Source organism: Saimiri boliviensis, chromosome 13 (genome assembly GCF_048565385.1).
Source record: "Saimiri boliviensis isolate mSaiBol1 chromosome 13, mSaiBol1.pri, whole genome shotgun sequence".
Classification (NCBI taxonomy): Eukaryota; Metazoa; Chordata; class Mammalia; order Primates; family Cebidae; genus Saimiri; species Saimiri boliviensis.
The window spans coordinates 81,533,225-81,605,313 of NC_133461.1; positions in this window are offsets into that span (position 1 = coordinate 81,533,225).

Genomic DNA, 72,089 nt, shown 5'->3' on the forward strand with positions numbered 1-72,089 from the left:
CAGAGTTTAAAGAAGCTAACAGGATAATAAGGAACTATTGACAATAATCTGATAAAATAAATTAGACAACTTAAACGGACACATTCCTGAAAGAAAAAGTTCACCCAAGAACAAGATAAACTAATCTAGAGAGCCATGTATCTATTAAACAAAGAAATTTCACAGCTAAAATTTCTGCACAATGAAAACTTTAGGCCGAGATAGCTTACTTAATTCTACTAAACACTAAAGGAATAAATACTGCCTATTCTAAAAAAATTAATTTGCAGCAAATGGGAAAAATGAAACTCTTCTCAATTCACTTCATGAGGCCATTACCCTGATGCCAAAACAACAAAAAGAGATACAGGAACAGTATCCTTTAATATATAGATGAAAGATTATTAACCTAATAGTAGCAAATTAAAATCAATAATATATAAAAAGTATGTAATGGCTAAATAAGTTTACTTCAGGAATGTCAAGTTGGTTTAACATTCAAAACACAATCAATTTGATTACCACATTAGTTAGCTAGCTATCAAAATGTATACCTACAAAAAATTAAAGAGTAAGGCCGGGCGCGGTGGCTCAAGCCTGTAATCCCAGCACTTTGGGAGGCCGAGGTGGATGGATCACGAGGTCGAGAGATCGAGACCATCCTGGTCAACATGGTGAAACCCCGTCTCTACTAAAAATACAAAAAATTAGCTGGGCGTGGTGGTGCGTGCCTGTAATCCCAGCTACTCAGGAGGCTGAGGCAGGAGAATTGCTTGAACCCAGGAGGCGGAGGTTGTGGTGAGCCGAGATCGCGCCATTGCACTCCAGCGTGCATAACAAGAGTGAAACTCCGTCTCAAAAAAAAAAAATTAAAGAGTAAAAAGAAGTGAAATATAATAGATGCAGAAAAAGTAATGAACAAAAGTTCATTTATAATAATAACTGCCATTTATAATAATAACTGACAACCATTTATAATAATAACTGACAACCATTTATAATAATAACTGCCAAAAACTTGGAAATAAAAGGAAAATATTTTGCTGGGTGCCATAGCTCACGCCTATAATCCCAGAACTTTGGGAGGCTGAGGCAGGCTGATCACCTAAGGTCAGGAATTCAAGACCAGCCTGGCCAACATGGTGAAAAAATACAAAATACTACTAGAAATACAAAAATTAGCTGGGCGTGGGCGTGCATGCCTGTAATCCCAGCTACCTGGGAGGCTGAAGCAAGATAGTCACTTGAACCCGGGAGGCAGAGGTTGCAGTGAGCCAAGGTTGCACCACTGCATTCCAGCCTGGGTGAAAGAGAAAGACTCCTTCTCAAAAAAAAAAAGGAAATTCTTCAAATTAATAAAAAGTATTTATTAAAAAAAAGTTAATATTACTGTTAACAGTGAAAGATTTATTGTCTCTTCTAAGTTCTGGAAGACAAGGATATTTTCATTTGCTACTTACCAATATTTTCCTAGACATCTTATTCGATGCAATAAGGCGAGAAAAAAAATTATGAATTGGAAGCGTAAAGCAAAACTCTTCTTTAAAACGACTGGTTTGTTTATAAAGAAATTCCTAGAGAATCTTCTAAAATAAAAACTGTAAAATCTAATAATTTGGTTTAGGAAATTTGTATGATATAAGGTAAATATACAAAAGTCAATTATATACACTAATGACTAATAATTTAATTGAAATGAAGAAAATTAGCACCATTTTTTTCATAGGCATTTCATCATCAAAAATATGAAATACTTACGGACAAATTTAAGAAAGTAAATATAAACCTTTACACAACAACTATAAAACATCACTAAATAAAATTTTCAAAGACCTACATGAGAAGCAGACCTAAATAGGAAGATATACCATGTTGCATCTTGGAACACTCATTGTGGTAATGTACCAATATCCTTCAAATTATCTATATTTCTAAATATAATCTCAATCAAAATCCCAACAGACTTTTCTTTTTTTAATTTTGAGGGGTTGCTAGAAGTTGATTGGTTTATATAGATATTTATATTGAAATATAAATGATGTAGAATAGCCAATATAATCTAGAAAAGAACAAAATTGGGTACTTAAATTGTTTGACGCAAAGAATTATTCTAAAGCTACAGTACCAAAATATTGTGGTGTTGGACAGAATAGATATATAGATGAATGGAACAAAATACAAAGTCCAGAAGCACTACCAAGCAACTTACATATGAAGAGTCCATTTATTTTCAACACAGGTGTCAAGGAAATTTGATGAATTTTGCTCAACAATTGACTGTTTATATGAAAAAAAAATCTCTTTTCTTTGTCTCACACTCTATACAGAAATAAATTGAAATGAATCATAAAGCCAAAGATAAAAGCTAAAGTCTTTAAAATTTCTAGAGAAAGTATTTCTCATTTTGACCTTAAGTTAAGCAGAGTTCTTATACAGGACATAAAAAGTACACACTGTGAATGAATAAACTGATAAATTGGATTTGATATAATCAAAGTTTCTCTTCAATAAACACTGTTAAGAAAATTAAAAGGCATTTTAAAATGCATAATTAGAAAATGTTTTACAAGTCAATAACAAGACAACCTGATTTTTTAAAGTAAGAAAAACATTTAAAAAGATAAATCACTAAAGAAGAGTCAAAAGTCACCAAAAACCTATTAAAAGACTCTTAACATCATTATTCATTAGCAAAATGCAAATTAAAACCAAAATGATAAATAACAATGCCTTCTTTAGATTGGTTAAAATTAAAACACTAATAATATTAAGTATTGGTAAAGATATGGAGCAACAGTAACATTTCTTGTGGGAATGTAGAATAGTATAACCACTGTGAAAACTGACTATTTCTTACACAGTTAAACACGCACCTACCTGATGACTTAGAATTCTAACTATTTATCCAATAGAAACTACTACCTCTGTCCACATGAAGATGTGTATGCCTACATGTGCATTCTGTTTATTTCTAATAGTTCCATAATAAAAACAATCCAAGTGCTCATCAACAGTACAATTAATTTTTAAAAGTGGTATATCTAAGCAATAAAATGCTATTCAGCAATAAAAAGTAATGAACTACTGATTAATGCAATAAAATGAATGTGTATGCTGATGCGCACTGGCAGATGAGCACTGTCAGAGGCATATAGCACATACCATATAACTCCCATTTATTTAAAATATGTAAAAACACATCTAACTTACAGTGACAGGAAGTAGGTAAATGACTCCCTTAAGTTGAGTGTGTGGAAATATTAACTGGACAGGACACCATGGGACTTTGGAGGAGGGCAATATCTTGATTGTGTTGGTAGTTAATGCAGATTACATTGAGCATCCATTTGTCAAAATTCATCAAACTGGATGCATTTTATGGTACACTAATTATATCTCAACAAATTAATTTTTGTTGAAGGGAGGATTGTTCAATTGTCTGGTGTCACTGAGTGGCTAAGTAAGTTGAGGACATAGGAGAGCCTGTTTGATTCCACAGCCTGGAGGTCACTGATGGTCTTGGTGATGTGTTTCATAAAAGAGGTGAAAAGTTAAGTCCTGGTTGAACCAGGTTTTAGGAAAATTGGACATAAAGCAAAAACAGTGAATAAAGACAACGATTGGAAAGTTTTTTCTGTAACCCTGACAAGTGCTGGAATGGGGTGGTGGTTGGAGAGAGAGTGTGGCTTTGTTGTTATGGTTGGGAGTAATACAGCACATTTACATATTGATGGGAATGATGATGTAGAGAAGGAAAAATGAACAGAGCAGGAGAATGAAGAGTTTGTGTACAGATCTTGAAAAGAAAAGTCAGAAAGTTCAGACTGAAAACAGGGTCACTGTAAAAGGAGAGGAGGTTGGGTTTAAAGAAATAAAACCAAGAGGCATGTAGACTTGAGGGGAGAGAGGAGAAGGTATGCGAGAAACCTCGAGTAGAAAGTGGACTAGCAGTGCTAGAAAGCATTAAGAAATTATGTACACTATGGATAAAAAATTTATCCCAAATGTATCTAGAGCATTGAATACATTCTGGTACTGCACAAGTGACTGAGGATATAGTGGTGTACAAAATAGAGAGGCATGTTTTCTGTTCTCATGGAGGTTGTATCATAGTGGGCAGGAAAAATAATGTATTAATAATAAACATAATATTTTTATGAATCGAAAAATGTGAAGAAAATGAAGCAAGGCAGTGGTTTAGAGAGGGCCTGGGGGATTAAGTGGGGACAACTTTGAATAATGGTGTTCGGTGAAGACCTCTCTGACATGCTTTCATTTGAGGAGAGACCTGAATAAGCCAGAAGCCTCAAGTAAGTTAACTGGCCGCAAGGGAATGTAAATTGTGTATTCAAGGGAAATAACAAAGCAAATAATAAGGGTAGTTATTATAAAGTCTTGCAAACTAAATGACATCCCTGGCTCTATACAATCTTACCCTTAACCTGATTTCCAGATTTGCAGTGTCCAGACATCAAGTCCAATACTACTTTTCTAAAAGACCTCCCTATCTGGTGGGAAATATGCAATTTTAAATCCAGAAGAGAAAAGCACAGTGGTAAAGAAAACATAACAAGACACAGAGGCTGCGTTAATTTTCCACCTTCCCCTAGGGCCTTGAGCTCATTCTGTTCTATTTCCTAACAGTTGGCAGGCTTTTGTTCTTTTCCTCTGTAACCATTTCTCCAGCAGGTAAAGTTCCATTTGGCATCGAGGGCATATGATTATTATAAGCAGTGTCCCCATGACATTTCATTAAGCTGGTCTTTCTACATTTACCATCAGACTACTGGAGCCTTGTTAGAAGCACTTAATTGCATCCTATTTTTGAGGCTGTAGCTGTGCATCAAGATTCTACTCTCATGTTAATTTCTTTTTAGTTGCTCACAAGGTCTTCCAGCTGATTAGAGTTTTAACAAACAATTTCTCCTTCTACTTTCCCTTCTTTATCTTTATCTCCCTCCTTGCTTCCCTGTAATTTGGGACAATGCTGTCAGCCATAATAAGCTTTGCTTTTTTACTAATGTGATTAGTGTTTGCCTGGGTGTCACGAATCTCTATGTCCTCAGGGAAGTGTTGAGGTTGGGGATTTGAGATGATGCCCAACTGTACAACTTCCTGAGAGCATTGATCTATTCCCCTTTCATTGATGAAATAACTTTTGGAATATAATATTTCTGGGTCCAAAAAAGTGACCCTCTTTTTGAAATAAGCTGCTTCTATCTTTAATTGATCCTCTTGGGATTGCATGTCCACTGGGACAGGAATGGGGGAAAGCAGGTTATCTAAATGTTTTAGGATAAGATGAACTGACTCTCAATGTGTCTTTGCGATTAATAATGTCAACTGCTGCTTTTAACAACTGACTCTTATTAAGCCTTTGAGATGAACCAGACACTCTTCTCAGCACTTTATGCATATTATTTCATTTAATCCTTGTAACATTCTCACTTTTGATGAAAAGCACTGGGGCGATTTTCACTTTGCTGATGAGCAACATAAAGCATAGAAATATTAAGTCACTTGTCCAAGTTGCCCAGTGGATATGGATTGCAAACCATGTGTTTTGACTCCAAAGGCCAGGGACTGAAAGCTGCATCTTGCCAGACAGAGCAAGCCACCTTTTTCACAGCACAAGATGCTCTTTCGCCTGAAACCTATGTATGTTTCTCTCTTTTGTAAGACATGTTCTTGTTTTCTCCCATCGAATTATATATTTCTTTACCATGACTCAGAGTATTCCAACAGGACTCTAAAGCCAAACTTTTGAGTTGAATTTGATGGACTTTCATGTGTCAAACTGCCTCTCTGCCATCTTTCCTGTTTCAGTGTCCAGTCTTTTTCCTGGGACACCACCACTGCCTCGACTGGTCTCCCTCTTTATAGCCACACTCTCCTGATACTCTCCCAGCTGCCTGTGCACTTTCTAACACTCCGTTCTGGTGATGCAACACCTGCCCCCAGCCCTTCTTTGACTGCCTGCTGCTAAAGGATGTTGTTCACAATGCTTAACCATAGGTTTATTTGCAATCTGGCTTCAATCTACCATGCAAGACACATCTCCTGATGGCCCCTGTCCCTCTTTATATCACATCCTATGCTTAGCTACGTCAATTCACTCATATTTCTCCAACACATCTATGCCATTGGTCATACACATTTCTGTGTCAAGGAATGTGTTAATATTATTATTATTATTATTATTATTATTAAATCTAACAAAATCCTTTGCATCTCTTGAAACCCAACTCATGAGTTACCTCTTCTGAGATGGAGTTGATGACTTTTTGCCTGTTTTCAGGCAGAACTAATGAACGTGGACCCTCCTTACTGTCCATAACTTGTTAATAAAGTCAGTGTTGCAATTGCCTTCTTTTTATTACAGTAATTCCCATTTCAACTTCTCACAACAAATTGTAACATCCTCAAGGGAAGTATCTTGTCTTTTACACAGAGTAGGTGCTTATGAATTTCTGTTACATGAAAGAATGCTTGAATAAATGTTATATATTGCTGTGCCATAAACCAGATAGATAAGTCTAGTGGGCAGCAATTGCATAGAACACAATGGTAGCAATTACTGAGATTCTGCTCTTATTAAACTGGGCTTATGTCTTTCTTGTCTTTCTTTAAAAAAAAATGCTCTCTAGCATGAACATGAGAGTGATTACTAACGCCTCTTTTATTGGAATAAAGAAAACAACATGTAATAAATTAAGCTGGAGTTCTTTGTTAAGGAAAGAAGGACAGATGCCTTGAATTAGAGGGACCATGCCTGTTGAGGAACCTTTGGTACCACGTATTGATAATTACTCTTCCTCACATTCTTGCATCGTCCTTGCTCTCTTTGCAGCTTAGAGGGTCCTGCTTTCATCTACTAAACGAGCCAGCGTGTTTCTCTTCCACTGCCTTTCTGAGTGCCCAACTCCTTCCCCATTATCCCTCTGCCCCCTACTATTTCAATCTTGGCTTCATCTCACTCTTTACCCTTTTCCTCTGCCATAATTAAATCACTTCCTGAGGTTTTATTAGGTTTTTCTTCTAGAAGGTGGACTAGTGCCTAGAGGTATTGTGGTATAAAAACATTAAAAAGGACAGTGTGGTTATTTTCTATGAAAAAGAGTCTGTGTACAACACACAGAGCACACTGGGTAAGAGGAAGAGAGAAGAAATTTAAGGATTATGAAGCTCGCATATTTTATTTAATTGCTGTCTTCACCCGTATAAATACAACATGTCAAGCAGCATTAAAGGGAGTCGCCATCCAACTGCACTTACTAGGGAGTGTGTGTGTGCCTGAGACTTCCTGTGGAATATTAAGAGTGCAGAGTATGAGCTGGGCAGTGGGCCACGCATGATTATAGACTCAAACTCTTCATCTCCAGGTATAGCAGCCACACTTAAAATCTGTAATCAAAATAGCCACTCTCTGGAAAGCTAGAGAAAATAGAGGGGACAATTTTCTTTGCTCAGTTCAGAGTCAAGGCGCGAAGTTAATTAAAATGGTTAAGATATGTTTTCTAGGCCTTCCTATTTCCTGTTTTCAGTCCCTCCTCTAATATCCAGTAAACCTGGATATCCTGTCTTCTCTCCATTAACCTAGAAATATTTTCAGATAGAGCGCTCACAGTACCACTGTTTCTCAAAACTCTACCCAGATTGTGCAAATAATACCCTGATTACCGGCTCCTTCAAGTTCCTGTATTCTAAGCTACCCATTCTGCGTATATTCAATATAAGTGCCTAGTTTCCCTTTGGGACTTACATTACCTAGTGGTTTAGTACAATTTTTGTTTTGAATAAGTATACACAAAATTTGAAGAACTAATGCTGACTTAATTAAACTCTTTTATGTGAATTTGAGTTTGTATCCCAGTCTTGGTTACTGAAAATAGACATATATCCAGAGATATAGGAAAAGAGTTTCCTGGTACCTTATTAAATTGCTAACATGAAATGCTACTGATACTTGATACATGGATCTGGGGTATATTAGTCTGTCTAGCTTCTTTTTAAATAAGAAATGATAGAAATCATCCATTTTTCATATTCTTTATCTTGTGCATCTACCTGTGTCTCAAAAAAAAAACAACAAAAAAAAAGCCAAATAAATATATACAATGGTATCTATCTGGCACGAAAGAAAGCCAATGTGATGTAAATCCTCCAAACGAATATGGTTAGTGACATGATTAAACCTCTCCGCTCTCCAAGGAAGTAGGCCTGAACTGCTACATATTTGCTTTTATATTCTTCTAGCTGCTCTAAATGTGTTAAATTTCAGCACATTTTTTTGGCATCAGTACATGCCATCTCATCTCTGAAAGTCTGTGTTAAAAAACAGGTGTCTAGGTTTTAATTTCTTTTTTTTTTAACCAATTATTATATTTGAGTTTAACTAGAACCTCCTAGAGATAAGTCATAGTAATCCAAATGCAAGACTCACAAAGTACAAATTTGTGGCCCCAAGTTTTGGATTTTGAATCTTGCCAAATATTCACATAATGAGACGCCTTAAAGGAACATAGCCAACCTCACCAAGAACATAAATGAAGCTCCACCTTTGCAAGAATCTTTATGTACATGTCTCTTAGTACTCATTCTACTATTTCTAAGGTAATTGGAAGCCAGAAATGAGCCTTCCATATTGTAATTCAGAGCCTTTGTGACTTGACTTCTTCCACTATCAATAACTTAGACATTTGGTAAAAGTCATTCAAAGTCAATTTGTGTGAAGTATTTTACTCTCCGTGTTACATACAAAACACCAAATAATCAGAGTGCGTTCTGATTCTTCAGTTCCTAAGACTGTGCTTTTATTTACTGCTTGACACAAGAGATAAAAGTACCAAATTTCCAGTCACAAGAAACCTGTAGGCCCACACATTTAGATCATGTTCCAGCTATAGACGCATCCTTTTTACAAAGTCTTCCAAGAATCTATTGGGCCTCTACTTGAGTGCCATTAGGGTGACAAACACCTGTGACTCGTGGAGGTGGCCATTTATAGCTCTACAGGATAGAACCACGCCTGCTGGAAGGTTCTAAACCATCATTCACTGAGGCATTAACAATCAGGTGTGCTGATCAATTCACTCCCTTTGTTTTTCAAGCCTCTTGTGTTTCTTAATCTCTTACCTGTCCAAGAAATGTCAGAAAGAAGCTGCTAAAATCAATCTGTTGAGCTCGTTGAGGGCAGTTGTAAAATATGCAATTGGGGATATACTAAGAGGAAGGATTTGCATTATGTTTCAATTTCAATTATGGACAGATAATCCTATCGCTTTTGACCATTTCACACCAAAAACTGAACAGAAAGGAAATGGCCACTTACTGAACTTTCATTCGGCTTCAGGCCATATGTGAGGTGCTTTTTTGTTGAGTGTTATAGATAGTGATGCTTTCTTTATTCCTCATAACAACCCTGCACAGTGCATGCTCTCTTAACTCCATTTTAATAGAAGATAAGTAATAAATAATTTATGCTGGTACATTGCCCGATTTGAATGTAAATCCAGGGCAACCTGACTGCAAGTCCATGCTCTTTCCATCCCATGATTTTTGCTATGCTTCAGACTAAATGAGATGCTTGCAGAGAATGTCTGTGGTTTCTTCTGCATGGTGTAAAACTACCTGCAAACCATCAATTTGCTTTTGTGGGTGGGCATCACGAAACATTTAGCTATTTCAGGAGGCAGAATCAGCCCAGGAAATGAAGTGGCCGAAAAAAAAAAAACGTGAAAGGAAAAAAAAAAAATCTCTCATTGAAGTAGGTACTGAAGAGGAAAAATATATTGTGCAGGCTCTTTCTGTAGGAGCCTAACGTGATCAGGTTGTGAAGCTGCTGCCCCTCTTTAAAGTTAAGGATCAGTAAAAGGCCCGGACAGAGCTGGGAGTGCTTGTTATGGCCTTCATTCCAACACTCAGATGGGAGTGTTGCAAATCCTGGGCTGCAGTGCTCATAATGCTGTTCAGTACAATTCCATGTGGCTTTACACTTACCTTGGGCATGTTTCTGTCTTTGCACAGTTCTAATTAATCCATTATGATCTATAGTGAGAGATATGCCAAGTAGGTGAATTTCCATTCCCCGTTCAAGGCCATGGCTACTGGCCCTTAAGTAGTCTGTCTTCTAATTATGGTGGGTCCCTCATCTGGCCTAATGTTATGCCTCTTCAATTAAAAGCCCCACAGCAGCATGCACTTACTCTTTTAACAGCACAGCTGTTTGCTCGGACCAGGCCCAGTGATGTGTGTCTTGAAGAGTTTGGGAGAGTCTTCACTCTCCAAGCTACAAATTCTATCACAACTACAGTTCTCAGCACTTCCTGCTTCCCCCCCCCCACCCCCGCCCCACAGTCTGGAAAACTATGGGATTCAGACTCTGGTGTGGGGTTGTCTCCCTACATGCCAGCCCATCTCACAGGGATGCCCTCTGGAGCTATTTGGGCGAACAGGCAGCTGGAGTCATGGATAAGGCTGTTTGTATGCTATAGAAGCCACTGTAAAATGCTTTCGTGTGTACAATAAGGCCATGCTGAGCTGGCCATATGGCGTATTGCCCTCTGTTCTGTTTTTAAATCACAATCTCTTCAGTTTGCTTTACTCTTGTTTTAGTTTGCCTTAAGTTTTATTTTAACCAGACTTGCTCAGAGGAAATGTATTCAAGAGAAATACTGCAAAACCAAAAGATGGGCTGAATAAGTAGAAATAGTCTAAAGGTGTGTAAGTGATCATGGGTTCAGTTGTGCTTAATTCCGTGTCCACAAAATAAAATAAAAAGGTGTCATTAACTGGTAATAGCTAGGATTACACCAAGCCACAGCTCCCACCCTGGTGGCATGAAGGGCACTGATGAAGAAATTCTGCTACAAAACCTGGGAGAAAGAGCCAATGTTGATTTAGTTCAGCGTCTTCTTGTTCAGAATTGCAAAGTGAATTTTAGGTGACAAAGACAAATCAGAGAAAATGTATCAACTTTTTTCAATTCAACTGGAATCTAATCTCAAATTTTAATATCCTTCCCTAATCTCCCTTTTGCAACCATACCAAGCCACTGAAAACCACTTCCCTATATAGTTTTTTTCTTTGCTGAAAGGGTCATTTGCTAAAAATATATATATATAAAATTTCTAATCTGCATATGATATATATATATATATATATATATATATATATATATATGTTTGTAAATGTAGGTTCATCATGGGTAAGTGATTGTCCTCAACCTAAAGAATTTCGCCCCATGGCAAAAATGATTAATAGAGTCATAGAAGTCAAAAGTGAGAGCAGTAAGAGCACTAACTCACAGAGTCAGGAGCAGGAAGAGCAAGGAGGTTATAAATAGCCAAAATGAGTAGGCAAAAAACAGACAAGTCTCAAAAATATTGCAAAACTTGTGGAAAGGTTTAGATATAAACTCATAAGCAAAGAAATATCATCATTACTTTTTGAGCAGAAGAATGAAATGATCAGATGTATGTAGTATAAAATTACATTGATGGCAAGGGAAAGGATACGGTTTAGGGGGAAATGAAAGACAGTGAGAACATGGAGGAGTCCCTGGTCCAGTCTAGAGGTAATGACCACTTGCCTCAGAGTAGTGACTATGCAGATACAGAAGAGAGAATAAATTTGAAACCATAGATATAATTATCAGGATTTACACAGAGGGAGGATGTGAGAAGCATGCAAGCTTCAGCGATTGAGGGTGTGTCTCAAGTTTGTGTCAGACAAAGGTGTGCTTTTCAACTTGAAAAGACAGGAAATCTCAAAGGAAGAATAGAATAGTTTAAAGATTATGGAGTGTGAGGTGTGGGGTAGAAGGATCTTAATAAGGAGGGTGTGCTGCTGTTCATAACTACCGTGTGCACCGAATCTATGCATGCAATAGCTCTGAAAGAGAGCATGATCAAATACTGCAGAGACATGGGGCAAGATGAGAATGAAAACATTCTCATGACAGCAACTAGTTGGTCACTGATAATTTTGCTAAGGCATGTGAGCAAATGGGGTTTGTGCTTGTATGAAGAGAGAGTGTGAGGTGAGGTGATGATGATAGTGACCAGGGAAGACCCTGACCACATGGAATAACCAGCAATTATGAGAGCTTGGTTTCCACCTCCTTCTGGAGCAGAGATATGTACACACAGATGTCCAGGCAAAAGGCCCTCTGTTTTTCTGAGACGAGAAGCAGAAGAAAAGTACAGATAAAAATCAGATATCTTGGGATGTATGTAAGAGGATGGCTTGAATAAGGAATGTGTAGAACTCCACATTGTGCCGTTTATCACTAACTTACCGACCCCAATGTGGTGTGTACTTCAAGATTCCATCCACTTCTGTAAAGATCTAAATGGTTGGCTTAATGTGTGAATATTTCTGATGAATCTAAAATAAAAGAATAATGAACAAAATTAGAGTAAGGGCTGCCTTCCCAAACCTAAAACTTAGAGTGAAGCAGGCCTTTCCATCTATCTAATTGTTGGTGACAATACAAGCAATTAGAACTTTAAAAAGGATGTCTTTGACATCACTAAAAGAGTTGAAACTAGGCCAGGCGCAGTGGTTCCCACCTGTAATCCTAGCACTTTGGGAGACCAAGGTGGTTGGATTACCTGAGGTAGGGAATTAGAGACCAGCCTGACCAACATAGAGAAACCCATCTCTACTGAAAATGCAAAAATTATCCAGGTGTGGTGGCACACACCTGTAATCCCAGCTACTCAGGGGGCTGAGGCGGGAGAATCCCTTGAACATCTGGGAGGTGGAGGTTGCAGTAAGCCAAGTTAGTGTCATTGCACTCCAGCCTGGGCAACAAAAGCAAAACTCTGTCTCAAAAAAAAAAAAAAAAAAGAGTTGGAACTATACCAATGTTTGTAATGTGAATACAGATGGATGGATATAAAAATGAATGTTTATATGTATGTACAGGCATATGTAATTCTGTTTGCTGAGAGGCTCAAAGAGTAATGGCATTCTAGTGCTAATGGGCTTGATTTCTAAATGCCATTCTATAAGTAAAGGCATGAGGAGTCCTTACAAAAAATTCTGATCCCTGTATTTGGGCAAAGAAAGCGTAAGAAACATCTGAAACAATTCATAGTACCCCGAAGTAAGGACTTTCTTTAAAAACTGTGGAAGCGTCATAGGACACACAAGTCAACTCTCGCACTGTACCTTCAAAATATGTGGGGGGATTTTCTAAATCCTCTAATGCTCTTGATTTCTAAATTTATATCACTCTAGGCTATAAATATATTCTATAAGATTTTAATACTTTTGAAATGTATTGATATTTTGGGGGGTTATTATATAGGATATTTCTTGGTTCCATTTAGAATCAAAATGACTATGACTTCTTCAATTGATAAATGTGGTGCTTTATAAATGTCAGAGTTGATTATTTCTATTGATCTGTCATCAAGTTTACTGTCTTCCATTCTGCTAAGAGAATTCACAATTCTTTTCATATATTATAATTTCAGATATAAAATTTTCTTTATATTTTCCATTTATCTGCCAAAATTCTCCATTTTTTTAATCATCATGATTATGTTTTCCTTTATGCCTTGAACATATTTGTAACAGTGACTTTTTAGTCCTTGGCTGCTAATCCCAACATCTGGCTTATCTTACGCTTTTTTCTATTGACTGCTTTTTGGAGAAGGGATGCTATTTTCCAGTTTCTTCACATATGTGCTGGTTTTGAGTTGCACATGAACATTGTGAATAATAAATATGCTGTAGGGATTTATGATTCTATTGTTTTCTGTCAAAAGGTCATAAGTTTTGTTTTACTAAGTAATTTGTTTCACTTAGTTTTGTTCTTTGTTAGGAAAGTTTCACTTAAATTTATGCTCAATCCTCAGTCTTTGTCCCATGGTTATTATTATGTCCCTGCTAAATACCTGGGGTGTTCAGTAATGTCTCTTCACTCACTGTGCCAGAGTGGAAACATCTCCAAGCCCTGTGCTATTTCTTGTGCGTCATTTTATCTCTGAAACCTGCAGATATTGATTTTTGACATGTCTCACAGAATTCCTCCCTGCTTATAAACAGCCAGCTATTTGCCATGAAGGATCCGTAATAAACCTGCATGTGAACTCCTTGGCCAGCCACTCTCCAATGGGTGCAAATTCCTTCTTTCTAACATTCTGCTCTGCATGTCCCAGCCACTTCACTTGAAAATTCAGAACTTCACTCTCTGCTTTCTAAGCTCAGTGAGACTTCAAGACTTCTTTGACTCTACCATTTTCTGCCCCAGGATAAGAAACATGCTCCAGTGATGAAAGCCTGGGAATATTTTGGTCTCAGAATATCTGTATAGCATCTCTCAAGGGACACAGTTCTGGACTACCTGTTATTTAATGCATGCAGACAGGTGCCTCACACACTTTGTCCAGCTTTATATTTGTTTAAAGTGGGAAGCATTTGTTCAGTCTATCATTAGGCTTTCCTAAGAGAGATTTTGGTTGACTAATGCTTTCTCCACGTAACTACATATATATGAATATTAAAGGAAGGACAGAGAATCAAAAGTTTTATTAATGGGTAAATAAGAACAATGGCTGTGGCTTTAGTGCCATTCAGCCTTATCAATAAATGTTTTATAATCAAATACATAGTGACAAAATATTGCCAAAACGTTTAGCCTACTCTGGTGTAATTGAGGGTTACCCTCAATTTTAAAGGTGAAAACAGTAATTTCACATTATGCTTGGACTATATGCTAAATGACAAGTAACAAAGCCACATTACTGAATCCATTCACTTCTCTCACTCTCACTCACTATATCATTAGCCATTTAATAAGTCAATAGCTATTTGTTTTATTGTAAGCTGATCTTATACTCAAGAATATTTTAGATTTTAAAATATTTAAAATTAAAACACACTAAAGTATCTAAAAGTATAGGAAATGACTGTAAAATGTAATTGGGAAGGGTTTTCTTTTCTTTTTATTTTATTTATTTATTTATTTATTTATTTATTTATTTATTTATTTTATTTATTTTTTGAGACTGAGTCTAGCTCCATCACCCAGGCTTTAGTGTGGTGACATGATCTCAGCTCACTGCAGCCTCTACCTCCCAGGTTCAAGCAATTCTCCTGCCTCAGCCTTCTGAGTAGCTGGGATTACAGGTGCATGCCACCATGCCTGGCTAATTTTTGTATTTTTAGTAGAGACAGGGTTTCATCATGTTGATCAGGCTGGTCTCAAACTCCTGATCTCGTGACACACCCACCTCAGCCTCCCAAAGTCCTGGGATTAAGGCATGAGCCACCGTGCCCAGCGATTGGGAAAGGTTTTATAAGCACAATATCAAAGGTTGAAGCATAAAGGGCACTATTCTTCATTCTATCATTATCTTATTTAAAATGATCCATTGTCAAGTATACATTAAAATGTTAAATGACACATGGTGAGCTTGAAAAAACAGCAAAATATGTAAAGGGAAAACATATATTCTTAATATATATTAAGTTCTTACAGATAATTTGAAGAAAAAAAACTAGCAATAGAGAAATGGGCTATAAACCAGAAAGGAAATGAATAAACACAGAAATATGTATGTTAGGGACCTGAAAAACCATACAAACTTATTCCTAGTAAGAAATATATGTTGACCTCAATATTGATTTATACTTTTAGAAATTTGAAAAAGATTAAGCTATATTAATATTTGTGTTTCTAAGAGTCCTGAGAAATTAGCATTTTATATACCGCAGTTAATCAGTGTGTATGTATATGTGTGTATATACATATATATGTATGGTTGTATGGTTCTCATCATATATACACTATATATGATGAGTACATATATATAATGTATACACATATATGTATACATTATACATATATATGTATGTATAATGTATACATATACATATGTATTTATTGGATACTTTACTGAAAATACATATATTTTGTATGTACACATATATATATATGTATACACTATATATATAGCTACCATACAACCAAAAACACACACATGTAAACACACACACAGACAGAGAAAAAATTATCATAGTATAAATTACAATGGGAAAAATTTGGAAGCTACTAAAACTCCAACAGTAGGTGTGACTAAAGATGTTTATGACAGATTCATATTATCAAAAACTGTGTAGCAATTTCAAATACAATACAAACTATTGAGTGTAAAGGGAGAAATTTTAATGATGTATTTTATTAAAATAAGTTAAAATTATATAGACAAAAAATTGGGGATAGTTAGTCTAACTGCTGTCAACATCATATACACATGCCTAGTGATTATTTCTAGACAGCAGGAAAATTTTTTCTTCATTTTACTCCTCTTAATTTTTACAGCATTGAATATGTATTACTACTGTATAACATTATTTAAAATATATGTATAAATGATCTTGACTTAACGATGGCTTGACTTAAAATTTTTCTACTCTATGATGATGCAAAAAAGTGCATTCAGTAGAAACAAGTGTTAGAGTTTTGGATTTTAGTCATTTCCCAGAAGAGGAGTAGGATACTCTCTCAATGCTGGGCAGCTGCTGGGAGCCACAGCTTCCAGTCAGCCATGTGATCAGGAGGGTGAATAACTAATACTTGGCATCAATAACAACAACGCTATACTTGCTAAACCGTTAACAAGTGTCGATGACTATGGCCTTCTACTAGGAATTCTTGAGCTTTATCAGAACAGAGAGAAATTGATGACTCTGTTCTTGTAGCAAGCACCCCCATTATCCAGCAATTAATTTCAGCCCAATGCTTCAAATATCGTTCAGGTCCAGTGTGCTTTCAGCTGTGTACATTCATGGTGGGTACCCATGCAACCATTCTGCTTTTCATTTTCAGTGAAGTATCCAATAAATTACATAAGATATTCAAAACCTTACTATAAAACAGGCTTTGTGTTAGATGATTTTTCCCAACTGTATGCTAATATAAATGTTCTAAGCACGTTTAAGGTAGGTTAGGCTAAGCTACGATGTTTGGTATATTAGGTGTATTAAATGCGTTTTCAACTTATAACATTTTCAGCTTATGTTGAGTTTATCAGGAGATAAGATCTCCCCATATAAGCCAAGGAACTTGTTTATATATGTATGTATGGGTGTATATACATATGCACACACAAAAGTCTGTAAAATTTAGATCTGAAGCAATAGCACACATTTTGAAAATTTATTTTAATTCTTTCAATATTCGAATTTTACCTTGCACTTTTTTTTTTTTTTTTAAGACAGAGTCTCGCTCTGCTGCCCAGGCTGGAACGCAATGGTGTGATCTCGGCTCACTGTAGCCTCTGCCTCTTGGATTCAAGCGATTCTCCTGTCTCAGCCCCCCCCCCCAAGTAACTAGGATTACAGGTGCTTTACACCATGCCTGGCTAAATTTTTTTTTTTTTTTTTTGTCTTTTTAGTAGAGATAGGGTTTCACCATGTTGGCTAGGCTGGTCTCGAACTCCTGACCTCAAATGATCCACCTGCTTGGGCCTCGCAAAGTTCTGGGATTACAAAGATGAGCCAACACACCCGGTTGATCTTTATTGCTTAGGATGGAGTCTTTTATTTGTCCTCTTTCCTGGAACTTCCTACCGGCATCTGCACTAGTATCCCTGAATAAAAGCTCAATGAGCGTTGACTGTCTGTAAGACAGTGCATTATAAGTGTTCCTGAGGGAGTGTGCGTGTTGCATGTATATGTACATGTGTATATGTGGAGGGGTGCTTATAAATGCTGGGAAAATAGGGGTCATTACTGACTTCCCCAATTCTGCCAAATTTGATGCATGTGTTTGAAATATTTCTGGGAACTTTTACAGTAGGCAGTTCTGTGGGGAGACATCCCAAAGCAGGGAATGAAATGGGAAAAAGCAGACAGTCCTCTTATGATCAATCAGCTTGCTTCTAGGAGCCAAAAGACACAGGGGGATTATTTAGCAAGCCTCGTTTTAAAGAGACTCTGCATGCTTCAGCTTTGCCTGCTGTGCATTGAATAAAGTGGTGGCGGGTACTATGAAATCTATCCCAGCACCTTGTGTTGGCAGCCACATGCCAAGTAAATTCAAGAGGTAACAGCTGCCTTGGAGCAAGAGTGTGGCTCCCACCTCCCCAGACCAAAGCGTAAAACTGGAACCCACCATGCTTCTGTTTCAGTGAGCAGAAGGGACTGAATCAGGGGAGGTCTGTCCAGAGTCAGAAAACATTTGCCAGCTGAGAAACTGGATCATTACTCTTAAAGCTTCCTTTCTAACCCGTCAAAACCTTTGGAGGTTACCTCTGTGGGATCTGTAGGCTGCCAAGCAAAATTTGAATTAGGCACAGAATGAGGGAAAACTCAGATGTTTTATTTTGCTTCTAGGCAAACATATGCCTATTTAAAACTTAGTTTCTTCTGTGAATTTATTTTAAAGGATGTGAATTTGATTACTTTTCAAAGGAGAATGAATTCCAGTTCTTGCTCCACACCAGGATTTTGCCACATTTTGGATGAGAAAGTATCACATTTGCAGACTAACAGCCCTTCAGCGTGAAGGTCATTAGAATAAACAGTATCACAGGCAGCACTTTTCTGCATGAACAAGGAGACACTCATTTCTGTACTACGAACTTAACACTCAGGCTAACTGGGTAAGAACTCCATCTTCTCAGCTCAAGTCCCAAAGGGAACCCCTGTCCCTTCAGCCAGAATTCTCAGCCTCAGGGCAAATTCTGAGAAAGAGTTTGCTATTCCATGAGTTACTTTCCTTCTCTTTGGTACTTAGGGTGAGCTCAAGGAGGTTCATAAATTTTACCTCTTCTGATGGACTACTTAATTCTCCAGCTACCATGGGAGGAGTTCAAGATTTATGGGAAAGAAACTCTAGCATACGCCTTTCTGCAGAATGGTCTGGGGCTTTAGTTAAATCATTTTAGGTTTAAATAATTGGAGGTGGGGATTTTCAGAGCTCCAAATCATCATAGTAGGTTGTTGGTTTAGCATGCCAGTCCAGGGAACGTTAGGGGGGCTGGCATTGTCTGTTCCATTTCTTGTGCTTCCTTCTATCTCTGAGATTCAGTGATATCACTGAGGAATGCCTTGGATTTGGTGCTCTGTGCCTTGGTTTCATCTTAACCCTGGGAAATTTGAAAAAAAAAAAAAAAGAAAGAAAAGAAAGTAAACTGATTATGGGCTCCAGAAAATTCTGTAACCAGCTGTACAGCCTGAAATTTGATTTCGTCCTTTTTCCAGATTAATTGCAGTGGTGCATGAGTCGAGACCACCTGCCTTTGCATAAACACACAGGAAGATAAACAACAAGTACAGGAGAAGAGTCCGACCCAAGGGTCCTCTCTGGGCATAGACTCTAAAGTGAAGAGGGCTCAACAGCTCCTAAACCTCTGACTTGCTAGGAAGATGGTCCCTGCTGCCTTGTAACTGAAATGCATTGACTCTTTTTGTCAAGTTGGTGGTATTGCTGTAGCTTTTTGGCAGCTTTCTTTTGATTTTCTGGGAGAATAGTAGAGAGCTAAATGCAACAAAGAAACTGCTATGTTGAATAATGCACAACATACTGCATCATGCCAAAGCCTCATTTCAAGATTCCACCTTGTACATTTGCAAGGAGCAAATATTCAGTACAGCCACCCTCTTTGTAACTTGTCATACAAAAGAATCAACAAATTCCATGACTGTTAGGAAGGCTATAAGCGAAGATAATAGCGCTCCTTTGCACCTGCCTCAGTCCCTGCCATCATTTTGTAGCAGGAAGGTTTAAATATTGTGATTTATTTGCATGTCAGTATGTTGTTTTAAAATGACTCCCTTTTACACTCACGTGAAGGCTTGGAAATTTCAACACTGGCCAGTGTAGAAAAAAATATGAAAGAACAAGACCCTCACAAAAGGTTCCTCATGGAGAGGATTTGTTTAATATTATTACATTGAGGCAATGATTTTTATTCCTATATAAGGTGCCCCACCCACCGTGATTTTTCTTTTTCTTTCTTTCTTTTTTTTTTTTTCTGAGAGAGTCTTGCTCTGTCACCCAGGCTGGCGTATAATGGCATGATCTTGACTCACTACAACCTTTGCCTCACAGGTTCAAGTGATTCTCATGTCTCTGCTTCCTGAGTACCTGGGGTTACAGGCATGCACCACCACTCCGGGCTATATTTTGTTGTTACTGTTTGTATTTTTCATAGAGATGTGGTTTCGCCACGTTGCCCAGGCTGGTCTCCAACTTCGGACCTCTAGGTCAGGCAATTTGCTCTCCTAGGCCTCCCAATGTTCTGGGATTACTTACAGGCATGAGCCACTGCTCCCATCCTAATCCAATGTAAGTTTTTCTGAATAAAGGAAGGGGTTAGGCAGGATGCTGAACTATGCAAAGTCAAGAGTGAGGATGGTAGCACCATTTAGATTAATAAGGATGTCTTCAGGAGGAGCAGAATGGGCTGGAGTGACTGATTCTGTTTGGACGTATTATTTGAGGTTAAAAGAAAGTACATAGAAGTTGGGCTTACCTAGGTTTGGGGATGGCAGACTGAGTGTGCCCACAAGACAAAGGGATAATGAAATCCAGGAAACCAAGTGCGTAATAGAAATGGCTGAACATAGAAAATAGACAAGGAATTGGAAGTGACCAGGCCTGATTTCTTATCTGTTAACCACTTTGAGGAACATGGGGTTTCTCTCTCTGTCCTTTCTTTTATTTATTTATTTATTTTTTTTTTTTTTTTGAGGCAGAGTTTCGCTCTTGTTACCAGACTAGAGTGCAATGGCACGATCTCGGCTAACTGCAACCTCCGCCTCCTGGGTTCAGGCAATTCTCCTGCCTCAGCCTCCTGAGTAGCTGGGATTACAGGCATGCGCCACCATGCCCAGCTAATTTTTTGTATTTTTAGTAGAGATGGGGTTTCACCGTGTTGACCAGGATGGTCTCGATATCCTGACCTCATGATCCACCCGCCTCGGCCTCCCAAAGTGCTGGGATTACAGGCTTGAGCCACCGCGCCCGGCCTCTCTGTCCTTTCTTAATAAAATTTAGAGTTCCTTTCCAGGGCAGTTGACAGTATAACAAATTCTAACTCTGATGTCGAACATGTTTCCAGTACATACAGGATATTTATTCAATGGATATGAACAGCCTGGAGTTTTCTTCCTAGGCCATACTTCCTAAGGAGGAGACTAAGGAGTCTTTTTAGAGGCTGCCAGTTTATCTAGTTCTTATAGCTGTGTTACTAACTTATATTTCTAAAATACACAAATGTACATACAAGTTTGATCCTCTTCACTTCTGTTTTTTTCTTAAATCAGAGTTAAACACGGTAACCACTCAAATGTCGATGTCTAATAGTAGAAGATATCTTTTAGGTTAAACAATGAGAATATGATAAATGTGGCAGAATTAATGTGAGGACTTCTGTATTTCAACCTGTTACTCTGGTCATCTTTGGACAATATCCTGGGTCCAAAGTCCTTACTGTTTCTGAGGTAGCAGCCTGCTGAGTACAAGCCAACTCTCTTTAAAAGTTCTGTTTGCATCTTTATTTTTATTACAAGCTAACTCTTGATTCCAAGGCAGTGCCTGACAACTGATTAATGCCAGGGGCCGTTTGTGAGGATTGGCCTCGTTGGCCTCTACAGGATGTAAAACTTCCTATTTATAAGTCTTCTGTGCTTTGATCTTTGATTGGCTTATATATAGTGCTTTCCATGAGGCCTCCCCACTGGCTAGTGGCAGAGATAAGCTGGCAAAACTCCAGCAATTGAAATTACATTCCATAGAAGCATAGGAGATAATGTCATATAGCAAATATATACAGGGCAAATGTCATATAGCAAACACATGCTGAACCATCATAGGGAGAGTGCCTGCCCCCTCACTTGGGATTAGGAGCAAGCCAGTTTATTTAACCAAGGAGAATAGCCCATATAATCTCTCTCTCTGTGTGTGTGTGTGTGTGTGTGTGTGTGTGTGTGTGTGTGTGTGTGTGTGTTTTAACACAGATCATTATAGGTAGACCTTTCTTACTGGCACAACTGGACACACCAGAGAGATCTGGGACAAAGGCAGGACTTGAGTTTGATCAAAGATAAACAGATTATATGGGTGGAGAAGATTAGAGGATAGAAGAAACGATGAAAGAAAAGGAGGGGGGAAAGAGCAATTTTAGATGCCACAAAATACAAAGGATGATGGAGATCCACGTAGTAAACCAACCTACCTGGGCTGGAGTCGTCATCAATAAGGAGCTTGGGATCTGACAGCTGGATTGTGCAGAGACCACAGAAGGCTCTGGATTCTTATAAACGGTTACCCCACGGAAGAGTGTTCTAAACAGAGGTGATGTGTGGATGGGAGGGCTGGTCAGTAATGACCCTGTGCCAATGAGCTGAGAGAAGTAATTATTTCAACCCTCTTCACCTGTGGTCAAAATATTTTTTCTTCACTTCCAGAACTAGTTAAAAGAAAAATGTTAATATAAGTCTATCCCAGGCATAAATGGCTGATTAAGCTTCAGTGTGTTCTACCTTGAGATCACATGGTTTCCTATTGCTGCATGACACAGGAAGATAAAGTGCAGGATTCCCTCAGCATCTTCACTCTAAGAGGTGAGGGAATGTGAGGGAATCAAAGACTGTGCATGACCAGATGCTTGGCCTTGGAGGACTTAAGGGACATGAGGTCAAGTTTGCATCACAAAAGAGATTTCTATTCGATTTTCTCATGTTGCAAAACACCTCTTTCTGATTGCTCCTATTATGAACTCAAGAGAGTAAAGGACATCAGAATGTCAACAGACTTGTCCAAGTTTGCACAGGTTTCAGGTACAAGTCATAGTATAAATTGTGAGAACCCTAAGCTGTAGGCAATGATTCAATATCATAGACAAAGTGTTTACCATAAAAACAGGAGCTCTGAGATAAGTTAAATTAAGGTGAGACTCAGACTCATGGATGGTATAAAGTAAGATGTTAGTCTCTTCTCTTTAGTCTTGTATTTTTCTATCCATCTGTAAGGGGTGTGTGTGTGTGTGTGTGTGTGTGTGTGTGTGTGTGTGTGTGTAATTATATAATTTCATAGTACATACAGAAAGCCTTAAAGCAAAAGAAAGGAAGGAAAGGAAATGAGGAAGGGAGGGAGGGAAGGATGACAGGAAGGAAAGAGGGTTAGGAGGGAAGGAAAAAGGGAGGAAGGGAGGTAAGGAAAAACAGAAAGAAAGAGAAAGAGAATATTCCACAGCCGGTGGAGCATGAGAACACAGAAAGTAGTTCCTGATGAAATATAAACTTAACAACTTTGGCTGTCTTACAGACTCTAGTGAACAGTGCAAACTAAATAGCCCTTTACACTCCCTGAGATTCTTGTGGCTTTGAATTCTAATTCAGCCTGAACAGGGTTTTCTGGACACAAGCTTGCCCCTGCTGACATTCCAGCATTTGGATTTACCTCCTTATTTGGAGGTTAAAAAAAAATCACTTAATCTCCATCCCTGAGTACCATAATTTGGGTTTCCGTAGAATGGCTTGAGTGTTGCCAATTTCATCCTTCTTTTCACCATTGCTTAACTGTGTATCCTTCAATCCCCACAGAGGAGCTCCCCTACCCTCATTCCTCCAAACCAGCCTGTTTCACCAACACCAACCAAGGCAACATAGAAAATTGGTAGAAAACTCTCTTTATACACATCTATTTTGATTCACAGATGTAGCTTAAGAAAGAAGTAACTATCCAGCATAGTGTGATCACAGGAGCAAGAGGATGAGCCACTCCATGCCCAGACGCTTCCTTCCTAAAATGGAGACTTGCCTGCTTGCTAAAGACCTACATTTTTGAAAGAGGATTTATTCAGCTGTATTTTTTAATCTCTGCTACAACATAATCACCTTAAAAGCTAGTGTAGTTGAAAAGGCACATTGGTATGGTGAATGGGGGACTTATGTTCCAGCCCTGGTTCAACTAGTAAATAACTGCCTAATCTTAAATACATATATATACATATACATATATATATATATATATATATATATATATATATATATGTAACTAAACTGAATATATATGGTGTGTTATATATATATATTTATATAACTGAACCTCACTGCATTATCATTTACAAAATACAAGAATTAGATGTCAGTATATCAAACCTTGAATTTGCAGAGAAAGTATTACATTTTAATCTATTACTAGTCACATCTGTTTGGTATGTGAATGAGTTTCAAGATCTTTCTTTTTTTTTTTTTTTTTTTTTCCAAGATGGAGTCTCTCTCTGTCACCAGGCTGGAGTGCAGTGGTAAGATCTCAGCTCACTGCAATCTCCACCTTCGGGGTTCAAGCGATTCCTCTGCCTCAGCCTCCCAAGCAGCTAGGACTACAGATGCACACCACCATGCCTGGCTAATTTTTTGCATGTTAGCAGAGACGGGGTTTCACCATGTTGGCCAGGATGGTCTCTATCTCCTGACCTTGTGCTCTGCCTGCCTCAGCCTCCCAAAGTGCTGGGATTACAGGCGTGAGCCACCGATCCCGGCCTCAAGTTCTTTCTTGAGAGAAGATTTAACAAGACAAGAATTAGAATTTTGCTTGTTTTATGTGGAGAATGGTGACAAAATTACAAGAAACAGAAGTGAAAAAATTGCAGAGCACAAAGGCAAACTTTATAACATCATTTTGTTTGTGCTATTGTTACAATTTATTCTATCTATTATAATTTTATATATTTTAAGACTATTAATGAAATAATTTGAAGAGAAAGATCCCACCTTTAGGTTTGTGCATCCAACCCACTATCAGAACATAGCTAAAAGGTGTTCCCAATTTTTATCACTGTTATTTTAATATGTAGATTCATCTGTCATGACCAAGCTAAATTTTCTTTTTATCTAGACCCGTACTCTCCAGTGTGGTAGTCACCAGCCTATGTGGCTATGATGGTTAGTTTATGTGCCAATTTAGTTAGGCTTCAGCAACCAGTTATGCAATCAAACACTAATCTAGGTGTTGCTGTGAAGGTATTTTACAGATCTGGTTAACTTTAAGTAAGGGAGATTATTCTGGATAATATGTTTGGATCTCATCTAACCAGTTGAAAGGCTTTAAGACCAGAACTGAGATTTCCAAGAAGAAGAAGAAGGAGAAGGAGAAAGAGGAGGAGGAGGAGGAGGAGGAGGAGGAGGGGAAGGGGAAGGGGAAGGGGAAGGGGAAGGGGAAGGGGAAGGGGAAGGGGAAGGGGAAGGGGAAGGGGAAGGGGAAGGGGAAGGGGAAGGGGAAGGGGAAGGGGAAGGGGAAGGGGAAGGGGAAGGGGAAGGGGAAGGGGAAGGGGAAGGGGAAGGGGAAGGGGAAGGGGAAGGGGAAGGGGAAGGGGAAGGGGAAGGAAGGGGAAGGGGAAGGGGAAGGGGAAGGAATTCAGCTTTAACTCCTGCCCAGGAGTTTCCAAGCAGTGCTTCTTTATAGGTTTTGAACTTGTCTAGCCAGCCCCCAACTATCATGTAAGCCAATTCCTTGCAATAAATCTATAGATTGATAGATACATACATACATACATACGTACATACATACGTAGATGGATAGGTGGATGGAGAGAGAGAGAGAGATCTACATATCATACTGGATTGCTTCTCTGGTGAAACTCTGAGTGACATAGTGGTTATTTCCATATAAATGTAAATGAAATAAAATTAAATGAGATTTAAAAGTCACAGTGGCCACATTTCAAGAGTTCAATAGCCACTTGATACTAACAGCTACAATACGGAACACCACAGAATATTTTCTTTCTTTTTTTTTTTTTTTTTGAGACGGAGTTTCACTCTTGTTACCCAGGCTGGAGTGCAATGGCACGATCTCGGCTCACCTCAACCTCCGCCTCCTGGGTTCAGGCAATTCTCCTGTCTCAGCCTCCTGAGTAGCTGGGATTACAGGCACGCACCACCATACCCAGCTAATTTTTTGTATTTTTTTTAGTAGAGACGGGGTTTCACCTTGTTGACCAAGATGGTCTCCATCTCTTGACCTTGTGATCCACCCGCCTCGGCCTCCCAAAGTTCTGGGATTACAGGCTTGAGCCACCGCGCCCGGCGGAATATTTTCATTATAGCAGAAAATTCTAACACTTTTCTAAAGCAAGCTTTTCCAGTGCCTTCCATCATTTCTTATTACACATGCTGATATAACATCTCATCACTTTGCCTTACGGATTCACCAATATTTGAATATCTGTTAAGATATGATACTGAAAATTGAATATTATATACTCCAAAGGAAACATTATTTGCTCAGGACATGAAGGAATTACCATCCCCTAAGCTGGATATTATTGAAATAGTTCCCAAAGCTAATTAGATCTGAATAGTCATGCTGGTTTTCCCATCTATTTGGAAAATTTTGTTCCACATTTCCCTCTTGCTTGTCAGTAAAGAGTTTTATTGTATTAATAAAATTAGTAGAGAAGAGATGGAGAAGACATAATCTAACCTGAGCATCTTCAATGCTGAGAGGTTTTTTTATTGAAAAGATTGAATTACTAATAAATAGAAATTAAGTATAATAATATAGGAGTAGGAAAGGAGAGAGAATTAAGAGAGACATTGAGCAGTGTAGAAATTAGAGATGAGAATAAAGGGAAAAGGGAAAAGGAATAGAGATTTCTAAGCAGCTGAAGACTCTAAGAAGTTTAGAGAGAGATGTATGCAGGAAATACAACTTTAGGAAGTGCTTACTTTATTTGAAATGAATCCTTCCAAGGTTTAAATGCAAAGATCCATGAGAGGCCTGGACTTTAATTCACTTTTAATTGTTTGACAATTTTTTATTTTAAAAATTTACTTTCCGATGAAGTATTGATCTGTGCCTAAACTATGAAAGTCCAGAAATTATTCTATATTGATTACATTTCTATTAATTTGGTCTTAGATTATAGCTGAATTTATTACACTTGCATCTCTTTGCTGGTTTATATTCAGTTTACATCAATATAAGCTGTTAAATGCTTTTGACATAAATGCTATCAAGTGTGGTCACTCCTACCTTTAGGTAACTGATTAGTAATGTACATGTAGAAATTCACATTTCTTGCTAAATTTGCTTCTGTGAATTTTGTCCGTAATACTAATGTGTTAAGAAATTTGTCAGAATTTTCTCTGATAGCTTATATTTTAGCTCTCACAATTAGAATGCCTTTAGCTCCAAGTAACAACTACCTCTGTAAAACCTACTTAAATGAGGAAACTTATTAGTTCATATATCATTAAGGTAGAGGTTGAGTGAAATTCAAAATTTATCAATCCAAGAGTTTAACGCTGTCATCAGAGTTTCAGCTTTGTTCTTCCTCTCCAATGTGCTTTCTACAGATTAGTCATGAAATAACGTGCTTTCATGATTTTATGACAGCAGCCAAGTAAAATGAGAGCTACTGCTTTCTTTATCACATACAAGAAGGCAAGAGAAGCTTTCTATGGCTCTCCCATAAAGGTTAAAGATTTTCCTAGAAGCTTCCAGCAAATATTTTCAAATGTCTCACTGATCGGATTAGGATGATCCGCCCATTTTGGAACATCTCTGGCAAAGGAATAGAATTTTTTGTAGACTAATTGTATCCAAATCGGTAGGTGAGAATGGAGTCACCGTTCTTTGAATAAAATGGTGCCTATGTTGGGGGTAAAGAAGAGACTAATAGAGCATGAATAAATCATTGACAATTTTTACCATATTTTTTTCAGTTTTGTGTGATTGATAATTTTTTACTTTTATGTATTTATCCTACTTTTTCTTTTTCTTTTCTTTTCTTATGTTTTTGTTTGTTTGTTTGTTTGTTTTTAGTTGGAATCTTGATCTGTCACCTAGGCTAGAGTAGAGTGATGCCATCTTGGCTCACTGCAACCTCCGCCTCCAGGGTTCAAGCAACTCTCTGCCTCAGCCTCCTGAGTAGCTGGAAAGCTGGAATTATAGGCACCTACCACGACGGCTGGCTAATTTTTGTATTTTTTTTTTTTTTTTTTTTAGTAGAGACAGGTTTCACCATCTTGGCCAGACTGGTCTTGAACTCCTGACCTCTTTGAACTCCTGACCTTGTGATCCACCCGCCTTGGCCTCCCAAAGTGCTGGGATTACAGGCTTGAGCCACCATGCCTGGTATAACCTATTGTATAATAATAATGTTGATAAGGAGAGATTCTGGGGTATCTTCAGAGATAAGTTTTCAACATGACCTCTATTTATTAATTAAAAGGTTAAGTGTTAATTTAAAAATCACTTGTAAATTACAAATTCATTAGAATCCAGTTTTTCTAAAAGGCAATAATTTGTGATATGTTATAATTTGTAGCTATTAAGGAAAGTCCAAATATTTGCTGAGCTGGAACCAAGTGCCAAATGGTTTTTACATGTTGGGGATATACTGTTAACTGAATAGGCTAAAATACCTGCTCTCAAGGAATTTTCTATTTAATGTGGGTGAAGGGACAGTCAATAAATAAATGAATTACATTTTTAGCATATCAGATTGTGCTACATATGGAAAAAAATAAAGCAAGATAGGAGAAGAGGCGGTGTCAGGATGTAGCGAATGATTACGATTTTAAAAGAATGGTTAGTAAAATGCTCAGTGAGAAAAAAGCAAAGAGATGAAGGAGATAAAGATATGTGTGAAAAGAACGTTCCAGGCATAGGAAACAGCAAGGCAGAGAGAATAGTTCAGTGACCATAAAGGAGGGAAGAATGATGAAAAAGGAGGTCTGAGGCAGTACAAAACGGGGTTGAGAAGCAATCATGTTGAACTATTGTAATAGGGCCCATTTTAATGATTTTGGCTTTCATCCTGATGGAGATAAGAAATGTTAACTGTAGAACAATCCAAACTATGTTTGTAAAGATTTTTTTTTTTTTTTTTTTTTTTTGCTACTGTGTTCGATAATGAGTTGTAGGAAGATTAAGGCAGAAGCTGGAAATCACCTTGAAGACCACTGTGACAATTATCATTGCTTGAAACAGAATGGTGACAGTGTACGTGTTAATAGGAGATCAGATTCTGGGTTCATTTTGGAGGTAGCAGTCAGGATTCACTAGCAGATTCTATGTAGACATTAATAAAAAAAGAAGCCAAGAAGCCAAGGTGAGTTATCTCCTTCCTTCCTTCCTTCCTTCCTTCCTTCCTTCCTTCCTTCCTTCCTTCCTTCCCTTTTCTCTTTCTTCTTCTTTCTTTCTTTCTTTTCTTTCTCTTTCTTTCTTTCTTTCTTTTTTTGGCCTGTGCACCTAGAATGATTGAGATGCTATATGACAAAATGGTAAAGACCACAGGAAATTTAGGTTTGGAGAGAAAAGCAAAAGTGTGATTTTAGGTACATGAAGTTTGAGGTTATTATTAAACATTGCAATCGTGGTATCTATAAGTAATAGAATATGCAAGTCTACCATTTAGAGGTGAGAGCCATCAAGACAAAAACTAGAGTCATCAGAGTAGGATTGGATAAGATCACCAAGTGTAGGTAAAAAGAAGTTACCCGAAATCTTAAACTTTGAGCATGCCTGATTTTAGAAGTTAAGGAAATGAAGAGGAATCAGCATAGGAGACTGAGAAATAAGAGTCAGTGAGAGAAGAGAAACACTGGGAGAGAGTTATGTGCATGAAGCCACATGAAGAAAAGTTTCCCAGGGGAAGGGAGAAATTAAGTTGGTAAAATACCACTAAGTCAGATTGAGGACTGGGGTTCTTGTTAAGAGTAGATTGGGTGAGATATTGAGAATGAGAGTCCAACTGATGTATCTGCAAGAAGTAGAATGAAAGAGGAAGAATTGTAGAAAATTTAGCCAACTCTTGTGGGCAGTTTCGGTTTATGGGAAACGGGTAGTAGCTGAAACATTTGAAAAGAGATTTACTGTTATGAAGATAGGAGAAAAATAATATGCTTATATATTAACAAAAAGTATGCAGAGGAGAGGGAATAAATGATGATCGAGAGAGGGGAGAATTATAGGCACAGCACTTGAGCCCTCTAGTTAAAAAGAGGGGATGACGGCTGGTCAAGGTAGCTCATGCCTGTAATCGCAGAACTTTGGGAGGCAGATCACTGAGGTTGGGAGTTCGAGACCAGCCTGACCAACATGCAGGAAACCCCATCTCTACTAAAAATACAAAATTAGCTGGGTGTCTTTGCAGGCTCCTTTAATCCCAGCTACTCGGGAGGCTGAGACAGGAGAATCACTTGAACCTGGGAGACGGAGGTTGTGGTGAGCTGAGATTGCACCATTGCACTCCAGCCTGGGCAACAATAGCAAAAATCAGTCTCAAAGAAAAAAAAAAAAAAACAGGGGAGATAACATTCAGTGCACACTTGTTCAAAATGTGAGAAACTAGTACATGAGTCATTTGGAGATGCCGTAGTGGGATTAGAACCTCAGTAGCAGCTAAGTATCTTGTGTTCAATTCACATAGGCCATTCACAGATGAATGGTGGTTAGATACTATAGTACATTTTTATCTCCTCCAAAAGTTAGTTTTGGACTAAAACTGCACTATTATGTAATTGCACATAATTATATTGCATTATACACTTAGAAAAATATTTTTAGATCATGTTAAAATTAATTTTTATTATTGATTTAAGAATGATATAATTTAAAAGACCTAAATTATAGGTCACTGAAAGACAATGTCAAGACTAAAGCCTAGTTGGGACTTCTGAGACCTATGGGTGGATTAAAGGAGTTAAGGTTTGTGGGAGCCCCACACAATGTATTAGTTTTCTATTGATCCGTAACTAAACTTAGAGGCTTAAAATCACACAGATATATTATTTTATAGTTTCCATAGGTCAGGAATCCAAATACATGTCAGCTGAGTCTTCCGCTCTAGTTTTCACCCGACTGAAATCAAGGTTCTGGCCAAGGCTGGAATTCTCACGTGAGGGTCAGGATCCTTTTTTAAGCAGCAGTTGTCGGCAGAACTCACTTCCTTGAATCCCTGTGACTAATATCCCTGTTTGCTTGCTTGTTATTAGCCAAAGATTTCTCTCAGCTCCTGAGGCCATCCACTACGTTATACCATGTGGACTCCACAGGTGGTGTTCAAACGTTGGCTATTTGTTTTCTTCTAGGCCAACAGGAAAACGTTTTCCTAATATATTGCCTTCTTTAATTTTTTTTTTACTCTAAATTTTGTGGTTACTCAGTAGGTGTATATATTTATGAGGTATATGAGATGGTTTGATACAAGCATGCAATGTGAAATAATCACATCATGGAAAATGGGGTATCCGCCTTCTCAAGGATCTATTGTTTGTGTTATGAACAATCCAATTACACCATTTTAGTTATTTACAAATGTACAATAAAGTTATTATTGACTATAGTCTCCCCGTTGTGCTATCAAACACATCCCCACCTCCCCTCAACCCCCACCACCCTTCGCAACCTCTGGTAATCATCCTTCTACTCCATATCACCTTCTTTTAAAGAGCCTTCTGATGAGGTCAGTCTCACCCAGAATAATCTTTTTGAATTAACTCAAGTCACCTGATTAGCAGTTAAGCATAGGAGAGGTATTCTGTCAGTCATTGGTTCCTTGCCCACTCAAAGGGAGAGGATTACACAAGGTGTGTACAAAAGGGATGAGAATTTTAGGGCTATCTCAGAATCCTGCCTATCACAGGAGGTAAATTTCTAAACAGAAACAGACATAAGCTCCCCTCATCACTCTTGGCTTTTGGATATATCTGAAAGGGAAGGGAAATGAAGACAGAGCTTTAGGAGCAGTATTATGTGGTGAACAAGTCTCTAGTTATAGAAAGAGACTTACTGTCTGAGGATGGCCTATAGGTCTGTGAAAAGAGAAAATGCTGTTCTTTGTAATTATTGTTCTATTCTTAGTCATCCACAGATTCATTATGTAATCAAAATATTGCACTGAGATGCAACTGATGCAGTATTTCACTTTAGTATTTATTGGTTTGGTTTGTGATTTTGCATGAGAATAGTAGAGATTAATAAGCTTTCATTTATATATGTGCATTGTACCAGGGTCTTAGAGAGACAGGTGGGAAGGACCAGTACTTAGAATGGCATGAAGAAGAAAGTCAGAAAGCCACTCTTTACATGCCTAGAGAGTGAGTCAGGAAAGAGGAAGCTAGCTAAGCCAGGAAGTCTATTTATATGGTAAGAGGAGAGGATCGCAGGTCAGAATGATGGCTGGATGGGGAAGAAAATGCAATTATTTTCCATTGTGTGCTCATAGAACCTGTCAGAAAATTCAACATTTCCAAATTTGCACGTATTATCTGGCTGCACATCAGTGACAACCACAAACACAGAAATATTATATGCACCTTATGATTGAATAGACCTCAAAAATAGGCAAATAAATGTCCATCTGAACTCTACAACACCTAGGTAACAATCTTATGTAAAAGCATAGAATGACTTGGGAAGTGAAAAATGTTCAAGTACTTATAGCCCTGTTTGTAAAAGAAAATTATTAACTTTTCAGAAATGTTACAAACTCAAACTGGTTATTAAACAGTTATTATTCAAACTTAAGTTATAGAAGCTTACAATAAAATATATTAAAGCCAAGATAATAAATATTTGAAAAGAATTCTTCCTAATTATTTCATTACACTTGATTATTACCTATAGTGTTGAGTTTATGTCCATTGTAGCTCTAGAATAGAAATGCTATATAACGGTGAGTTACTGTGCATCTCATTCCAGCTCTACTCAGTAACGTCACATTGGTGATTTGATCTTGGCCATGGAGCATTTCCAACATGAAAATCAGCAAACACAACAAATAGGAAGTTGACTTAATGGACGATGAAAAAGGTTTCAGTTTAATTAATATGATTATACAAGGGTTAGTAATTGTTTAAGAGTACAGCACATGAAACGTAATTACCATAAAGTATTTGGGAAAGAGCTAGTAGATTGGGAAGAAACTCTATATGTCAAATCATAGTTGAACCGCAACCATAGCTTGGCTTCAAATACAAAATTCTGATAGAGATAAATAAAGGCATTCTTCATGAATCAATGGCTGTATGACACATAGCTTAAAAATTATTACATAATTTTATTATTATTTGTAAATTGTGTCATACATCCTTCATATCCATAAAACTGATAGTAAATGTGTATGCATATATGTATATATACTAAACTATCTATGTATATAGATGTGTATTCATTCCTGAAACCCTTTGGGAATCGAATTGTTTAACTTTCCCTAGGACACCAGTGGCTTTAGGCCAAAGATATAACTCAGTGTGTTTGATGGTGGTGCCCACTAGAAACTAGCCAGGCATAAAACACATGGGATCAGGTTCTGGTTTAGCCACTGGTGTGTGATATTTGGAAAGTCACTTAACTTCCTGGTTTCAGGTTTCCCTTCTGCAAAATAAAGATAGCAGTTCTGATATACTTGCCTGATAGCATTGCTGTGGGGGACAGGTAAAGTAATGGATGGAAATTTCCTTTGAAAAATTGTACTGGACAGGAATACCAAAGTCCTTGCCCTCATGGAATTTACATCTCTGTGCATTTAGTGAAGATTGTGGGGCATACGAAGTGGACACAGTCTCAGAGGTCACTGGCCCAAGTCCTTCACTTTACAAGTAATGAGAGAAGACCACAGAATTGAACTGCTGAGTGTTTGTGAGTATTGATATGGTTTGGCTGTGTCCCTGCCCACATCTCATTTTGAAATGTACCTCCCATAATTCCCACATGTTGTGGGAGGGATCCATTTGGAGATAATTGAATCATGGGAGCAGTTTCATGGTGAATAAGTCTCACAAGATTTGATGTTTTTTAAAGGGGAAACCCATTTCACTTGATTCGTATTCTCTGTTATCTGCCACCATGTGACACATGCCTTTGGCCTTCCTCATGATCGTGAGGCCTCCCCAGCCATATGGAACTGTGAATTAAGCTTTACTTTATGAACTACCTAGTCTTAGGTATGTCTTCATTAGCAACATGAGAACAGACTAATACAAGTGTGTATATATCTAATACGGCATTTTTCCATATTTAGCCTCAGTAATTTCCAGGGTCAATTCAATAATATAGGGGAAAATGGTATATTTCATCATATTATTCAACATATATACCACGCAATTGTAGCCTGATGCATCACAAGCTGGGTGATCTGTTTAGCCCGGGAGAACATTTAAGAAATAATGCCACCAACACATCTTCTTGGAAGCTAGGGAGTAGGGATGCTCTTTCAGGATTCTTGACATAGAAAGATTTACTACTTAGATTCTAAGAAATAGTGTACAGAAGAGTTATTTGATTCGAAGTAAATATCTCTTCCCAACTTCAGTCTGAATATTAAAATCCCTTTCAATATTATGATCCAGCACTCATAGTGATTTATCTTGTCTTATTTGAAAGATTTCTTCTTTCTTTGCCTTTGCCTTGTAAAAGTCTATACTCATTTATGGTTTCTCAAGTAGACATCAATTCCTAGGTACACAATAATTCAGTGCATTCCTGATAGGGAAGAAGTCTCCATCGACCAGCTGATGTACATTGTATGGCTTTGTACCATTATATGTCCTGAATTTTGCTGCAATCTCTTTAAACATCTAGACTATAAGTCTAATTGATCTAAATGAAAAATAGACACATGGATCTATACCTCAAAAACCTGCATTATCTTCTGGTAAGCACTGACTGATGAGTGAATTACATATGTGCAAATATGAATCAGATAACTGATGATGTTGAAGAACTTACTGTTTTTACATGATCCCTTTCCACTGTTAGACAAAACTGAATTCCTGAATTCCTACTGGGGACTTCCTTCTCCACAAAGCAATGAACTCTTCTGAGGTTTTTTCTAGTAGGTGAAACTCTGTCATCATAAATTCTGTTAGGTATTATTAAAAGGTGATTTTCATAAGACGCTCCCTATTTTAAAGAAGGGTTGCTGCACAACCTTCCTGAAATAAAAACCAGATATAGTGTAATTTCCCGCTTATTTTCTTTAGCCTGTTTGGAGCTAAGAATCTAGTCATTGCATTAACATGCTGGTAGCTGATTGCACTTCAGGCTTTCTCCTCTAATGATTTCAGGTAATATAGAGGTAGAAGAGAATATGATTAATGACAGAGAATCATTTCAGCACTTCAGAGTTTATTAATCAAGTGTGTGATACACTGGGGCTCTAACTGGAATGCCAAATTGCAGGTGCCCATGTGCCATTTCTAAATGATTCTTAACACATGTAAATCTGCTGTATGTGAAGATGTAATTATAAAATGACTCCGGAATGGCTCAGGGCCAATTTGAGGTCTGCTCATTGGCTGTCAGAGTTTATTCCTGATTCACTTTGACTTTACTCACCACTGGAACACAGGAAAAGAGTGACTCTGTGTTCAAGTTCCTATAAAGCCTCTCCTTTAGTTTTTCCTCTGTAACCTAAGTCATGAGGGATGGCTGATATTCAAACCAAACCCAATGTAATAAAAAAAAAAAGAAAGCAGCGAAAAGCAGTTGAAAATAAGTCAAGAGGATATGAATATGATTAGGTAGTTTGCCTACTTGCTGATAGAACTGGCCTGGCCATGCTTATCTCAGTAACAAAGAGTCACAAATCAATGACAGTCCCATCATTCATGCCCAAAAGATTCCCATAAAAAAAGACCTTCCCAGGGGATTTCCCCATCAGTCTCCTAACTAAGCTATTTTTAGCTTATTTAATTTTGTGGTGATCAAGGCAGATAAGCATATCCCTTGTTGTTTTATGGCCCAGAGAAGTAATTTCAGATTTCTGTCAATTTTCCAAGTTGAAGGGAGTGAAAATGTCATCCCTTAGGAAAGCTCAAACCTTCACAAATCTGGCCTCATACAACCTAGAGTCATTGCCAGTTTTACTTTAGGGGAAACCAGGTTGAAGAATGCCCAAACTTCCAAGTAAAAATCAGGTTTCACTCTAAGACTATTTTTAAACAATTTATTTGCCAGATTTGTAAAGTTAGCAGAATTTTACTTTCTTCCTTTTGTTTTGGGAGGTAGGAATGTAGCAAATTTCTATGCTAGTATTTATGTTCAGAAAAAGGTAAAACTAAAGTTCTGATCTAAGTCTAAGCCTGACATTCATAATGAAACTGTCCCATCAATTTATGTCATTTGCAGAACTATATTATTAGTGACAACAGACTTTGATGCCTCAGTCATGAATAGTTTTAAAAATAAGAAATTAAATGTTACCGTATTATGCTCTACCTATAGATATATTTAACTTCTTTGTTGAGAACTGGTTATTAGGAAAATACTTGCCTCTGTAGTTGACCATGACGTGTCTGATCTTCCATCATATACGGCATTAGAAGAGTTCCTGCAGAGCCTTGGAATATATGGTGGTTGATGCTCAGGGTTTCAACTCCATATGTAGGTTGACACTGTCCAAATAGGTGACAACTAAACAAAGCAAAGGTAAAAATCATAAAAATCACCCATTTATTTACAATGTAAAAAGAGCTTGCCTTTTAAAAGATGTTGGCATCCTTCCTTTGTAGCAGTCCCATTTCCTAAGAACCCCCATTTTCTTCTTAAGCTGTTACAAAAGGGCTTTTTTCTAAGCAGCTGTCTGGAAAGTGATCTCTATCTATACAAGTCCTTAAGCAAGAAAAAAAATCTAAGCCAGTTCTAAAGGATTTGCCCTCTAGCTTCCATTGAACTTTTCGACACAGTCAAAGTGAGATTGAGATTTTTCACTGGAGTTTTTTAATATCATTTGTAAACAGATCCCTGATGACTCCATAAACCCTTTAAAATAGTGGTATTCAAAATTATTCATATTATAAACTCCTTATTGCAAAATAATTTAAGTGCATGTGTGTATATATCTACACATGTTTATTTGTAAGTGATATGAATGCACTGTTGAATATGTATATTAAATTAAGTATATACATAAATGTATATATATATATATACTTAATTTCCTGAATGTACTTTTTCTTCACAATGACTCTCTTTCCTCATTGTTATTCCTCCTTGTCCTAATATCCAAATGCAGATATTGAAAGACCCTTCTCTTAGAAAATCAAGTTATGCTTAGCCTCTGTAGCTCTGTGCCATGAGGCTTGGGGACTGTGTTTCATTTTTGATGGGTTTAACAATATAAATGTTCCTTTAATTCATATTGCACTCCTGTAGGAGGTGATAAAAAGGAACTTAGGCAACATCTGTCTGAGTTTCCCGCGGAACATCACAAGCAGCTGTTGCAGCAGGTCTGGAAGAACTGCTTCTGGAAGAAAGTGCTGTGAACAGTATTCCACAGCTCCTCAGAGACCAGGGAGGTGGTATGCTGGAATTAGTGATTTTATAGCTGAATTATCCAGCTTTTCTCTTCTGTTGCAACCTAGTGTAACTTACATTTAATCCTTTCACAAGCATGTGGCCCAAGGCCAGAAAATAAAATTCCGATCAGCCAATGTGATTGCTTTACATCACCTGAATATGTTTATTCTTAGGACACTAACGATAGTTACAAAGCTCCATGCTAAATTATACACTTAATTTGACAGATAAAAATATTAAATAGAAGTAACTCGCCAAATGTGTGTTGGCACATAACCTATATTATTAAAAATTTTGCCTAACAAAACAGCCCTTCTCATAAATAAGAACCGGAAGACCACGTTAGCAGAAATATAACTTGATGGGTTCTTCCAAATAAAAATTTCAAAGCTTTAACAGAGACATCAGCTAAATTTCGGGATAAGAAATAAAGAGAACAAATTTGCTCTGACGATGAAAATGAGGGGTATGTGGCTTTGCTGCTGGATGAAAGATGGCAAAGACAGAGAAGAAAAAGAGGTCTGGACACGAGGTCCAAAGGCTGACTGTCTCCTAGAAATGGCCAAGGAGCCTGTTGTTTAACTTAAAAAAGCGGGGGGGGAGGTGTTTTTTTTTTTTTTTTTTTAAAGAATTGACATTGTTTAAAGCAAACCCCTCTATCTGCTAAAATCATAAACAAAGTCTGATACAAACAAAATATTTTATGTGAATGTGTTCTGATGTAGAAATGTGATGAAAGAATAGAAAAGGTGCTAAGTTCACATCAGGGACAATAAGATATTAAAAGGAAAGCACAGGCAACAAAGGACATTAAGACAATCATCATGCAAATAAAATTTAGTGTTAGTAGATGCTCAGGGCTGCTGGTGACCATAAAAGTAGAGGCACTGAATATTTTCAGAATTGTCAGTAAGGATATTAATCCTTCCAAAAATGGACTGGAATTTGAGACAATGGGGGTGGTAAATCATAGAACATTATAAAAAGAGACAGATCCCAATAGATTTCTGGGTTTCAAATATTTGCCAATGTCTACCCAAATCAAGGCAGGCAATATTCTAGCTTATCTCATTCTAGATCGGTGATATCAATTTGTTTTAAAATAAATGTACTGCATAGACATCTACACAAACCGAGGAACCTTTATATTAGAGAAAGCAGAGCAGTGGGGAGACTCAAAACAACGCCATCTGAAAAGGGATTACTGGAATCCTAGCATTAAGAAGAAATACAGAAACAGCAAGTTAACAGACTTCAAATACTTGAAAATCTATCATGGAAAAAAGAGAGTAGATAATTTCTGTAGGTGTGAGGTGGTTAGGCTTTCTGTCCCCACCCAAATCTTATCTTGAATTGTAATTCCTATAACCCCCATGTGTGCAGGGAGAGACCAGTTGGAGGTAATGGAATCATAGGGGCAGTTTCCCCCATGCTGTTCTCATGATAGTGAGTGAGTTCTCATGAGATCTAATGGTTTTATAAGGGGCTCTTCCCCTCTTCACTTGTCACTTCTTTCTGTCACACTGTGAAGGAGGTGCCTTGCTTCCCCTTCAGCTTCCACCATGATTGTAAGTTTCCTGAGTCCTCCCCAGCCATGCTGAACTGTCATTCAATTACATCTCTTTTCTTTATAAATTACCCTGTCTTGGGCAGTTCTTTATAGCAGTATGGACTAACACAAGGTGTCATGCCTGAATGATGGAAATAAAATCAATATGTACAAAAAAGAGATATCCTTTCAATATAATGCAAATTCCCTTATAGCCAAAGCTACCCCTAGATGGGAGGAATTTTCCCAAGAGGCCGTGAGATAGTTGTCAATGGTGTCATTTAAGCAGAGGTTGAAGAATAGAGAGCTTTTGGGGGGGATTGTTTACCATTAGTCTTCTTTTACTAACAAAACTGGAAGCTTAATATGTAAAACCAGTAAGTAGAGCTACCCACTGAAGAATCTCAGAGCTCTGCTGGTTTATCCTCCATATCTCTGCACCCTTCCTTTCTACATGTCCACATGTCATGGAGGTTTCTGAGAAGTCTCATTCAACGGCAATTCAAATACCACCAGTGTAGCTTTTGGTTAATCTTCTCATCTTTTCCATGGATCAACAGTGGCAATGTCCTCTTCCTCTCCACCCTGTTTTGCTTCGTCATAGCCCAAGTGCTGTCGTTTTCCTGCTTCAGTGGAAAGCACTGATGAGATCTGGATCTGCTCATTGAAAATCCATCAGTTTTGTTCTACGTCATTCACATACTCCTCTCCTCTGGTGACTTTCCTAATTCAAAGTCAGAAAAGTGCATGCATGGGTGATTCTATTTAAATATCTGGTGTCTTGCTGAAAGGTGTTTCAAAATGACACCACGTGTTCCCCATGTTTGTGTGTTTTTACTTAACTGTTTACTTAACTGTTTTACTGAACTTTAGACTTTTCTAAGTGGGTTCAGAACACCTTAATCACGTAAGGCATACTATAATTCTGTGAGGTAGAAACTATTTTCTTTCCCAGTTCACTGAGAGAACAGTAGGTGTTCAAGAAACTTAAGCTACCTAAAATATTATGGAATTAATAAGTAATTATGCCTGGCCCTAAGCCCAGAATTCTTAATTTTATCTGTTAATATTTTACTGTCCTGGCAAAGCAAAACACAGTCTCTACCTTATATCTTCTTCTTTGGACTACCTCATTTTAATATAAACAGCTGTCCTCACTTTTGGAAAGAAAGAATAAATCCTCAAGTTAGGTGTAAGTTGAGCTCTGGAATAAACAACTCAAAGATACACAAACCATAAAGTCTGCCCTTTTGAGACTGATTGGACCAATTTTGACATGGGAAAGACAAAGTCCAGTGAAGATTCACCCTGAGGTTTATTCTTCAAGCCTCTTATTTTTTGAATTTATTCTTCAAGCTTCTGATTCAGAATTGGAGGCTGGTAGAGTAAGTTTTGAAGACTCAACTGTAAAGCTCACTACAGAGGACATGTGTTCATGTGAAAAAATAATTGTCAAAATGAGACAGAGAAGATTGAAGCCCACCACTGCTCCACAAGCATGAGAAGTCATCGTACTTCTCCTATCTTACACCAACTCCACAGGGGAGGCCGGTAGGCTTAGGGGTGTTCTGCCAGGCACCCAGAATTTACAGCAACCACAAACAGGCATCTTTTTAGAGAGGTGTCTGAATTCTCTGGGGGAAGTCAGAGCAGTTGAAGAGTATACAGAAGAAACTGAGAAAAATGAAGAGAATAACATTTGTGAGAATGCAGAAATTCTTCCATTTTATCTCTTTTTGAGCCAGAGTGACAAATTCGAAAAAAACTGAAGCACAAATGAATGTTTTGCTGTTAATTCACACCCAGCTTCTATGTTGTGTATAGTGGGGAAGTAGGTGAATCTCAATTCATTTCTGCTCTTTTTGATGTTCTCATATACCAAAGAAGATCTCTACTGACCTTATCCTCACTTCAATTTTCAGGTTCTCGGAAGATTCATGTTTGTAAAAACAGGAGTCCCTGCTGGGAAAATAACCTTTCAAAAGAATGGACCCTATTAACGATTTCCTGACATTTTCTTTTTTTTCTTTTTTCTTTTTTTTTTTTTTTGGATTTTAGGAACCCACTTTTAAAATTCCAGTTGTATTATCCTAAGATTCTGAAGCTTCTTATAAGCTACTAATCTGATTGACTCAAGTCCCCTACTTGGCCTTGGTTGTCTAGGTAGCAGTGAGCCTCATGACCCAGTCTCAAATATTACAATGGAAGGGGTATAATGTTGTGTGTGTGCTGAAAACTCATTGATTTTTGAAAGGAATACCTTTTAAGAGAAGGAAAAATTAATGCAATATTTTACCCAATGAAAATTTAATCTCTCCTAAAAAGTGGTCAGAAAATGAAAGTAGATTCAAGATGCTTTGGTTCCATGGTTTTCAAACTGTTTTTCTCATGGTCCTGCATTTCCTTGAAAATGCCTTTTTGAGGAAAGAGGTTAAAATGTTAGGAATTCTTCTCCTATTTCAAAACAAATAAATTCTATTTTCACTTGTCTATAGATGTGAGTCTTTTTGAAAGATTTCAATGGGCAAGAAAGTTTCAAAGCTCAGAAAAGTTAGAAAAGCGCCAATATGCCTAAATTCCTCAATGATAAGTGCACAAAGGTCCTCAGTGATAACTGCACAAAGGTCCTAAGTGATAACTGCATAAAGGACCTGAATGATAACTGCGTAAAGAACTAAGGGAAATGTAATTCCTTTTTTTTTTTTTTCGCTCATCATTGCCTCTCTGGTGCACAACCGTTAACAGCTCTGTAGTGCCTAATTAATTAGGTTCAAGTTCCCAATTAAAGTATGAAAGCTGTGCGTTCATTTTTTGACTTTATCTATCTAATTCTGTTATCCTATGTTCCAACCAACTGGACTCTTGTTCCAAGACAAGTCTCTCACTTACCACATTCCTGCTTTTACTACTGCTATTTCCTGAGCTTGTAACAGCTCACAGGCACCTGTCTCTTACCTGTCAATGTCTTGCTCTTCATTAACTTCCAGTCTGTATGCCACCTTTCTTTGTCACACCTGTCTGCATCTTCAGCAAGCTACATCCCATCCTCCCACTGAACCTCTCCAGCACTTTTGACATCTTTGATCATACCTCATATTCTATTTTCTTTTACTTGTTCTATTTTTTTTTTAATTTTGGTTTTTAGGGCACTCATTCCTAAGGAAATAATGATAGTCTCTCTGCTTTACTGTGTATCTTCCAGGACCTCACTCACAGTTGGTGGTCAGTCAATTTAGATTGAAATTAAACGATAATATTGGCCTCAGTAGTCATGTGGGTTTAAATTTGTCTTTTATCATTGAGAAAATTTAATATTTTCAGATTACGCAGCCACTTATCAGTCTTCTTAATAGGATAAATGTTCTCTTTCTGTATTCACTGGAATTGCAATTCCACTCATAGAGGAAGCAGAAATAATCATTATTTATAAATATGTACTCATCTCCTACTATTCTGAGCAATGCTCACTGTTCGGAACACACTGGCCTCATTGCTAATTCGTGAACACAAACATACAGAATTTATCTTTCCCTCAGGGTCTTTGCAGTTTTCCTCTCTGCGTGGCTTGTTGTTTACCCTCAGTTCAGCCAAAGCACTGCTCTCAAAATATGGCCTCAAAGAGGCCTTTACTAACCCCTTTTCTTAAAGGGCACTTCATTATACTCTATCTTCATTACCCTGGTTTATTCTACTTCACGTCATGCAATATCATACTTTATACTGATAGGTCTATCTAGCTAGAACTTAAGTTCCATCAAGGCAGGAACTCAGTCTTATTCACTGACATAACTCCAGATCTGGAATAATACCTGGCATAAAAGAAGGATTCAATACATATTTATTAAATAAATGACAATCTAAAGAAATGGACACACGAAGGCCATCATGGGGCAGTGTGTGATTTCTCAGAAAGAACATGGGATTGCAAAGTAGAAGATCTGAATTCCACTTCCTGCTCTACTCTTAACTAAAGAGTGGACTGAGTTTGTCACCTAATGCTCAAATTTCAGTGTTTTTTGTTCTTTTTTTTACTAACTGATACTCAACTAAGAAAGCAAAATTTTTAAAATCAAACTTTCTATGTTTTTTTGAGACAGAGTCTTGCTCTGTCACCCAGGCTAGAATGCAGTGGCACGAACCCAGCTCACTATAGCCTCTGTCTCCTGGTTTCAAACGATTCTCCCGCCTCAGCCCCCCAAGTAGCTGGGACTACAGGTGCCTGCCACCATGCCTGGCTCATGTTTGTATTTTTAGTAGAGACGGTGTTTCACCACGTTGCCCAGACTGGTCTCAAACTCCGGACCTCAGGTGATCCACCCGCCTTGGCCTTTCTATGATTTTTAAACCAGTTGCTGCTGCTTCTGTCAGATTCATGGAATCTCTGTATACAATGAAGACTTGTAGGCTGCCGGCACACACTGGGGAAAGTCAGCTTTCAGAAGGAATCCTGACATAGACAAGAAGTGACCAGAATTCACCCTGGAGCTGTTGATATGTGTAAGGCAGCTTAATGAAATGACAGCTCTTGTTTTGTAAAGTAGCTAATGGACTTGACAAGAATCACAGTTTTCATGCAAGGGCAGTAGCAACCCAAATAATGAGTCTTTGACTCACTCACCAGGACTGTCATATCCTCAAAATGCATTTGTTAGGAGCTGTATTGGGCCTAATGCTTGATAAATTCAATACTCATTTTACCAAGTTCCAGCTTACTTAGTGAGGCACTAAGTACTTTGTGGGCACAAAGCAGTGCCCAGTTTATGATCTTGTTGGATTATATTAGGTGTACTTAAGCAATTAGACAATGGGAAATTGTTCCCCAAAAGTGAGAAAGAGTGAGGAAAGAGAACTCATTGGCTGCTTTTCTAAGCTTAAATGGGGCAACAAACCTGAGATGCAAAGCTAATTACAAAATTCATTTAAGTGTAACAAATGAAGGTGTGAAAGACTAAACTATTAATTAAGGGCAAGAACATTAAAATGAAAAAGATGACCATTTAGCCTTAATCCAATGATGCATGTCTCTTGTCAAGTAAATTGGCAATAGGATTTTGGGATGAAGACCTTGCTAGAACTCTCAGGTACTAACACAGGACTAGAGTAGGAGGCGTGAAGCCAACGGTATGACTTTTAGTGGCTTCTTGACTTCCTGGCTGGTTTTCAGCATCAGGAGTTTCTTACTATGCAAGTAACTACTGGCCTGTAGGTCAAGGACTGAAATAGCAGACATCAGGCAAGCCGGAATTAAATACAAACTGGAATCAAGGCTCAGAGCTGAAGCTCTCCATTTTAGGTTTGCTGAGCATTATTCCTAGTCAGGGCACTTCTAGGTACAGTTTCTAAATAAGGCAATTGTACTGCCCAGCTCTCTTTCCTACGAGGGGAAGGGAGACTATCTATCGCTCAGGAACATAGTGCTCTGCTGTTTTGCATTTCACCTTCTTGACACCCACAGATATCACACATTCTCTAGGGAGCCCAGAATTGCATTCTATCATATCCTAACTACCCTCCCACAACAACTGACTGCTTTTTCATTCTCTTCCTACAATATAAGCTCACCGTGATTGCGTACCCTGCTACCATTTGCTTAAGGAGTTGCTCTTTGTTAAGCGATGATAAGAAATTAATATGCAGATATTAGTCCTGATAATCTGTGGTTAGTATATCATCTTTTCAAAAGGACACAAATTCTTGATACAAATAACATGAAACACATTGAACTTTGTAACAAGAGGGAAATCCAAAGACTATTCATTCCAGAAAATTCATTTTATCAACAAGGAGCCTGAAGCTCAAGAACCTGGCTATTCTGACCATTGTGAGACTGTGCTGTTTTCAGTAATCTATACTGATAGCTTCCTAAGTCATCATGTTAGAATATTAGATTTTTAGACTTCCTGGCATGTTTGAGGGAAGAACAAGCATTTTAATGCCTCATAGTTCGCACCTGTACTGGTCTGTTTACCTGTGGATAAGAACAACTCTGTTGCTAGCAGACAGGAGGGTAAGATATTGGCATTTATACATTGCTGTAGGCATACTTTTCTTAAAGATGTAATATGCCTCAAGCTACACCAGATATATAGCAAGAAAGCAACCTACTAGAAAAAAAGATGCATTGTTTGGGGGATCAGCCAGCCCTAAGTTCTTGAACAGCAATTTATCCTCCTTTCACCTCAGTTTCTTTATTTATGGAGATAATAATAGTAACATCTTAGTGAGACTGAGAATTAAATTAATTATTACATGTACATATACCCACATCTATACACATATGCATAGTTGACAAAGATTCTGGCATGTAATAAGAAGTCAAAAAAGAAGTCAGTATTTTTTTAAATTTTTATTAAAATACAAAGGGAGTGCTTTCTTAGTTATTGTAAAGACCAGGCTCCTTGTTGGTTTAAAAAAAAAAAAAAAGCTATAAGTTGTGGTCTTTTCCTGGTCACATGTATCCACTGTGAGAAAATAATAATACTCCGCAAAAAAGGATCAAATTTGGACCTGCCAGAAAACATAACACTTGAAAAGATGCTTGCCCCAAATCAGGTGCCCTTTCTGCTACACACACATACACACACACACACACACACACACACACACACACACACTGAAAGTTTACTTTTAAGTCCTGAGATCACGTAACCTGGAGAGAAGCATAGCATCCCACTTCTCCCCAACTACCTGCAAGGGTGATCTGACCCAGCAGAGCCTCCAGAATGATTCTGCAAGAAGCTGCCTCTCTGCCTCTCTCAGTTGCAGGGCCAGCTGATCACTCTGCTGCCTGTTAGCATCTGGAAGGTTTTCTGGACACAGGCCCTCAACAGGATGACATGTCCTCATGAAGGACAGACCTCAGACTTCAGGACAGGCCATAGTTTCCTTTGCTGTTTCTATCATTTGCTTCCCCGCAACCCAATCCTACAAGGATATATGGGTATGAATGTTTTCACCCAAGGACTGGGATAATTTGAGTGACCAGCAACCAAGGAGAAAAATACAAACCGTTTGCCTGCTATTGCTTTTCCCATTATTCTGGAAAAGCAACGAAGAAGCTGATCCATTGCTGGGATGTTTTCCTGGAGACACTAATCTTCTCACCTCACTTCCCTGACCTTAGGGTTTGTATTATTCCGTTTTCACACTGCTAATAAAGACATACCCAAGACTGGGCAATTTATGAAAGAAAGAGGTTTAATGGACTGACAGTTCCACATGACTGGGGAACTTACAATCATGGCAGAAGACAAGGAGGAGGAAGTCACGTGGTACATGGATGGCAGCAGGCAAAGAGAGAGAGTGAGTGCAGGGAAATTGCTTTTTTTTTTTTTTTTTTTTTTGAGATGGAGTTTCACTCTTGTTATCCAGGCTGGAGTGCAATGGCGCAATCTCGGCTCACCGCAACCTCCGCCTCCTGGGTTCAGGCAATTCTCCTGCCTCAGCCTCTTGAGTAGCTGGGATTACAGGCACGTGCCACCATGCCCAGCTAATTTTTTGTATTTTTAGTAGAGACAGGGTTTCACCATGTTGACCAGGATGGTCTCGATCTCTTGACCTCGTGATCCACCCGCCTTGGCCTCCCAAAGTGCTGGGATTACAGGCTTGAGCCACTGCACCCAGCCTGGATATTCCTGTTTTTAAAACTCTCAGATCTAGTGAGACTCATTCACTATCATGAAAACATCATGGGAAAGACCCAACCCCCATGATTCCATTGTCTCCCACTGGGTCCCTCCCACAACACGTGGGGATTATGGGAGCTACAAGATGAGGTTTGGGCAGGGACACAGAGCCAAACCCTATCAAGGTTCCTTTCACTTTCTGAAATCATTTTATTCTTCTAATCTGCACTGTGTAAATCGGTGCCTGTCTTCTGGGAACTCTATGTACTCTCTGGAGGGTAGCAGTGGGTTCCGTAGGCCTGGGCCAGTAAGTCAAGGTAGTGAACAGAAGGACGTAAGGCTTTGTCAGCCTTGTCACAGCTGGTCATGGATACCTCAAGCCTCAAGAACAGCTCAGAGGAGGACTTTGCTCTCATAAGTAGCACAGCGTATTCTATGTGTGACCCAGAAATGCTGTCTGAACCTCCCGTGAGATCTCTCTCCCTGTGTGAGTTTCAAGCACACAAATTTGTACTCTGAATTATCCTATAAGTAACCATTAAATCAAATGCAAATACACACAAACACAAAGATGCACAATTTCCTGAAATAAACGGTAATTATCAGTGACAGTAAAGCACAAACCAATAAAAGTAAAAATAATATGTACCTTTCTAAGTGTCTCATATGTTTCAAGGTGTCTCTCTATACAGTGATTTGAATATTTCACATACTTTTACATAAATAATAGTCTTCTGCTTTCAAATTTTGCCCTTTGTGGTCTTTGTGGCTTATTTCTCTTCATAGACACTACCATGGGTATAAAAGACCTGATCAAAGATTTGGAATTATTTCTCAGTAGGATTCTATGAAGTTATTTACCAAAGACACTCATGTGTCTCAATTGCTATTTTGGATGGGAGTAGAATTTTTTCTTTTCAATTAGAGTCGTATTTTTTAAAAAGTTTGTTTTCTTTTAGAAAGACATCATTATATGGTCTTTTTTAAATTGACAAAAAAAAAGTTGTATATATTTATGGTGTAACACATGATGTTTTTACGTATGTAATACACCATAAAATGGCTGAATTGAGATAATTAACATATGCATTCCCTCACATACTTACTGTTTTTCTGTGGTGAGAACACTTAAAATCTACTTTCTTAGCAAACTCCCTGGGTTGACTTTTTCTTATAGGCTCTTCCCTAGAAAATTGTCTTTTCCAGATTTAGTTTAAACTCACTCAGATGCCTAAATGAAAATCTCTTTTTTTCTTTAAATGTTATTGATGTACACATTGGAATAAGCTGAAGCAGAAAATAAAACAAATACCCTTTGTTGCATAATGGGCCAAGCTTTTAGGCAAAGACTGAAACGAATAAAGGGATTTTCTGAGTTCTTTAAAATTGGTGCCACAATATCTAGCCTGGTGCTCAAATGCCTTCCAAATCCCCTTTGAGTGCTTTTTAATCCCTGCTAAAATGGAGCAACAAATCAAGGCATTGTACATCTTCTTCCATGCACGCATCTGCCTGGCACATAGCACCAGACGTCCTAGGTATTGAGTCAGAGGTATGAGAGGACAGACATCTGAACAGGCAGTAAGGACAGTGGGGAAAAATGCAGCCTAACATTTCTGTTTTAGACTTAAAACGCTGATATCTACAGTTAACAAGATGCATGGTTGTGTAGATCAAGGAGGAGAATGCTTTCCAATTCACTTAAATACCTATTTCCACAACATACATAATTGAATTACATATCTGATTAAATCAGAAAATGGAAAAATCTTTGGATAAACAGCACCCTGCACTGACTACCTTAACGTGAGGGCACTTGCTATCTCACTGCCAGTTTTAATATGGCAATTAGTGCCGGCAAAACTCTATTTGCTTATAGACCTAATTAGAGATCAAGAGAGTGGCTCACTTTTGATAATTGCATGGCTGTGTCCCATCTATCAGCCATTGTTAAATTGTTGTTATATTAATGTAAAGCTTATAATCACTGCTGTTCCAAATTGAATAAAATGTTCTTGCCAATTCTCCAATGCAATTAATTTACATAAAAGCCTCTGGAACCAAAATTAAAAGGATATACATCTTTGCAAAGGCTTCAGTTAAAACAAAGCTAAGTAATAAGGAGCTCATACATCTTTTTCCTCTGAATTTTTATGTTTACTGAAGTTAATGGCCAAACAATCATTAAAATGTACCTAAAACTAATTAAAATTGTTGTGCTTATACCTCATTCACTATGTACTCTAATTTATTATTCAAGGCATTAATATTTTAAACTCCCTATTCCAGAGTCCAGGGAGATTCCAGCGAGTGAAACAGGAGGTCAGCATTTCCCCCTTCCTTTCAGGAATCTGCATATAAATCACATTAATCTTGCTGAGGCATTTGATTTTGGCTCAGAAAAACCGATGGCATACTTAGACTTGTCTGTTTTGTTCCTTCTGTCTAAACTAAACAAATAAAATAAAACACAGTCATCCATCCTCAGAAGAGCCTTCCAAGGTTGCTAGCAAGGAATATTACATGATAGATGTCATGTATATTTCAACTTAAAGACAGGGAAACAAAAATGTGGTCTCTGTTATGTGTTAGGCATCTCCTCATTAAGACTAGCAGAGGCAGGAATGCCGGTGTGGGAGAGCTCAGGGACATTAGAGTTTCAACATAAAGATACAACTGATGCAGCCATTTATAGCAGAGCCAAGTAAGATTATTCAGTCTGTGTGTCTGACATTAGAATATGTTAATAATGGAATATGTTCTCTGCTAATGTTATACTATTAGTCTAGTTGTGTTACTTAATTACCAATACCTACCATCTATTAAGAGAGTACTCTGAAGTAGTGTCTCTTACATAATTTATCTAATTTAATCTATACAACTATCATTGTTGCCATTTTAATGTTTGATGAGAAGCCAAAGCTAAGAAACATTAAGTAGCTTGTCCAAGGTCACACACTGTAGATGACAGAGAAGGAAGTTAAGTCACGTGGATGTTTCTAAAGTCCATGATCTTTCTTTCGAACCCTGCTGACCATTCTAAATCATTTTGATTCTTCTGGGCTTGATAGGTGACTACTTTTTTCTCACACATCTCCTGTACAATTCACCTGCACAGACTTTGTTTTCCATTGTTTTCTTATTATCTCTTTACCACTATATCACTGTAATACAGACTTTAAAACCAGCAGCTTGGCTAGATGAAACACAAGTCTCCTATGAAATCAGCTTCTAGGAATCTTAACCTATTAAAAGCAGCCTATTGGTAAATCCTTGATTGAACTTGAAGCAAGTTCTACTTCTCAATGGACTGAGGAATATATATTTCAGACTAATTTTAGGTAAATGAAAATACTGATAAGTTTGACAAAATGAAGTACAGAATGTGCATTTTTCTTGAAACCTATTTCTGATTTTTTATCTTTTGAATTTCCTACTAAGTGTATGAATGTGAACAAATCAGTCCTTCTTAGGACCTATTTTTATCATCTGTGAAAATATGATGCTGGACAGGAAATTCAACAAGCATCTTTGCAGCCTTGCTATCTACAATTTTATTTCGAAGAACTTGAACCTAGACAATAATCTTAACTTGGAACTCATCAAGTTGAAAAGGAATCAATAGAGGGGCTCTGCAATTTGGTTCAAAAGAAAACTTAAAACTTAAAATTTGGAAACGAATCTAAGTCATGTATTCAGCCTTTTAAAATATCTTTAAGAACAATAATTTTGCCAAAGAAAAGTTGTCTGTGTATCTGTGTGTGATTGTATGTGTGCGCACACACGTGTGTGTAGTCCAAGTATATTAGATAGCGGTGGTGAAATCAAGATGGGGGTGGGGCTGTGGACATGAAAGGCTGTAGAAATGTCATGGTCATAACTCCCCCCTTTATCTCCTTAGACCACACAACTTCAGTAGCTTAATTATCATAATGAGGTGAGGGACAACTAAGGAAATGGAAATACACAAAGTTTCTGGAGGAGTTCTCTGTGGATTTAGGTTTCCAAATAATGAAAGAAATGAAAAGAATGATTTTAAAAAATCAGTGAGAAATACATACAAGTGACATAATATAAGACTTTAAAAGGGCCAAACTTAACATGCATTCAAGACTAAAAATATCGTCCTCTTTATATGCAGTACTCAGAGTGGGATAATAAGACAGAACTCATCCCTGGTGGAGAATGGGCACTTGGCTGGAATGTAGAATGTTCAGAGAGGAGAGAGACGACTTCCAGCTGTTGAGTATTCTATGACAGGAATCAGAATAAAGCCAAGAACACCTGTGGTTGAAAAGGCACTGGAAAACTACAACAGAAAATGCAACTTTTTCGAAGAGATGGGAAGGGTGCAAGAATTTTGGCTTTGCAGAGATTTAGGAGAAAGATAAAAGATGTTTCCGGCAAAGAAAAAAGCTGCCAAACCAAAGAAGGGAAGGAAAAAGATGCAATGTGCATCTGGGAACAGCTTGTCTATCTTTTTCTGGAGCAAAGGGTAAAGAGTAGAGAGTACATTTATTTTTTATTTCTTATTTTTTTGAGACAGAGTCTTGCTCTGTTACTCAGGCTGGAGTGCAGTGATAGGATCTCAGCTCACTGCAATCTCCACCTCCTGGTTCAAGCAATTCTCATGCATCAGCCTCCCAGTAGTTAGGATTACAGGCATCCACTACCACACCAGACTAACTCATATTTTTAGTAGAGATGAGGTTTCACCATGTTGTCCATGTTGGTCTCAAACTCCTGGACTCAAGTAATCCATCCACCTGGGTCACCCAAAGTGCTGGGATTACAGGCGTGGGCAACCATACCTGGCTGAAAGTATATTTGTTTATTCAGCAGTTAGCTATTGAATACTCCTAATGTGCTAGACTCTATTTTAGGTTCTAGTGTTATAGTAGTGGACACCCCAAACAAAAAGTCTTGTCATGAGTCTACTGAGTTGCCAGACACTACACAAGATCTACAGTTAGAAATATATATTATAGGAAAAGATTATAAAAAGAAAGATAGAAACACACACACACACACACAAATAAAAACAAAATGTTGGGAGAAGTGTTGACTAGGAAGTTGACTTGCAGATCAAAACCTGAGCTAATCATATATCAATAGATGTGTGAACGAAAAGCATCCTAATTTGAAAAAAAAAAAAAAGAAAACAACAACAACAACAAACCCATGCAGGTGCCCAAAAGTGGAAGCAAGCCTGGAACAGGAGAGTAATAAGACCGGACAGTAAATGAGTTCAACAAGGTAACCAGAGGCCAGTTCATGGAGAACCTTGTGGAAGAGAGGTACTTTTACTCCGAGACAATTAGGAAGCCATTGGAGGGGCCAGGCATGGTGGCTCATGCCTGTAATCCCAGCACTTTGGGGTACTTTGGGGCACTTTGGGAGGCCGAGGTGAACAGATCACTTGAGATCAGGAGTTTGAGACCAGTCTGGCCAACTGTACTAAACCCATCTCTATAAAAAAATACAAAATTAGCTGGACATGGTGGTGCATGTCTGTAGTCCCTGCTACTCAGGAGGCTGAGGTATGACAGTTGTTTGAACCTGGGAGGCAGAAGTTGCAGTGAGCTGAGATCACGCCACTGCACTCCAGTGTGGGCAAGAGAGCACGATGTTATCTCAAACAACAACAACAACAACAACAAAAATAGGAAGCCATTGGAGGGATGTGGTCAGAAGAGGAGACTGATTAGATTTCTATTTTCAAATGATCAGCCTGTCTTCTGTATTGAGAACAGGTAGAAGGAGACAAGCACAGAGGTAGGGAGATTAGTTGATCCACATATGATTTTCCTTTCTTTTGCAGGTTGTTTTCTAAGATGAAAAATAAAAGGGTGTTTGTATGGTGATAAGAATCCTCTAGTCAAGGTAAGATTGGAACAAGAAGATAAAATCAATCGTGACGATATTAAGTGTTGGGCTGATAAATTTGAGTCTTGTCTCATAGGCACTGAGGAGACACTGGAGTTGGAAGAATATGTTTAAAATTGAACTTCAGAAAGATGAATATAATAGTTGACTGAAGAAAAAGCAACATATAAAACTAGTAATGTTTAAAATGCAGGCAAGAGGAAATAATCCTTGAAGTTAGAGACAAAGTAGAAGTGCAGAGGGGAAAAGTAATTTTAATAACTGTACAAACATATGGAATCAGGCACGCACAGCAACAAATATTGTGGTTCAGGTATGAAGTGGAGCGAGGAGGCCAAGTGAAGCGTGAACTTTCATGTATAGATGACTAAGAGAATAAGAATAGTAATTTATTGAAATGGGGAAATAAGGAAAGGTGCCTAGTAGACCAGGTTAACAGATTGAGAGAGTCAGATGTTACTGTGCTCACATGATAACCGCATGGAACATTCCAAGAGGCAGTGGAAAATAATCACTGTTTGAAGAGAATTAACTTAAGAAGACTCTCAGCCTGCTCAGAATTTTTGTAAATTATTAAAGGTTACTAAACTCAATTAAAGTAAAAATATAGCCAATGTTTTGGGTCTCATTTCCTTTTAATATGATTTTGAAGGCAATGAGTGATGAGCATGAACAAACATTTACGTAAAAACTCCTTTATAGTTTCTTTATAAGCAAATTTCTCATCCAAAAAATAAAATAATATTGTCTTAAGGTATATTATCATTTAAGAAGTTAAAAAGTGTTATGCACTAATTAGAAACATAGGAGAATGTATATTTTAATGTTTCAGTTCAAATAGATACAGTTTGTTTCATGGTATCCAAGACATGAAGAGGTCACTGTCAAAAATGAAAGAGTAATAATCAACAATATCTGAAACCTTGAGAATTCAAAAATAATACCTGCAAATAATCACAATCATTATTCTTGCACGTAACTCCCAACTGTTTTCACTGAAGCCCTGCTGTCCACACCTGCCCCATGATTCTCGTCTGCCTTTAATACTATCCTGCCTGGACTTTGGTGTTGGTTCTGTTTTCTAATAGCTGACTTTCCAAAATGTCCCACACCCTCACCCCAGCTTCACACATAGCTCTTGAGTCCTATCTTCAGCACTGAGCATTTCTCATCCTCTACCCCAAGTGATTTATCACTTAGTATTTCCAGCCTAGGACTGAAAGCTTGTCTCATTGTTTGATTGAATAGCTACCTAGATAGGGACATACATTCTAATTTATTTTTAGGTTTATTTTTTATTTGTCTAAATTTAGGGGGCACCAGTGCTATTTTGCCTCATGGATATATTGTGTAGGAGTGAAGTTTGAACTTTTAGTGTAACCATCACCCAAATCATGTATATTGTACCCATTAGGTATTTTCTCATCCCTCACCCCCAGACATCCCGTTCTTCAAAGTCTCCAATACCTGTTTTTACACACTCTGTGTCCATGTATAGACACTATTTAGCTCCCATGTATAAGTGAGAACATGTGGCATTTGACTTTCTGTTTCTGAGTTATTTCACCGAAAGTACCTGAACTCACATTTTTTCTTCTAGATAGCACATATTTTAACAACTCAGGAAAAGCTTTTAATATAGCTGTCAGCAACCTTGACACAAGAACACATGAACTGTGTCAACTGTATCCCAAGTCATGGCAGACGCAAAGGAGGAAAAATGGAAGAAGAGGAGCAGGGGAGAATACAATTAAAAAGTAAACCATAGAAAGAAGCAGAAAGAGAAGAGAGAGGGTAAATTTACCCTGGTCCAAGTATTTATGCCACAGGTCTTAATATCACAAATGCCAACCAAGGATTGATGCCAATCCATAATTAATTTTTCAAATGTGTGTGGCATGAGAAAATGAGGTCAATTTAATGAATTTTTCATAATTAAAATTTGTTCAATAGATAGCTGTCATTTATTCTGAGAGTATATCCTTCCTCTTTTTGTATTAAAATGTTCTATAAAAATTCTAAAACTAATAACACTGCTTGTTTATTTTAAAATCATGGTGAAATTAAAAGTGGACAATTATATGTATGTCTGTGTGTATGTGTGTGCAGTTTACATTTGTGTGCTCTGAAAAATAAAAAAAAAAATTAGTGACTACTGTCATAAATTAATTTACTTTGTACCAATGTAACTCACCTGTTAAGTGTAGGCAGGGGCTTCCTGGAGTAACTAAAGAATACACACGTAACTTTAATGCGTGTATACTTCAGTGAATTTTATTTTATTTTATTTTTGAGATGTATTCTCCTGTTGCTCAGGCTGGAGTGCAGTGGCACAATCTCAGCTCACCACAACCTACACCTCCCAGGTTCAAGCAATTTCCCTGCCTCAGCCTCCCAAGGAACTGGAAGTACAGGAATGTGCCACCATGCCTGGCGAATTTTTATATTTTTAGTAGAGACGGGGTTTCACTTTGTTGGCCAGGCTGGTCTCAATCTCCTGACCTGGTGATCTGCCCACCACAGCCTACCAAACTGCTGGGATTACAGAGATGAGCCACCATGCCCAACCTACTTCAGTGAGTTCTTAGCAGCTACTGTTGTCTTAACTTTAGTAGCCAAATGAAATAGAAATAATATAAAGCAAGCTAAATATCTTCAAAAGGTAAACAGTGAACGTTGGTCAGCATCATAAAAGAGCAGTGGTCACCTCAGCTATTCTAACATGTATAAATCTGTACATCAGCCTAGCCAGTAATCCTTAACCCCCCGGAGGATTGGCTTCATGTGAGTTCATTACATTTTCCTTTACATATTTCTACTAAAGTGCCCGTTCAAATGTGTAGCTGCCTTTGTCGGTTCGAACTGAACCTGAATGTTTTCTATCTCTAAAACAGTTCTTGCTGGGCTGCCTCCTGTGTATAACTCTCATTTTTTTTTTCTTCTCTTTCTGTTTACCTCTCTAGGCAGGAGCTTTTAGGAAGCTGAATTTTGTTTCCCTAAGTGTGACTGACCAGTTAATGTATCACTGGGCCTCCTAATGTTCACTCATTTTCTTCCACTGCCTCTAAATCATTATTCTGAACAACATTTGCTATCTCTTCCCTCTCTTGTAATAGTCTTATCCAAGAAGACAGCAACTTCAGTGCTCAAAGTGTCAGGCCCACAGTTCAATAACATGGATCAACTTCTATTCTAGCTCAATCTTCCTTAGCTATATAAACACAAATGAAAAAGAAATGCATCCACTTCTCCTTAACACGCTCACTTCTGACCTTTCATGTTTTCACAAGAAATCAACATTTGCAGAGGCAACAGTACAAAAGGAAAATATAGGGAGGAAAGAAAGTACAATCTAGTATTTTCACTCTGCCAGAGAAGTATATTTACTCATCGCAACAGCTGACCTTTCTCAGGAAGGACATCTTTAGACAGGTGGCATTCCTGTTAATCATGAATTATCATTCTGCTCCTAGCTTTGGGGCCTGCTCTCCTCACGAACACCTTGTCTGTGTAAGAAAGCAAGAAACTCAGAGATAACACAGGAACACAAGGGCATGCCAAATTCTCTTAGAATCATTAAACACTAGCTCTTGAAAAGCATTTTGAGGCCACTCAGTGCACACCCCATGTTTTATAACTGTATTCATTTCATAATAAGCATTACTTGAGAACCATTCCTTGTGTGTAATGGGGTTGGAGACCTACCACCAAATATAAAGATGAGAATGGGAATGTTATAAATGAAAAAGAAAATTATTCTTTCGCAGAAATAATGGGGTTGAGGACCTACCACCAAATATAAAGATGAGAATGGGAATGGATAGATGAAAATTATTCTTTTGCAGAAATACCAGCTAGACATGTCTAGAGATTTAGCTCAAGTAATACTGTGTTTAGTGCTTGTAATATATGAGGTATCCTGATCTCTAGTATTACACACCCATCATCCTTCCTTTTAAAAGGCATATTTGTGGCTGGGCACAGTGGTTCATGCCTGTAATCCAAGCACTTTGGGAGGCTGAGGCAGCAGATCACCTGAGGTCCAGAGTTCAAGACCAGCCTGGCCAACATGGTGAAACCTGTCTCTAGTAAAAGTACAAAAATTAGCCTAGGCATGGTAGTGGGCACCTATAATCCCAGCTACTCGGGAGGCTGAGACAGGAGAATTACTTGATCTGGGAAGCAGGGGCTGCAATGAGCTGAGATCACACCATTGCACTGTAGCCTAGGTGACAAGAGTAAAACTGTCTGAAAAAAAAAAAAAAGTATATTTATCTGTGACAAACTCCAAGGCTATTGATATTATTTTGATCTGTGTCCACACCCAAATCTCATGTCAAAATGTAATTCCCAATGTTGGAGAAGAGGCCTGGTGGGAGGTGACTGGATCAGAGGGACAGATTCCCCGCTTGGTCATATCTTTGTGATAGTGAGTGAGTGCTTGTGAGATCTGGTTGTTTAAAAGTGTGCAGCGCCTCCCTTCCACCCCAACTCCTGCTCTGGCCATATAAGAGATACCTGCTTCCCCTTCACCTTTCACCATGATTGAAAGTCTCCTGAAGCCTCCCCAGAGGCCAGGCAGATGCCAGCAACATGCTTTCTGTTCATCCTGTGGAACCCTGAGCCAATCAAATGTCTTTTCTTCATAAGTTACCCAGTCTCAGGTATTTGTTTACAACAATGTGATAACTAATACAGAAAACTGATAATGAAGAGGCAGGTATTGTTTTAAAGATACCAGAAAATGTGGAAGCAGCTTTGGAACTGGGCAACAGGCAGAAGTTGGAAGAGTCTGGAGGGCTTAGAAGAAGACCGGAAGATGAAGGAAAGTTTGGTACTTCCTAGAGATTGGTGAAATGGTTGTGACCAAAATTCTCATAGTGATATGTACAGTGAAGTTCAGACTGATAAAATCTCACATAGAGATGAGGAAATTACTGGGAACTGGAACAAAGGTCGTTTTTGTTACACCTTCGTAAAGAGCTTGGTTGTATTGTACCCCTGCCCTAGGGATCTATGGAACTTTGAACTTGAGAGAGAGATGATTTAGGGGATCTGGCAGAGAAAATATTTAAGCAGCAGAGCATTCAACGTTTGTCCTAGCTGCTTCTAACAATCTGTGCTCATGTGTGTGAGCAAAGAAATGACCTGGAACTGAAACTTACATTGGACAGGGAAGCAGAGAATAAAACTTTGGAAAATTTGCAGACTGGCCATGTGGTGGAAAAGAAAGGTCCATTTTTAGGGGAAGAATTCAAGCTGCCTGCAAAAATGTACATAACTAAAAGGAAGGCAAGCACTGATGGCCAAGACAATGGGGAGGAAATCTCAGAAGCATTTTCAGAGACCCTCCCAGTCACCCCTCATCACAGGCCCAGAGGCCTAGGAGGACTGCATGGTTACCTGGGCAAGACTCAGGGCCCCACTGCCCTGTATAGCTTCAGGACACTGCCTCCTGCATCCCAGCTGTTCTAGCTCTAGCTGCAGTCAGAAGGGGCCTAAGTATAGCTTGGGCCGCTGCTTCAGAAGATGCAACCGGTAAGCATTGGCAGCTTCCCCATTGCATTAAGCTTGCAGGTACACAGAATGCAAGAGTTGAGCTTGGGAGCCTTTGTGTAGATTTCAGAAGATGTATGAAAAACCTAGATGTCCGGACAGAAGCATGCTATAGAGGTACAGCCCACGAGAAGAACCTCTACTAGGCTAGTTTGGAGGGGAAATGTGGGGTTGGAGCACCCACACAAAGTCCCAACTGGGGTACTGCCTAATGGAGCTATGAGAAGAGGGCCACCATTCTCCAGACCCTAGAATGGTAGATACTCTGACATCTTGCATTGTGCACCTGGATAAGCCATAGGCACTCATCGTCAGCCCTTGAGAGCAGCCATGGGAGCTGGGCCCTGCAGAGCCACAGAGGCAGAGCTTCCAAGGCCTTGCAGCCCACCCCATGTACCAATGTGCCCTGGATGTGAAAAATAAAGTCAAAGGAGATGATTTTTGAGCCTTAAGATTTAGTGACTGGCTTGCTAAATTTCAGATTTGCACAGGGTCTGTAGCCCCTTGCTTTTGGCTAATTAGGTATTTACCCAATGCCTATGCTCCCATTGTATGTTGGAAGTAACTAACTTGGTTTTGATATTATAGGCTCATAGCCTCATTGTCTCAGATGTTGGACTGTGGACTTCCAAGTTAATCCTGGAATGAGTTAAGACTTGGGGAACTGTTGGCAAGACAAGACTATTTTGGAATGTGAAAAGGACATGAGATTTGGGAGGGGCCAAGGGCAGAATGATAGGGGTTGGATATGTGTCCCCACCCAAATCCCATGTTGAATTGTAATCTCCAATATTAGAGGAGAGGCCTGGTGGGAGACGATTGGATTATGGGGATAAATTTCCCCTTTGGTCCTGTTCTTGTGATAGTAAGTGGGTGTTCATGAGATCTGATTGTTTAAAAGTGTGTATTCCTCCCTTACACTTCTTGTTCCTGCTTTTGCCTTGTAAGACATGCTTGATTCCCCTTTGCCTTCTGCCATGATTGAAAGTTTTCTGAGGCATCCCCAAAAGCCAAGTAGATCCCAGAATCATATTTCTTGTACAGCCTGTGTAACCATGAGACAATTAAATGTCTTTTTCTTTTTTGGGGGGATGAAATCTTGCTCTGTCACCCAGGCTGGAGTGCAATTGCATGATCTTTGCTCACTGCAACCTCCACTTTTCAGGTTCAAACAATTCTCCTGTCTCAGCCTCCCAAGTAGCTGGGACTACAGGCGCCCACCACCATACGCAGATAATTTTTGTATTTTTAGTAGAGATGGGATTTCACCATTTTGGCCAGGCTGGTCTTGAACTCATGACCATGTGATCTGCCTCCCTAAGCCTCCCAAAGTGCTGGGATTACAGGTATGAACCGCCACCCCCAGCGTAAATTTCTTTTCTTTATAAGTTACTCAGTTTCAGATGTTTTCTATTAGCAATGTAAAAAACAGGCTAATACTTCTCTTATCCTCCTACTCAATTCTCACTACTTTCTCCTTAGTTTGCTAGTTACAATTAAAGGAAAATAACGTCCATGTGCCTGAGCCTTGAAACATACTGTATGCTTCATAAGAGCAGAAGCCATGCGGCATTCATCCTTGGGCCTACCCCTGGTTAGTGGACTGCCTTAAATACCACATATAATTATAATAGTCCCCCATTTATCCATAATTTCATAGTCTAAAACATTAAGATATTTTGAGACTGTAGTCCAAAAACATTAAGTTCTTTTGAGAGATAGAGAGGTCATGTTCACATAACTTTTATTACAGTATATGGTTAGGAATGTTCTATTTCATTATAGCTATTGTTGTTAGTCTCTTACTGTGCCTAATTTATAAATTAAACTTTATCATAGATACGTATGTATAGGAAAGATATAGTGTGTACAGGGTTCATACTATCTGAGGTTTCAGGCATCTACTGGGGGTCTTGAAACATATCTCCTGCAGATAAGAGAAACTACTGTGTAGTTCTTATTAAATTTGCATATGTTTCTCCTGCGTATAGATACAGCTACAACCTATGTTGATGAAATATTATGTGTGGAAGCAGGAGGTATCAGGAAAATACATAATGATCAAGAATTGGTTTACCATACTCAGTGATTTTATGGCTCAGTAATTTGTAAGTCTATGAAAAGGTCACAGTTGAGTCATTACACAACAATAAGATAGTCTTTTTCAGACTTGCTTGATTCTTGTCTGATTTGTAACTTTTAACCAACTGGGAACCAAACTAATGATTTGCATAGTTTCTCAAGCCCTATTAGAAAGTAAATAATGCTTAGGAATCACTGTTACTTTTGGCTTACAGATAATAATACATTTCTGATATCATTAACCATTCATGACATTAACAGATAAAAAGATAATTTTAGGTTCCTTATTATAAATGTATTTTTATATCATGTGCCAAAAATATGTTAAAGTATAGCAAAGACAATTGACTGAAGATCATCAGAAATAGTTGAGAATATAAACATGTATTGTTTTAATATACAAAAATTATATTTAATTTTAAGACTGTTTTGCATCATAAAGGGTTTTGTGAAAGGATAATAAATCATTCCATTGTCTGTAAATGAGACAACTGCAGCCTAGAGAATTTGACAGCATCTTCACCAGAAATCAAACTAGTTTTCAGGAGGCATAAATTGGTAATAAAAAACAGAATGTCATACTAAAAATTTTTTAAATACAAAGTTTAGAAGTTTTTTTGTACAGAAAACAGAGAGCAGATTGTAAATGAAACCCTCAGGATGAGATTTTAGTATTCAAAACTGAAACCAACACTTTATGCTTATTGTGGTAGGTAAATAGGAAAGGTATAGTAAAATTTTGCTGTCTCGAGCCACATCAGATTTAAATGTCTCTTTTTCCTTTAAAAGCATCCAACATTTGATTTAAATACGCATTTTCCCTATGAAATCTACATACCCATAAATCACTTTGGTATTTCTACATTCCTGGTTCAAAAACCAACCTAAGTTGGTTCAATGAGATAGAAATTCAAGTCTTCTGTGGAAATATTTTCTCTTCCCTTTGGGCTGCAGTGAGGGAGCATATTCTCCCAAGATCCTGTGTAGCCATTTTCAGATCACTATAGGGGAAGTCTGATGAGAATGTTATCAACTCCTGGGAGCAGAATTAAACATGTAGAAAGAAAAAACAAGTTCTTGTCAAGTTTGTGGGGAAGCCACACTAAGCTCTGCCTAAAGCGAGACCTTAATCTTCAGTTTTGAGGCGTGTGAATAAATAAAAATTTGTTTAAATTTAACTAAGACTTATTTCCTGAGTCTTGCCAACATATCACTCTTAATACTTTGGTTCACTAAAATCTAGCCATTGGTATATATAGAATTTTCTCCTATTGTACCTAGAAATGATCAAATTCCCAAAAAATGGCTCATGCTAACTAAATTAACAAAAAATAGAATAAATTTTACTAGAATGATGAATGTGAACTAGAATCACAATTAATTATTTTTCAGTAATAAATTGCTGAAAAAAAGTGGGTTTTCATTTCTTCAGTAATCACATTTTCTCCCTGTCTTAAATTTAGATGAAAAACCAACTTTTATCCAGAAATGGATACAGTGATCTTGAATTTAAAATAATGGCAATAATTTTATTTTAATGATGAATTTTCTGAAGTATATTTATGGAATTTGAGTTCTTTGTGTATATTAACCATTATTACTTGAAGAAAAGGATTTCCAAAGTGAAACTGACTTGATAAATTTTAGGTTAAATAATTTAAAGTCCTTACAGGACTTCTCAGATCCTTTACCAAGTTAATACGGTTTTTAAATATCGAGAGAAATATACATTATAGATGATGCAGATGGCACTTTCCTTCTCTTGTGGAAAAGTTATAGCCATAACTATGTAGGGTTCTTATCACTTTAACTTACTTTCAACTATATTCTGAGTCCAATCACTCTAACCAGTTCTAACTAACCACTCTAACCAATCACTCTAACTACTTATACGATGGGCCACATCAACACCATTTCTCACCTGGATTATTGCAATAGCCTGGGCTTACTCTTTTACCCTTGACCTCAAATTACTTATTCTCCACCCAACAACCAGTGTGATTCTTTCAAAACTGAAGTCAGATTATGTCATCTACATAAAATTATCTAATGGCTTTTCATAACACAGTAAAATTTAAAATTGTGCCATGACCTAAAAAGCCCTTGATGATCTACCCTCTGTCCCTATGTCTTCATCTGCTATCATTCTCTTACTCATTCCGTTCCAGCATGCACCTCCCTGCTGTTTCTCACACATGCACATGTCTGCCTTGAAACCTTCCCACTTACCTTTGTCCAAATGCCCTCGGCCTGTCCACATAGACTCCTGACCTATGCTCTCAATTTATTCTCATCTCTCCTCAGAGAGATCCTTTCCAATCCAAACTATAAAAAAAAAAAAAAAAAAAAAAAAAACCATCACCACATCACTCACTGTTTCCTGACCCCGTTCTGTCCCGTTCTGTTTGCCTCCAAAGTAGTTTTCTCTACCTGGTGTTATAAACTTATTGATGTATTTATTTTGTGTTACCTCCACTGAAATGTAAGCTCCATCAGGGTGGCCATTTGGTTTGATTTGTTAATAGCTCTGCAACAGTATCTTTTTATAGAATAAGGGTAAGATAAATGTTTCTGAATGAATGGAAAGTCGAAAAGCCTGCTCCTCACAGTATCAGAAAAAAGTAACAAATATTTCTTTTCTCTAGATGCCATGCTGACCACTCTTTATGAACAAAATTTAACAGAGTATTTCTTGAGAGTTTCTTGTTGCTGATTACAACCATATTCCAATCATGTGTTTCTTGATTAAATATTTTTTTCCTAAGGCATCTTTACTTGTATAGCTTAATTTTAGAATGCGTTATTTTCTAGAAATGTAACCTCACTCACTGCATAATGATTTTTAAAAATAATTTTATATTTAGCATAATTTTAACTACTGTTAAGTCTACCTTGCTGGTAACTCCATATACAGATCATGCTTATTCACTAAGTACATTTTTTAAATATTTTATATACTTTTAGCTTAGTTCATAGGCAGTAGGTGCCTTGTGTGACATAGAGCTTTGTATGAAAAACAGGTATTTTATTGGGTGAAACTGGAGTCATGCTCTACCTTACATGTACTATTTAAGCTCTGTACCTCTTAGATTCTTCATTGATAATTTATCAAGAATAAAAATAAATTATCTTACAGTTCTAATAGAAAGCCTAATTGAAGTAGAGCCTTCAAAGTGCTTAGCACAGCTCTCAATACATGATAAACACTCAAATGTTAAAGGTTTCACTATTAGTACCACTACCGAGCCTGAGTATTATGCACCAATACTTCATCAGAGATTCTTGATAAGTAAAATCTATGCTGTTCAATAGGATCACTTACAGTCTCTGAGGCAAAGCATGGATTCTAACATGAGCGAACTAAACATATGCCAATAGTAACCACCCACAGAAAAAATCTGGGTATACCAATTGCACTCCTACAGATTCTATAATTGAAAATGCTTTGCAAAGCCAAGCCTCTAAATTGGGCTGATAATCATTCTTAGAAGCACTAGAAATATTCTTAGACTTTATTTCTAGTTGTAAAAAAACAACCGAAAGTAAAGATAAAAAATATTGAAAGTGACAGTATTTTCCACATATAGAGGATGTTCTGTTTTACAAAAGGCTATCTTCCAAAGACAGCACTGAGACATAGGGATTAAGAGTGAAGACTCTGGAGATTGCTTGCCCAAGTTCAATTCTGAGTCCTAGGGCTTTTCATCTACTTAACCTTGGGCGATGTCTTCACCTCTTTGTGTTCTAGTTCTTTGCTCTATAAAACGGAGAAGAAAGTGTCTGTATCCTCCGATTGTTGTGAAACTTAAATGAGTTATTCTTCATAAGGCATTTGCTGTGAGCCCAGCAATATATTAAATACCCAAAGGTTAGCTCTTAGTTTCACAGCAGTTCTTTTAAATATCCAAGGAAAATGCTGTAATCCTCATTTTACAGAAAAAGAAACTAAGAGAGAAATGTTTTGACCAAAATCATAGTACTTATTTTATGATGGTGCAGTGACTAGAATATAAACTTTCAAACTCCTCAACTTGTAATATTAACATGATAATATTGTCTTCTCCATTTACGTGAAAAAAAAAAACTTACAGAGCATAGATAATATGTACATGTGAGATATTTAAGAGACATGAGGAAGGTAGGCATCTTAGTCTGTTTGAGTTGCTATAACAAAATACTTTAATCTGGGTAATTTGAAAATTTAGCAATTTATTTCTCACAATTCCAGAAGCCAGGAAATCCAAGACCAAGCTCCTACTATCTGCTTTCAAGATGCATCCTCTTGCCGCATCCTCATGAGGAAGGCAGAAGGGACAGAAAGGGCCAAACAGAATCCCTCAAGCCCTTTTATAAGGGCACTAATCCCAATCAGGAGAGTGGAGCCTCATGACCTAATCACCTCCTAAAAGCCCCATGTCGTAACACTATTGTATTGGGGATTAAATTTCAACATGAATTTTGGAGGGACACAAACATTCAGACCATAGGAGTAGTTTTTCACCAACAGGTCCCAGTGTTTCATAATTTTTTTTATTTTCCTTCGAGACAGAGTCTCGCTCTGTTACCCAGGCTGGAGTACAGTGGCACTATCTCGGCTTACTAGAACCCCTGCTTCTTGAGTTGAAGTGATTCTCTTGCTTCAGCCTCCCAAATAGCTGGGTTTACAGGTATGTGCCACCATGCCCAGCTAATTTTTGTATTTTTAATAGAAACGAGGTTTCACCATGTTGGTCAGGTTGGCTTCAAACTCTTGACTGCAAGTGATTCACCAGGCTTGACCTCCCAAAGTGCAGGGATTACAGGCATAAGCCACTGCTCCCAGCCCATACCCTTTATCAAGATAATAAAATACATCTACACTTCTTAATAAATAGCCACCACCCTGACCCCTGTGAGTGTCTTCTTTCAAGTCCCTCCAGCACCCACCTGCCACCAATGCCTGTGCTGGTGTACTCCTTGGCTTGGCAGCCCCTGAACCTCCCACATTTAGCATGTAAAGAATGAGTGTCTACTATAGTGGCCTAAGGATGCTGTTTGCTGCACTTCCTCTTTCGATTATCTGATGCAAGTACAGTTCTTGTTTTTAATATTGTTCATATTTCCTCTATATGCTAAAGACTTCACAGAAATATGATGAGAATCAAAGAGAGTTGTGTTTATAACGGCAACATTAAGCTAGAATTTGCTCCATATGAAATCATCTCTCTTGATCTGTGCAAAGCACAAGGCTACACGCCCATGACAAAAGTCCAAACATCCCTGAAGAGTATCCTAGTATGAACTCTACTCGTCTTTATATTACAATACCAATTAGATATTTTTAGAAATTAGAATAAAAATCCCAGTCAGCAATTCTTGTCAATATCATTCATCTGTCTATCTTCTGTTTATCCATTTAGTCAATTTCATTTTCTGCCAAAGTGTTCAGCAAACAAGCAGCTTTGTGATGTTGCAGGAAACAAATGCCTCTGTGAAAGAGAAGGTGAGGGCAGGGTGGCTTCAAGTTACAAATAATGGGTTAGAGCCAGGGGTGGTGGGCCCCTGTAATCCCAGCTACTCTGGATGGTGAAGCAGGAGGATTGCTTGAGCCCAGAAGTTCAAGACCAGCCTGGGCAAAATAGGAAGACCCCATCTGTAAGAAAAAAAAAAAAGGAGTGGAGGGAACAAATAATGAGTTTAGTGAGCTAATGTCAAGGTGTTTCAAAGAGTTGAAATGCAAGTTCCATCAGGGCATGGATTTTGAGGGGGTTGTAGAAAGGAGCAAAACATTCTTTTCTCCAGAGCCATGACGGAGTTGGTGGTTTTGTAATGTTTAATTCAATAGACTTGGTTTTGAGAAAAGTTTCCTCACCTCAGGAATCACAATGTGAAATTGCCTAAGTTACATTTCTAGGGAATTTTTTTTATAGATGAAAACACTTTATTTTAAAAGTATGCTTTAAAAATATATAAAATATATACTGTAGACGCTCAAATTATTTTTTGCTGAAGTTCCAAATTTTGTTCTTATTTACATTTCTAATTTTATCTCCCATTTTTACATATTTAACCACATGCCATCTTTGCCTCTCTAAGGAATAGAGTAAAATTTGGAAAAAAAATATTATAGTAATATGGGAAAATGTACCTTTCTTGTAACTAAGAAAATAGGTCACTTAAAATGTAATTCCATATGCAATGTACTAGGGGCATGTTGGATTTTAGCTGTAATGTGTGTACTTGCAGATCATCCATACCCATTAAAGTTTATTTACATTTTACCATTATTGCTTTAAAAATAATTGTTATCCTACTTTAAAAGGAAAACATCATAAGCATTTTGGAAACTATGTCTTTTGTCATAATTTTAAAGGTATTAGTATGAGTAGCTGTGCTTCCAAAAGGGATAAGAAAACAGAAAAGAGATTAAAATGATTGTGAGGAATGGAGAAGAAAATTTGAATTTGCATAAAGGTATCCACCTAAATATAGCTTTTGACAGCCTTCTGTATTACATCTCTTCATTTATACCTAATAAAATGTATTTGTTTCTGGCCATACTGATATAATACTAGCATCACTACCTCAACAGGAGACATTATTAGGAAATTTCCATAAACCTACATATCCATATAACTGGTTTGATTAAATTTATTGAATTAACTACAGTCATGCATCACTTAACATCAGGAATACATGCCAAAGAATGCATTATTAGGCAATTTTGTCCTTGTGCAAACGTCATAGAATGTACTTACACAAAGCTAAATGGTATAGTCTACTACATACCCAGGCCATATGCAATAGCCTATTGCTTCTAGGCTACAAATCTATACAGTCCATTACAGAACAGAATACTGCAGGCAACTGTAACACAATGGCATTTCTGTATGTAAACATAGAAGAGGTACAATAAAAATATTGTATAAAAGATCTTCAAAAATGGTTCACCTGTAAAGGGCACTTATATAGGTGAGTCAATGAGTGAGTGGTGAGCAAATGTGAAGGCCTGGAGCATCACTGTACACTACTGTAGACTGTATAAACACTGTACACCTTGGCTACACAACATTTATTTTAAAAATAAGGTGACTGTGCTACAGCATAGTGACAATTACACTGTCACGAGGTGATAAGGGTTTTTCAGCTCCATATAATCTTATGGGACAACTATCATCTATGTAGCACATGGCTGTGGTTACTTTAGCATTGTATAGCCAAAAGCTTCATGGCACAGAAATGAAGACATGATTTGCATCTTGTGTTAGTGGTGCTGGATGTTAAGTAGCAAAGAGAAAATGAAAAAACTTGCAATCCTATACATACCTAATTATCAGCCCATCAATAGCAGAATCTGTTTCCTCCAGCTTAAAGGAAGGAAGACACTATTATCAGGAACCAACAGACATCTATTTATACTATCCAGAGGGACTACACTGAAGTCCGTGCATGCTATATGCTGCTTACAGTCCTTTGGGGAAATTATTAGTAGAGCAAATAGCTCCACTGACCTGCTGAAAGCATAATCCATTATCACCCAAGCCTGTCTTAAAATGACAAAATATGAAAATATCAGAACAACCTCTTTAGAAAGCAAACAGATATTACTGCATAATGTGGCCAACAGGTAAATAGTACAATAAACTCTGATCATATAGTCTCATCTCTTCCCTTCTTAGAGTCATTTGAAAGAGAAACAAGAGAAAAGCCACTGCTGGTGTTTGCAGATGACACCCCAATATTTGCAAATATCATGCTGCTAAATGTATTCTAAGCATCTTTAGAGGCCAGTGTGTTTGCAAACTCACTTTCTTCCTGGACTATGACTTCACAGTAGGGTGTGCAATTTTTATACACAATGCAGGATTCATTGGAACTATAATTTGACATTTTTCAATATGGGGCATAGTGTTACCTGTCTCAGATAATTTCTTTTTAAATCCCACTCTTTGAGTAATTCATCCATGTTTCCCTTTCTTCTTGAGTAAATGAAAAATTTAGAATAAAGCATACTATCTCCCCATCCACCTCAATCCTATCAATCTTCCCACCCGCTACAATTACTTTTCACACTACCCTGCATGAACCAGAGGGACAGCCATTAAACCACTACCAAACACTAGAAGCAAAGGCTGCTCCAGCCCACAGCTGAACTTAATAAAATCGTTAATGTCAGAGCCTGCCGGCCAGCTTCCTAGGAATGCCACTTGCTCAAAATCCTTCCATTCCAGCCATGCATGTGGCATTTCATCCCTCTCCCCATGCAGAACCATGCCATCTGCTGTGACGCACAGATATGCTACATGCCAGGTGACATTTTCCTTTAAATTACTTTTTTAAAAAAATGGCTAGGAAGTATACTTAACAGGCAAAGAGTGAGAAGAGATTTTAGCTCTACCTAGGCTTGTTTTCTCCAATTTCTTGATATTTATTATATTCTGGCTCTGCATTTGGATGGTTGGTGAGTAATTTATGGGCGGGCTTCCTCGGAAATAAGTTTGTTTATATGTAGTAAAAACCTTGAGCTCTGCCACTCCAATAAACCATGGGTTAACTGTGGAGTTGAATTTAAAAAAAAAAAAAAAAGGAAGAGGAAAGAGTCATTAAATCAATAATACTGAGGTCTGATGGAACTGTACAAAGTCAATAACATCATAAACTTTTATACTGACTTCAGCATGAGAAGATGCTATTATCTGTGGCAAGTGGTGGCAAAAGCAGTTAGATCTGATACATTTGATGTAACAGAAAAAGAGATAGGCAGGCTTTGAAGATGCTTTATACTTTGGCCCAGTTTGGATAAGGTTGAAATCTACACACATAGATAGCAATGCATTTATAGTAATCAGACACTGTGATGGGGTTAAAGGTAAATATCGAAAGAATCTATTGGAGAAAATTTCTTACCTTCACATCCTATTAAAATTACAGATATAAATACATGCTTCTCCTTAGAAACATATGTAAATATCTTAAGCTATAGATACGGAGTGTTAGCATATCATAGAAATGTAAACTGCAAGATTCATGTGTGTGGTCACAGTGGCCTTATTGCAAGGTTTCCCCCGTAAGAGGAAGCATATTCCATTCAGGAACTAGGACCTGTGTTAAAAGCCATATCAGTTATAGTATGATTCACTGTACTTGGTGCATAAGACTATTTTAATGACGGTTATGTGGCCTATTTATGAATACTGGTAATGGGGACACCTTGACAACTTTCGATTGAAGTATATGCAATGAGCAAAACATTCAAGCCTAAACACAATCAGAATTAATTTTCTCCATTTATAATTACTCGGTCAATTGTTTGCACATACACAAATTATTTCACAGTTTACTACTCCTGGAATTGACTAATAAATAATATATTTATATTTAACAGATTATTAATTACCTTTCTCCATGTGCTGTGTCCTTTTGTTCACTATTAATTTCCTCCTTGACTTCATGCATTCAAATATCTATCCCCATCACGTCACTAAAACTCACTCTAAAGCTATTGATGGCCTCCCCATGACCGAACCATCTAATGTTCACTTTGGCAAACAGATTGATTCCTTGAAAACATCAATCTGATTGTGTCAATTCTTAGTGACTCCTACTATCTTCTAACCTCCTTCTCCCAGCCTTGACAAAACAGTTAACTGGTGATGTTTTATGATCCTCACCTCTGGTCCATATAAATACCTCCTTCTGCCCTCACCCCAGAGTCCCTCCCACTCAGCAACTCAGATCTCTGACTTACCCTCTTTTCTCATATTTGTCACAGCCCATGTGTCCATGTTAGTCCTTTTCTGGATGTTCCCTTTTTTTCCTGTAAAAAAGGTGCTCTTATGACACCTGTTACCTATGATTTGTAGCATTTATTACAATTTCCAATTTATACTTATTACTTGATTATTGAGAAAGCGTGTTCTTTTGAACTAGTATATAAGCTTCCTGAACATAAGAAATGATGTTTTTCAGACCTTTGAATCTCTAGCCTCTGGCACTCTGCTTGGCATATATGAGCACATAATAGAAATCTGTTCCATGAATGAATGAGGAGGCATCATTTCAGTCATGATCCTTCTAGACTCTTATCTTACTACTGATCAGTAAGAAGAAGGGAGGTTAGAACATAGGCTTGAGCACAGGATCCACATAACTATTAATTCCCTCAGAAACTATATATTGTGTTTTTTCTAAAAAAGAGGTTAACAAGACAGTTATGATCATTGTCTTCAAAGAACTTATATAATAATGTAATAATGGGTAAAAAATACAGGTAAAGAAAAATTGAACAAAATTACAGACTTTGATAAATGCTAAGAAGAAAAATACGTAAGGATTGTCATAAGAAAAAAAAAAAGAAATAACCCTGGAGAGGTCAGGAAAAATATCTCTGAAAAGAGAAAGCTGAGACACTTAGAAGAAAAAGGAATGAGCTGTGCAGAGAATGAAGGGTAAGAATCCATCAGGCAGAGACAGAAGGATGTTCAAAGGCTCTAATGCAAGAATTGGCTTGGTATTTTCCAGACATAGAAGCTTAGTGAAGCAAGCATAGAGTGGCAAGGTATGAGATAGAAGAGAGTCAGGATCCTACAGACCAACATAAGGTGTTTCAATTTAATTTTAAATGCAGTGATGATCATTGAAGAGTTTTAAACAGGGAGTACCACACTCTGGTTGATGTGTGAGCAAGATCACTGTTGCTTCTGTATAAAGAATGGATCAGACTGGGCAAGAGTGGAAGGGAACAAACCCACTGGGAGGCTTAGGGATTTGTAGAAATAACATGGCATGGAAGAGGAGGTGGCCGTGCAGATGGACTGATGTGGACAGGTTTCAAATACATTTCAAAGGTAGGAATTTAAAAGACCTGTTAAAGTCTATGGATGTTGAAGGAGATAAAATAATCCAGGATGACTCCAGATTCAGAGCTTAAACACCTAGGAAGATGATGACGGGATTTACTGAGATGGAAGTCCTGGTGGAGGGAAGAGGGAGAATGAGAGGATAAACCAACTGGGCATTTGGGGCTCAGTCTTTTTTGATCAAAGCATTCTGCCTTTCTTTTCATAGACAGTTCTTCACAATCAAGCATTTTTGTCATCTAGCTAGAATTACAGATATTTTTGTTAAAAATCCTGTTTTTCTTGTGTTTGTTATTGAAAAACAGGATTTTGCCTTTCTCAATAATGTCTAATATATCAATAGAGCCTAAATCTAATGTGAACCCTCGATTCAGCTACTTTCAACTTATAAAACCAGTGTCTCCCCTAAGTCTGCAGACACACACAGAAAACAACATCATGATAGCAGATTCACAGGGGTAAAGAATCACTAGAAAAACTGGTGGAGTGAAGGACTGGAGGTGTCCTCCAGTCATTAAAAAAATAAAGTCTATTTAGCAATTAAGCAGAGAAGTGGGCTCCAGCTGATCAAAACCTGTAGCAACAAAAGACAGTCCAAAATGTTCTGCAGGATGAACAGAGACTGTGGTCGCATCTAGTCAATAGACTCCAGTAAAGGAAAATGGGCTCCAACAGTGAAACAGCACAGGAACATCACCAGTGCTAATTATTAAAAAGATAAAGTCAATGACAAAATGAGAAGTCTAGAAATGCAGTGCCCCCATGTAATAATGTCAGGGAAACTCCTGTCTGAAAAGTGCAAAATAAAGACATTACCATCTCCACAGCTTTTGCTGGCAACACAACAGGGGAGACACACGGACCGACACTGCCCTTTTCCTAACGCCTTCTCACTTTCTCCAGCCAAAATAGGCACCCACTGGTGACTAAATCTCAATCATGGCATGTAAATTTTAGACCGTTGGTCTTTTAAGACCAATAGTTCTCGATTTTTAAAGACACAACCTTTTTAATTCTAGAAATTCTCTCTTTAGGAAAAATGTACTTAGAATGACAAACATTTACTTACATACCATTTCAGAGTGTTCACAGCACTCCCTCTCCCCCAAGTCTTAGAGTCTCAGGATTTTAAGCGTTTCTGGTTAAGAACATCTCTTGTTTTGGTGTAAATGAAAGTGACCTTATAATAAAAACCTGTTTTGTGGAGCAGTCCGGTAACAATCTGTAGGTCTCTTAGCTCCGTTGTCAGCAGCTGAAGCAGGCACTCCTATCCCCACCCTTTTGTGCTGTAAATG